This window comes from Nicotiana tomentosiformis, chromosome 9 (genome assembly GCF_000390325.3).
Source record: "Nicotiana tomentosiformis chromosome 9, ASM39032v3, whole genome shotgun sequence".
NCBI classification, from domain to species: Eukaryota; Viridiplantae; Streptophyta; class Magnoliopsida; order Solanales; family Solanaceae; genus Nicotiana; species Nicotiana tomentosiformis.
Window position 1 is genome coordinate 27,752,817 of NC_090820.1, and position 72,089 is coordinate 27,824,905.

At 40.2% G+C, this 72,089-nt stretch overlaps 3 protein-coding genes across 3 annotated transcripts; 1 reads left to right on the top strand and 2 right to left on the bottom strand.

The window, feature by feature from the left end:
* Window positions 1-2,927: 2,927 nt before the first annotated feature.
* On the bottom strand, window positions 2,928-3,368 carry LOC138898523 (uncharacterized). The gene is made up of 2 exons (XM_070184595.1): window positions 3,213-3,368; window positions 2,928-3,128 (listed from the first exon to the last, which is right to left on the bottom strand). Exons 1-2 carry the CDS (start codon window positions 3,366-3,368, stop codon window positions 2,928-2,930), a joined length of 357 nt encoding a protein of 118 aa, XP_070040696.1.
* A 17,340-nt stretch (window positions 3,369-20,708) lies between these two features.
* Window positions 20,709-21,323, top strand: LOC104092601 (F-box/kelch-repeat protein At3g23880-like). Its single transcript, XM_033655203.2, has one exon. It carries the CDS (start codon window positions 20,709-20,711, stop codon window positions 21,321-21,323), a length of 615 nt encoding a protein of 204 aa, XP_033511094.2.
* A 9,359-nt stretch (window positions 21,324-30,682) lies between these two features.
* On the bottom strand, window positions 30,683-31,405 carry LOC104092602 (putative F-box protein At1g49610). The gene has a single exon (XM_070184597.1). The coding sequence runs from the start codon at window positions 31,403-31,405 to the stop codon at window positions 30,683-30,685; it is 723 nt and encodes a 240-aa protein (XP_070040698.1).
* Between the last annotated feature and the right edge of the window lie 40,684 nt (window positions 31,406-72,089).

Sequence of the window (72,089 nt, forward strand, 5' to 3'; positions counted from 1 at the left end):
GGAACATTATACAGAAGGACGTTCGATGGACCATTGGCATTATGCTTAGGACCAGGAGACACCGATTATGTTTTTTGAGAGGTCCATGAAGGCACTTGTGGGAACTACTCCGGCGCCAAATCACCGATTCACAAAATCATTAGAGCAGGATACTACTGGGATAGCATGGAAAATGACACTAAGGAGTTTGTTCGAAAATGTGATAAATGTCAAAGGTTTGCACCAATGATCAATCAGCCCGAAGAACAACTTCATTCAGTCTTACCCCCATGGCCATTCATAAAATGGGGGATGGATATCGTCGGCCCTCTACCATCGGCCCCAGGTAAAGCTAAGTTCATTTTATTTATGACTCGCTATTTCTCTAAATGGGTTGAAGCACAGGCGTTCGAAAAAGTGAGAGAGAAAGAAGTTATAGACTTCATCTGGGATCACATAGTATGTCGATTTGGGTTACCCGCCGAAATAGTGTGTGACAATGGAAAATAATTTATTGGTACCAAAGTGACGAAATTCCTCGAAGGTCACAAAATAAAAAGGATATTATCAACGCCGTACCACCCTAGTGGGAACGGACAAGTCGAATCAACAAACAAAACTATCATTCAAAACCTAAAAAAAAAGGTTAAACGACGCCAAAGGGGAAACAGAGAGAAATTCTATCCGAAGTCCTTTGGGCATATCGAACAACATCAAAGTCCAGTACGGGGGTAACCCCGTTCTCCTTAGTGTATGGCTCCAAAGCCTTAATCCCAGTCAAAGCCGGGGAACCCAGTGCCAGGCTTTGATACACAAAAGAAGAGTCAAATCACGAGGCTATGAATACTAGCCTCGAATTATTGGATGAAAAATGAGAAGCCGCTCTCGTCTGATTGGTCGCCCAAAAATAACGGATCGAAAGATACTATAATCAAAGAACCAATCTTTTCCATTTTAAAATCGGGGACTTAGTGCCAAGAAAAGTCACCCTCAGCACCCGAAATCCAAATGAAGGAAAACTGGGTCCAAACTGAGAAGGACCGTATCAGGTACTCGAAAACGTCGGTAAAGGATCCTACAAGCTCGGTATTATAAATGGCAAACAACTACCAAGCAATTGGAACGCGTCGCATCTAAAACAATACTACTGCTAAGGTACGACCCTCCCATGTTCGTTTATATTTAGAAACGAACCCTTGCAGAAGTTCAATCAGGAATTAGGATGGATCATTCAACACGAAGCCTTAGGTCTGAAAGCATGCGTTGCACTCTTTTTCCCTTTGACCGGTTTTGTCCCAAATGCGTTTTCTGGCAAGGTTTTTAATGAGGAAATCATTGATCGTGTTAACTTAGAATAATTCAACAGTATCCGAGGCCTCTTTACAATCAACCTCGAATACTGGTGGGGCATTACCCTCAAATATATCAAGTTCGATGTTCGATTATCAAAGTTCGATGCAAGAAAGTTACTTCATAACGACAAGGTTCCGATAGGAAAAATTATAAGAGCCAAATGGTCAAAATGAACCATGCTCGTCTAGATTCCTCAATCCCTGGTAAAAAATATAGACACATGTATAACGACATGAAAAGAAACTTCTTTGCCCATATCTCATGTCTCACAACCCATCCTCTATTTCATGATATACTACGCAAACAGGCCCAAGGGCCGACCATCACCCCACAAATCGGGGACTGCCACTCGACCTCTAAGCCTACGGGCTACATTACTTCGAGTTCGAGCAAGTACTCACTCGACTACTAAGCCTACGGGCTACTCTTATTTTGAGTTCGAGAAATCACTCACTCAACCATTAAGCCTACGGGCTACATTACTTCGAGTTCGAGCAGGCACTCACTCGACTACTAAGCCTATGGGCTACTCTTATTTTGAGTTCCAGAAATCACTCACTCAACCATTAAGCCTACGGGCTATATTACTTCGAGTTCGAGCAAGCACTCACTCGACTACTAAGCCTACATGCTACATTACTTTGAGTTCGAATCACTCACTCGACTAATAAAGCCTACGGGCTACATCACTTCGAGTTAGAGTAGGCACTCACTCGACCATTAAGCCTACGGGCTACATCACTTCGAGTTAGAGTAGACACTCACTCGACCATTAAGCCTACGAGCTACATTACTTCGAGTTCGAGCAAGCATTCACTCGACTACTAAGCCTACGGGCTACTCTTATTTTAGGTTCGAGAAATCATTCACTCAACTATTAAGCCTACGGGCTACATTACTTCGAGTTCGAGCAAGCACTCACTCGACTACTAAGCCTACGAGCTACATTACTTCGAGTTCGAATCACTCACTCGACTAATAAAGCCTACGGGCTACATCACTTCGAGTTAGAGTAGGCACTCACTCGACCATTAATCTTACGGGCTACATCACTTCGAGTTAGAGCAGGCACTCACTCGACCATTAAGCCTACGGGCTACATTACTTTGCATTCTTCTAAGCACTCACTTGACTATCAATCCTACATGCTATATTTCTTCAAGTTCAAGCAAAACACTCACTCGACCTCCAAGCCTACATGCTATATTTCTTCAGGTTCGAGCAAAGCACTCACTCGACCTCTAAGCCTACGGGCTATATTACTTCGAGTTCGAGCAATCACTCACTCGACTACTAAGCCTACGTGCTACCTTATTTCGAGTTTGAGCAAGCACTCACTTAGTTATAAAGGCTACAAGGTCCAAATTCGATCAAATTGCCTTAACCCTTATGAAAACCTTCATAAGGCATGAATAAAACAAAATCTTCACAAGGCATAGAATAATACAGAGGCAAGTAGGGAAAAGAAAAGATTTTATTTATATATATATATATATATATATATATATATATATATATATATATATATATATACAAAATAATGTTTACAACGTCCGAACATGATCCTACACAAAAACCAAAATAGAAACTAAGGGTTAAGTTTCTTGGTTATCTCCGGGGGTGTTTTCTTCTCCATCGGGGCCCTCCCCACTCTCAGACCCACTTTTTCTCCCCTCATCATCATCGTCATCATCATTATCATCAGAAGCTAAGGCTTCAGTATCGGTTTCGAGCTCTTTAGCCCCTTTTATCTCTTCGGTGAGATCAAAACCTCGAGCATGGATCTTCTCAAGGGTCTCCCTCCGAGATCAACATTTAGCAAGTTCAGCAACCCAAAGTGCTCGAGTGTTAGCAGTCTCCGCTGCCTCTCTTACCTATACCTGAGCAGCTTCAGCATCAGCCCGATAGATGGCCACGAATGCATCCGCATTAGCCTTTGCTTTTTCGGTGTCAGATTTGGCCTTGGCAAGTTCGGAGGCCAATCGAGCCTCAAGCTCCTTTAGTTTTCCTGATTGAACCAAGATCTTCTCCTTCATGCCTTGAAGTTGATTTTCGGCCAATAATAATTGGGCTCAAGCAGTTTATTTTTCTGCGGCAAGACGGTCCATACCATCTTTCAATCCCAAGAACTCCGCCCTTATCATATCGACCTCTTCACGAAGCTTCCCAATCACCTCAAGCTTCTACTGCAGCTGTGAGATCGAAATATTAGCCACCGTTCCAGGATCGAGCCCATGGGCTTTTAAGATTATTATTACCTGCTCGGTCAGGTCGGTCAGGTCTTGATGAGCCTTGTCCAACTCAGCTCAGAGGTCTTTATTTTCTTCTTCCCTTTGCCCGAAGAGGAGTCTAAGGGAGTTCCTCTCCTCCGTGACCCGTCGGAGGTCGGCCTCGTACCGACACAACTCAGCTCGAGACCGAGAACATACTTCTCGATGAACCGCTGTGGCCTACGTAAGAAAGAAGAAAAGAAGTTAGGGAAGAATAGCAAACATAAAAGTAATATCAATGAAGGAAGCTAAAACTCACCCGATTAAGAGTTTGCTGCACTTCACAGAAAAGGTTCGACATATCACTAGGGCCATCAACATCCTCAACCCCAGTAAATAAATCACAGAAGGGGTCCTCCCCTTCATGAGACCGGTTTATCTCGAGGGCTCCCAAAGCTTGGGCTTCCAGAATCGCCCATTCGGAAAAGGTAGGGAGAGTGGGCGAGTCTTCGATTACTATTTCCCCAAGCGACTCGCTTGTGGCGTTCTCCTCAGTTCGGAGAGCTTCAAGACCGGCCTCTTATGATATACCCACCATTTGTTGACTTCAGTGGGAAGCATCTCCAATCTCTAAATTTAAATCTTTCTTCAAATATACCAAATCTTTGTTACCTCCTTCTATTTTTGATTTTTAAATCAAAAAATGACAAAAACATCAAAAACCATTCCTCAAAAAGAAAAAGCTTCCTCCTCACAGCTTGCCGTCGACAAAACACCGGCGGAGCCACGGCCTGAGGAGTGCGTTCCTGGGGCGTGTGCTCTTACCTCTTATTTTAAGGTTGACAAAGGCTCATCGGTTCTCGGCCGATGTGAGCCAGTATCGAGGTATATATGTTCGATAACTGAGGGACATCTCGAACTGATAAGGAAAGATTGCAATTGGGAGAACAAAGAAATAGTAATCCCATCTTCTGAGGAAGATATTGCCACTTACGTGAAAGGGTTTTTAAGTGTGTATACTTACCCTTTCACATTAGGTCCCCTCGACCCTGTTATTATCGATTTCTGCCATCAATACCAAATAACCTTAGGCCAGATCCATCCTTCTTCTTGGCAGATCGTTATTTTGATCCGTTACTTCGTGAACAAAATCGAGGAGATGCCTTTCACCCTCGACTATCTCATTCGATTGTACTGCCCTAGCCTCTTTTGAGGCGGGTTAATAAAACTCCAGTGCCGGGCTACCAAGGTTCTGTTCTCGAGCATAGACGAGGACAAGGATCGAGGCTGGATGGGCAGGTTCATTTGAGTGAAGACTTCGGACCTGATTCCGACTTAAAAGATGCCATTTCCCGACAAGTGGAATATGAAGCGTAAGTGTAATTTTGCTGTTATCTCCCACTATTTTGTCCCTTCATTTCTTTCTCACAGATATCCCATTTTTGTGATGCAGCGGTTCCTTGGATGCCCGGTGCGGTTCCCGACCTCAATAACTGGGTATGGAATCTAGCCTCGACCTCCACATATGTCGTACGCTCATGGCGTGAATTATCAAAGGGCTGATGGGAGGCCAAAAATCATGGTAAGCTTCTTTCTAGTATCTTTGGTAGTTCGAACGAGATATTTTCCATATATTTGAATCAATTTTCTTGTATGTAGGCATGGGAAAAGATGCGGTTCTGAGGCCGCCGCCCGTCGAGAAAGAGGCTTCGACCTATGTTCCAAAACCGATGAAGGATAATAAGAGAAAAAGGGCCTCCGCTTCCGAAGATCCAAAACCGAAGATGAGGATGGCTCGTAAGCCGAGGAAGAATATCATCCCTTTAACCATGGAATCAGTTCTGCGTCTAAGGGATGGAGACGAAGAAGAAGAAGAAGAAGAAAAAGAAGAAGAAGAAGAAGAAAATGACGGGTCCGTGCTGGTGGCCCGAGTGAAGAAGACCATCGATGCCCTAAAGGCAGCTAAATCACAGAAGGACAAGTGAACTCAGAAGAAGAACTTGGAAAATTTGGAGATTGAAGATGTAAAAGTGATAAATGGTAAAATGAGGGTCTATTTATAGATTGAGCAATGACGGTTCAATGCCAGCGGTGGCCGACCACCGTCTGACACGCATTAAATGCCTCGGTAAACTGAACTGACGGGATAACTATCACGTACGTCACGATCGGACTCGATGCAAACATCAATATATATCTAATCGTACCGTTGGAAAATCATGTCGTTTCTCGTTACATCCTTCCCGAGAAACGAGGGAACTATCTGTATACGACCAAAACCGATTAGTCCTATGTACGAACTAGTCGAGATGGTAATTTATTGATCGAAAAACGTCTTTGTAATATCAGGTTGAGGCCCCAAGTCAGGTCATCAAGCTTCGAGTTCTAGGACCGATCAACGTTAAGCTCGATATCATTATCGAGCCCGAATCCAAATCGAACTATGAGGCAAAGCGAAATTATCGAGCTTTTGAGTCAGAAACCGACCGACACCGACCCCGAGCTCGAGTCTATATCGAGCTCATAAACAAGAGCCATTGCAACCGCACTAGGGAAAATAATCCTGGCGGGAATTATGGAAAAGCTGATTCATCATGGGTCCCCACTATGTATTTTTTATTATATCTAAAGCAAGATCCCTCCACTATAAAAAGAATGATTATTGTTTCTGTAAGAGGTATCAAGACATTCACACATTGTAACAAAAATACTATTTCTCATAATGAAAGATTAACCTTTTGAGCTCCATTACTTCGTCTTATTTTGCTCATTTATCTTTCATTCTTTATAGTCAAGATTGTATATTTCTTTTTCTCTTTACGATTTGTATCAAGTTATACCCCATACCCTTAGAATTACGTACAAATTCAATTCTGTTCGATTTTTCGGGTAAACAATATAATTTTTTAAATTTTGATCCGGTTAAGAAAAATCCTTAAAAAATAGCCTATGGCAGAACTTGAAGCATGTTGTTCAGAATTTTGGGAAGGAGTCTATCAATCGCCCAAATTTTGGAAGCACGAGGAATTTAGCCACAATGCTGACAAATTCTAGTGACCATCTGGACTTTGCCACTAATCCTGATAATCACCATAACTTACTGAAATTCTAGCAAACATGCTTTAAAATTTGACTGCAGATTATTTTTCACAATCTATTATCGGGGTCGAAAAACAAATACCTAACATATCCTATTTGTATCATTCTCCCTGTGTATATCTGGAGTTGCGATATAAAATGGACCCAAAAACTAAATTACAGAAATGGACTGGACGTAATATTTTGCTAAAAAAAAGGAAAATATCAATTATGTCCATTCGTAAGTAGTTTATTACAAAACAATAGTCAATTCATAAAATATTACTAATGTTAGGCAAATATCTATTTGTAAGTAAAAAAGATCAAATTTTTACTTTGTTTTGAGTGGGTGTTATTAGAATAGATTGAGTACATTTTAAGGAACTTGAATCTCAGTTTTGGGATGATTTGGTGGAGTTTTGAGATGTTTTGAATTGAAAATTCGAAGTAAAAGCCGAACATAAAAAAGTGATAAGTGTATCACATTGTGTATCACTTGTGTATCACATATGTATCATATTTGTATCAAATGTGTATCACATGTATATCCATGTATACCTGCATGTGAGATACATGCATGATATATGTTTGATACACGTGTCGTAGAAGAATTTTTTGAACTTGATTTTAACTACGAATTTTGATACCAAATCAATCCAAATCACCTCCAATCTTCCTCAAATTTTGTATATTGACTCATCTATATGTTTTCAATGAATCTCAACTATACCCATTGAAGAAAGTCCCTTTTTGCTTAAATTTTTGGAATCTTGTATGTATATATATATATATATATATTTATTTATTTCATCACCTTATTTGTTATCTCATCCACGAAAATTTTCTTCAGTCTTGCATCTAATGTTGCTAATCACGCTTAAAAATATGGAAAGAGATCTTTGTGTATAATTCTTGGAGAAAAAGAACCTTATTTCTTTGAGTTTTTAATTTTTATATGTGCTTGACTAGTTTTAGTAAGTATATGATTAATGGCTAGAGGTCGATAAGTTAGGACTTTTTTTGGGACATTAAAAAATAAAATTAAAAAATAGACAGTTCACTCACACTATAAAATATTTGAATTTAAACACCCAAATAAAAGTGTTTAAGCTGAGCCAAAACGCTTTCATACGATTTCCAAGCCGCAAATGGAATTGTCGAAGCACAAAGCAACAACATCAAATCTTGGGTTGTTCAATGATTCAGAATCAGTGCCAGTTCTTCCCCAAGAGCTAATATCTGAAATACTCCTAAGGCTACCTGTGAAAACCTTACTGCAAATGAGGTGTGTTTCTAAATTTTGGTGTAGACAATAAATTTATGTCAGAAAAATAATCGAGACCGAAAAATATCGCAACAATCATAGTATTTGATTTCAAGTAATTTGAGTGTACAATCTCTATGAATCCTCTGATTCGTCTTTTCAATAGTAAATAAATTCAAGGGCCTTTGAATTTGATCTTGAATCTATATTTATTTCCACGAACGATGATCTTGAATTCAACTACCACGAACTTTGATTTGAACTCGTACTCCTTGAATCTTGACTTGTTCTTCGTTCTTGAGCTTGAACTTGATTTCTTGAAGCTTGAAACTTGTAGAGAAATTTGCGGCGTTTGATCCACGAGCTCTTTCTTGCTTCTTGTTATAATTTCTGGCGTCTTTTCTGGGTTATGAAGACCCCTATTTATAGTTGTGGAAGGAAAAAGTTGTGATAAGAACAAATTCCTTCTGACCAATCAAATTGAAGTATGACATGGCCTCATTTGATTGGCCAGAACATGTCACTTGCACACGTAGTGCGATTTCATTAGCCTTTTAACGTGACTTGGCATGCCTTGTCATTTTGACACGTGGCATGATCCTATTGGCTCTTTCATTTCACTTGGCGTGCTATGTCATTTCACGCGTGGCACCAAACTGGGCCTATAAGAAGATGATATCTTGAGCCTAATGAAATAGGTTCATCACTTTAGCCCAATTAAATGGGCTAGCCTAATGGATTAAGACTTACTCATTTAGTCAATATGTATTGGACTTATATAATTAATTAAAGGGAAAAAAAATATAAATAGCCAGTCCATTAGTCTTTACAACTCCTCCTAGCCCTAAAAGCTAGTTTATAGAAAATAACCCTAAAATGGGTAGCCATACCAAATAAGAGCGTCGAATAAAAATCGTTGCATAACAGAAAATAGGCGAAAAGTTTGTACCCTACAATTACGTGGATAATGAGCGGAAAGCAAATAAAAAAAGAAAACATTCCCTACATGTGATTAGCCGTGCGTGTGTATACCCATATGCAGCTATGTCTAATTTTTTTTATTATATGCTACGTGTATTTTCCTTTATTGTATAACTTGTGGATAATTCTGTTTACTTTGTGTATAAATGTGATAGATGAAAATTTTAGAGCTTGCTTACTGATTATTCATTCATCGTTGAATAATGAATGTATAGATGTATATAGCCATGTTTGTATGTGTACCATATATAATCCATGTGTAGCTGTGTGTAAAATATTTATTATGTGCTCTATGTTTTTTCCTTTGCACGTATAATTTATGAATAACTCTGTTTAATCTGTGTATAAATGCAATAGTTGTATATTTATTCGAGCTTGCAGATTCAATATTCATTATCATTGAATAATGAATGTGTATTTGTATAACTCTGGTTGCATGTATAATATGTGTAGTGTAATTTTTTTTATTTATAAAAGCAGATTCATTACTGCTTTGTTTTATATGTATAAATTGCATATATTGAGAATAAATTGATTGATAAGACATCAACATGAAAACAATCCCCAAAAAAGATAAATAAAATTATAAGTAAAACTCAAGTACTAGCAACGCTACTTCATCTTCAAATTTTTCCGAATGATTAACAATCATTTAAGCTTTGACTAAATTAACTTCTTGTTTTGCCCGCCCTTCATCGGTACAATAGTGCCATTTTCGGATCTTGTTAATATCATAACCAACTTTTAGAAATAGAAAACTTCACTTTAATAGGAACATAAACCTTCACTTCAATGAGAGATATTGAGCATAAACGAGGGAATGAAGGGAGAGAGAAACCAAATTCTTTACTTCTCTACACTGGGAGAGAGACCGAAAGAGAGACCAAAGTAGAAAATAAAAGAGACCCTTTTTTGTTGGGAATCATATTCGTATATTTTCATATGCCTTATCCCCTATAATCCCTAAAATTAAGTAATTTCAAATCACAATCCCTACAATTACGGCTAACTTGTCAACTAGCTTAACTGGCTAAAAAAAGTAAAAAGGATGTGTACGACGTTTAAAATGAGTTATAAAAATAAAATAGGTTTATTTAGAGTTTATAACTGATATGAGCTGCTAGTTCAGTTAATTGTTCTTAATTAAATTATGTATTAGCCCATAATATTTTTTTGGACCAATATATCTTGAATTTAAAATATAGTCTAAATTATTTTATTGAATCTAAATTCAATAAAATTTGTATGCCTACAAATGCTCTCTACTTCAAAACTCGTCGCATTTAAGGACTAGGCTTGAAGTAATGTGAAGCAACATCCTTCCTTCTCTTTCTTTTCACATAAAGCTTAACCCATCCTTCTAAAAAGTAATAATGATAACTCCAAAGCTTGAAACACTAAGGTTCCAAATGCAGTCACGATGAACACTATATTTGTTTGCTAATGTTCCATTTTGACTTTGGTCAAAATGGAGAATCATAATTGTCATATAGTATACTTGCCATTCAAGATTAATTAAATAATCTCAAATCCAACTCATAGCATTGCATGATATTTTGGCATTTTCTTGCACAAATGCCAGATGAGTTCTTTATGCAAGTTCCATGTAAAGTGGGCTTTGATTGATATGAACTATATAGATAAAAATTTCCAAGGTAAGTCCAAGATCACGTCATGTAAGTCTTGAGTTGCTTCTCAAATAGTTGTGTAATTTAGTGCATGTGGCTCTGTGAATCAAGCTTCTTTCCACTACTTAATTAGACTTCTACTTGGATTGTGGAACAGACTATTATTATCCGATCAAATTACCGCATCCCAATTCATGTGGGAAACTAATTGTCGGAGCCGCCTAAACATTGATCCCACATTGGCACTTCACGTTTCAGAAGCCCCCTTTGAGATCTATATAAACCCCTGCTCATCTGTTTATTAAGCATCAATTGCAATTTGTAAACTTGCCTCGAATTCGTAACTCGCAGGTAAAGTTTTTTTTTTTCTTTCGTTTTTGTCTCTTTTTTTGTAGGTCAAACGAGAAGGATACGTTCTTGTTTAACGAGATAATTCATGGATGAAGAAGATAATCTTAGAGTGTGAAGGGATGGGCACTCATCCCCGCTCGAATAGAGTGTGAAGGGATGGACACTCATCCCTGCTCGAATATCGGAGATATTACTCTCAAGGTGACCCGACTATCGGAGAGATTACTCTCAATGTGGCTCGACTACTGGAGAGATTACTCTCAATGTGGAGCGACTATTAGAGAGATTATTCTCAATGTGGCTTGACTACCGGAGAGATTACTCTCAATATGGCCCGACTACCGGAGAGATTACTCTCAATATGGCCCGACTACTGGAGAGATTACTCTCAAAATGACCCGACTATCGGAGATATAACTCTCGATGTGGCTCGACTACCAGAGAGATTACTCTCGAAATGACCCGACTATCGGAGAGATTACTCTCAATGTGGCTCGACTATCGGAGAGATTACTCTCAAGAGACTTACATGTCCACCTTAAAATTGGAAAGTTATAGTTTCCTTTTAAGGACAAACCTACGAAGAGGCCTACTTAAGGTGCAAAGGGATTTATATGTCCACCTTAATATTGAAAAGTTATAGTTTCCTTTTAAGGACAAACCCACGAAGAGGTCAACTTAAGGTGCAAAGGGACTTACATGTCCACCTTAAGATTGGAAAGTTATAGTTTCCTTTTAAGGACAAACCCACGAAGAGGCCAACTTAAGGTGCAAAGGGACTTATATGTCCACCTTAAGATTTAAAAGTAATAATTTTTTTTAAGGACAAACCCACGAAGAGGCCAACTTAAGGTGTAAAGGGACTTATATGTCCACCTTAAGATTGGAAAATTATAAAGCTTCAACTCAAAGATTTGGCGGACTTTGCAGACTTCAACTTGAAGAATGGCGAACGCGAAGACTTCAACATGAAGACCGACAGACTTGAAGATTTCAACTTGGAGACTGCAACTTGAAGATCGACGGACTTGAAGACTTCAACTTGGAGACTTGGAAGGTTTAAACATTTCAACTTGAAGAGCAGAAAACTTGAAGACCAGAGGACTTAAAGATTTGGTGAATATGAAGACATAGTAAATCCCTCAACTTTAGTGCAAATACTTGGTAGCCTCCTAAAAGACTATAATCGCCCTATTGAAGACACTAGTTTATCATGAAGGCTTGCACCCTCTAAGTCATATGAGATCTAAAGTTCAAAAGAAGAATGAAATTTCAGCCCGATTTTCAAGTGTTGTTTGAATGAATTACTTCCATCATACTTCATTTGGACAACGACTAGGGCAATATGTATCTTTTGAGCTTATGCGGCTGAACTCAGAATGAAACTCTAAGCTGCCTACGTACCTCGATAAAGATGATCAAGTCATACCGTAGTTCAGAATGGGTGGATATTTTTTTTATTTTCTTATTATATTTTTTTTTTATGTCCTAACTTTTGCTTAAGCCGCCCCTTTCAAGGTTTTCAACCTTTATTTTTATTTTTATGTCCTAACGTTTGCCTAGGCAGCCCCTTTCGAGGTTTTCAACCTAACGAAATTTTTTTTTTCGTGGGCCATACACAGTTTAGACTCATGCGGGCCAGGAGTGTAGGAACATGCAGTTTAGGCTCATGCGTCAAGGAGCGTTGAAACTTCAAGGAAAATACTTCTTCAAAAACTTTCCATTGATAGGGCCGATTCTCATGCCATCTGCATCAACTAGATTGTAAGCCCCACTTGAATAAGCTTCTTGTACGACATATGACCTATCCTATTTTGAAGTGAACTTCCCTACAGATTTATGAGAAGTAATTATGGGTCTTCGTATGACAAGGACTTGATCTCCTACTTGAAAGGATTTCGGGTGAACTCTTTTATTAAAGGTGCGAGACAATCGAGCTTGATAACATTCAAGACTCTGTTAAGCTTCCAACCTCTTCTCATCAAGATCCTCCAACTCTGCTAATCAAAGTGGAGCATTTTCTTCATCAGTGATCCCTTTTTGAATATCCAGTCGTAATGAAGGTATTTGACGCTCGAGTGGCAAGACAACTTCGACTCCATAAATGAGTGAATAAGGAGTCGCTTGTATTGGCGTGCAGTGAGTCGTACTATATACCCATAGATCTTCTTCCATACGGTCATTCCAATCTCGTTTGGATTTGGAGACGACTTTCTTTAACAAGTTGCATAGAGTTTTGTTGAATGCCTCAGCTAGACTATTGGCGGCAACATTGTACATCGAAGAGTTACGTTTCTTGAAGCCAAAGAGATCACAAATCTTGTTCATCAACCTATTATCGAATGTCTTTCCATTATCCGTTATTATGTAAAGAGGAATGCCAAAGCAATAGATTATGTTTACTCGGATGAAACTTGCAACATTTTCCTTCTTTACCTCCTTAAGAGCAACAACTTCAGCCCATTTTGATAAGTAGTCAGTTGCAGCCAAGATGTATAGGTTCCCACTAGAGGACTTTGGCAGTAGTCCAACAACATCCAATCCCCAAGCGTCAAATGACCAGGATGCCACAGTCGGGTGCAACACTTCAGGAGGTTGATGAATAAACTTCGCATGGAATTAACAAGCCTTGCATCTTCGAGCATAGTCCAAGCAATCTTTTACCATTATTGGCGAATAATATCCCATCCTTTTTATATGGAAGTGGAGCTTTGGTCCAGACTGGTGTGACCCACATATCCTAGAATGTGCCTCTTGCCGAGCTTGGAGTGATTCTTCTTCCCCTAAGCATCGCAAGAGTACTCCCTCGAATGACCTTCTGTATAGAGTATCTTTGTAGTAAAGGAAGCGAGGTACACGACGACGGATTTCAGTCCTTCTTCTCGGATTTTCTAGAAGTATCCCATAGCATAAATAGTCGATAACGGATTGTCGCCATTCTTCTTTCTCAACTTCAGAAACATCGACAAGATGCTTGAGTTCATTTTCTTTACCTTCAGCCTCATTTGGCGGCTATACTACCCAATTTTGGCAGACAGTAACTTGCGCTTGATCAGGCAGGGTTAACGATGAAGCTAGGGCAGCTAAAGCATCAACCTTCTTATTTTCTTTCCTTGGCACATGCTGAATAGTTACATCACCGAGCCACCCCATTAATATTTTTGCATAATCATGATATGGGCGTAGTTCAGGCTTCTTAACCTCGTAACTACCTAAAAGCTGGTTGATCACCAACTGAGAGTCACCAAAGACTTGCAATTGCAACCGCTTCATTTCGACAACCATTTCAAGCCCAAGTATTAGTGCTTGATACTCTGCAATGTTGTTAGAGCAGAGTTGCGTCAACGTAAAAGAGTAGGGCAGAACTTCACCTTGAGAAGTGACAAATACTACACCAACACCAGCTCCTCTGCGATATGCAGCACCATCAAAGTACATCTTCCATGGAGGTTGAACTACAATGAACATTGCATCCTCATCAAGCAGTTCATCAGTTAGCTCCCAATAATCAGGTATAGGGTGATCTGCCAAGAAGTCTGCCAATGCTTATCCTTTTATAGCCTTTTGAGGGATGTACAAAATTTCGAATTGTTGAAATTGGAGATACCATCTCACTAGTCGATCACTAAGAACAGGTTTTGACATCACGAACTTGATGGGATTTGCTTTAGAAACAAGACGAACAGCATGAGCTTGAAAGTAGTGCTTCAACTTTTGAATTGAGAAGACTAGTGCCAAACACAACTTTTCAATTAGCGAATAATTCAGCTCGTTTGGTGTCATCATCCTGCTCAAGTAGTAAAGAGAGTTTTCTTTCCCCTCACTATTTTTTGGGCCAATAACGCTCCAACAGATCTTTCTTGTGCTGAAATATATAGTATCAACGACTTTCCAAGTATGGGGATACTAAAACCGGAGGCTTCATCAAGTATGATTTAATGCTCTCAAAGGCATTGCTACACGCTTGGTCCCATTTGAAAGGGACACCTTTCTTCATAAGGCGACTGAATGGTTGGCACCTCCCAACTAGGTTTGAGATGAATCTCCTAAGCTACGCTAACTTACCTTGCATACTTTTCAATTCGTGAATATCCCGAGGCTCAAGCATTTTCGAGATTGCATCTACTTTGGCTTGATCAATTTCAATCCCTCGATGTCGGACAATGAAACCAAGGAACTTTCTGGAAGTAACTCCAAAGGTGAATTTCAATGGATTCATCTTAAGTTTGTACCTCCGGAGCAACTCAAACACCATTCTCAAGTCTTTCAAGTGGTCGCCTCTCTTTCTTAATTTTACCACCAAGTCGTCCACATAGCATTTGACATTTTTGTGTAGAAGGTCGTCAAAAATAGTCTGCATAGCCCTTTGATAAGTAGCACCAGCGTTCTTCAAGCCAAAAGGCATTACCCTGTAGCAATAAATACCCTTGGGGGTGCAGAATGCAGTAAGCTCTTCATCTTTTAGTGCCATGCGAATTTGGTTATAGCTTGACGAACTATCCATAAGCGACATTGCCTCATACCCAGTAGTAGCATCGATCATCAACTTTGGAATAGGAAGCGGGAATTCATCTTTGGGACAAGCATTGTTGAGATCCCTGAAGTCGATGCACACTCGAATCTGGCCATTCTTCTTCCTTACAGGGACAATACTTGAAACCCATGTTGGGTATTTAACTTAACGAATAAAGCCATCTTCGATGAGTTTGTTAACTTCGGTTTCAATCAAGGGAACCAAGTTCGGCCTAAAATGCCTTTGGGCTTGTTTAACATGGCGAGCACCATTCTTGACGGCAAGGTGATGGACTGCTACTTTCGGGTCCAAGCCAGGCATCTCTTTGTAGCTCCAAGCAAAGACATTCCTGAACTCCATGAATAACTCAATATAAGAGATTTCTTCATCCACTTCTAGTAAAGCACTTAGGTAGATGTGTCTTGGTTCTTCATCGGTGCCAAGGTTAACTTCTTTTAAAGCATCAACTGTAGTCTTCACTCCTTCTTCAAGTTCAGGTGGAGCATCTTTCACATCTTCATCTTCTTGAGGGTCCCCATCGTTGAAGGATATGTGATAACACAGTGAAATATCGTCCAATTTCTCGTCATCCTCCATTAGAGATAAAACACCATGCTCGCCATGTGCAGTAACATGATACGAAAAACCCACACTTTCTTCGTCTTCATCACGTTCTTTAGTGCAGACCACAGTGTATGACTTCACCTTCAGTACCTCATCACACAAAACCATGACTTTCGTTTATCGCTTCATTCTAGAAGGAACCAAACTTTGGAAATTTTTAGAGATCTTTTGAATTTTGGGCAAAGTGGCTATTTTTGTATTTCGATAATTTCTCTGGAACTTATTCCCCTTCTTTAATGGACCTAATCTCTCAAATACAGAAGTTCTCACAGTTGATTTTCCAAGTCGATCAAAGACATAAGGCCTGTTAGAAGCGGCAGATTCGTCTTCTACAGTGATATAATTGTTGCTCTCCCTTCTTTTGGAGATGCGCACTGGTAACAGTTGCTTGTATCCCAAACTTTCACGTGGTTGCCTCGTCGCATCTTCTGATTGGAGCTTCCCTAACTTTGACGACTCATTGAGATTATATCCAGCTTTTGCAAATAGCCTGTAAGCATTAGGATCAAAATCTTCATCTGTTCGCTTTATAGGGAGTGCCACATTCTGCAAATGATTTTGGGCTACAAACCCTGCAAGTGGCTTTGAGGACAACTTTACTGCCTCAATTTGTTTTACCGGAAGAGCTAACTCCTTTAGCATGTTAGTTTGGAGATTAGATAATTCACCATCATCTTTCTTTCTTTTAGGGACATATTGGAGTACATGAATTACTTTCTTGCCATAAGACGCAATATTCCCTTTATGAGATTTATTCGCGTTGGGTTGTACCTCCTTAGTAATAGCTTTGGATCTACCAGCAATCACCTCAGCTCTTTTAGTTGTGGGCTCATCATTCTTGCTTTTCATGCCATCATCAGCTTTTAGCTCCTTCACAATGCAGTTCTTCAAGTAGAACTTTGCATCGGCGAAGTGTGACTCAGCCTCGATGAATGGCTCATCATCAGCAACTATCTTCTTCTCGCCTTCACCCTCGTAGTATTTCAAACATTGATGGTAGGTAGATGGAACCACTTTATTCTCATGTATCCAAGGCCTTCCGAGCAAGACGTTGTATGAAGTCTTTGAAATGATCACATGCAGCCATGCACTTGATTGCATATCTTCAATAGTGATTCCCAACCTGATCGCACCTATGGCTCTTTGCTCCCCTGGTTGAATCCTTGGATCATTACATGACTTTCTGAGAGTTCGTTCATAGGAATATCAAGTTCTTTCACAGTGCGAATTGGCAAAATGTTCACTGAGGATTCTCCATCAACCAAAATTCAATTTACCCTTTCATCACACATATAGCCAACCAGGTACAATGGACGGTTATGAAGAGTGTCACCTAGCAGAAGATCGTCATTTGTGAATGTGACTTTTTCCTCACAAGCATTAACTTCTTGAGGAGTGGACTCGATGAGCTTTTCCGAAGATAGTACCAACGGTAGGTCATCACTCTTTTCTTCCCCTTCGTCAGCATGGAAACATGAGGCATCAATACCCCCATGGGAAATTTTTGTGCGGAACCAACTTGGTAAAAACTCCTCCAAGGTCACTGGATGTTGTGGCTTTTGAGGGTGGTGCACCTCCACTTTTGCTTTCTTTAAGTGCTTAACTGGATTCCATCTCCTTGGTTTTTTTACCGTCATTTTTCTTGTTGGTTGTTCTACTGATTCTTTTCGTGGGCTCCTTCTGTGGTGCCTACGATGAGTCACCAACGTCCAACCTTCATCATCATCAGGTTGATTGACTTCATCTTTGTCGTTCTCCAACAATTCTTCATCTTTACTTTCTTTAAAACCACATAATGCATTCGGACTGAATGAGCCAAAGGTGATAGAGACTTGATTTACGCTTGCTTTCTCATCTTCAAGTACGATCTTCTTTTCGCGAGCCAAGTCCATAACTTTGTCCTTGAAGACAAAGTACTTCTCTAGAGGGTGGCTCACAAGTCGATGGTATTTGCAGTAATTTGGGTCATTTGTTTTCCCAGCTTCACTTGGTCGCTTCATCTCCGGAAGCTCAATGAGATTTAACTCGAGGAGTTCTTCAAAAATAGCTGGCACATCAGAATCCAGAAATGGGTACTCTTTCTCTTGCATTTCTTTTAGAGTCAACTTTCCACTTGGCTTATCTTGAAAAGAAGTGGATTTCATACTCTGCTTCTTGCTCACCTTCGTCGTGAACTTTACAGGTGATGTATTGACATTCATAGCTTCTTTGCTTTCAGGCTTGGGTACGAACTTGCCCCACTTCCTGACTTCTTGCTTGTCATTCCCCTTGAGAGATTCATAGATGGGCAGCCTTTCATTTCCAGTGGAGGCCATGCTCAATTCCATGTCATGGGCACGAGTTGCAAGTTCTTCAAATGTGCTAGGCTTGATATCTTGCAAAATATAGCGCAATCCCCAATGCATTCCTTGGATGCACATCTCTATGTGAAAAGCTTCACTAAGCCTGTCTTTGCAGTTTAGGCTTGCATTCCTCCAACGATTGATAAAGTCAATAAGTGGTTCACCCTTTCGTTGACGAGTATTTATAAGTTCTATCATACTCACAGTATGTCTCGTGCTATAAAAGCGATTGAGGAATTCTTGCTCTAGTTGATCCCAGCTATCAACAGATCCAGCCTCGAGGTCCGTGTACCAATCAAAAGCATTTCCTTTTAATGAGTGGACAAACTGCTTGACGAGGTAATCTCCATAAGTCCTAGCATGTTGCATGTCTCAACAAAGTGTGCCACATGTTGCTTTGGATTGCCTTTGCCATCGAACTGTTGAAATTTTGGAGGTTGATAGCTAGCAGGCATCTTCAACATATCGATCCTTGCAGTGTACGACTTTGCGTATGTAAGGGAGGACTTGGCAGCAACTTCCTATTTAATCTTAATAGTTACTTCAATGAACTCCTTCAGTTGATCGATGAGAATCATCTCTTCAGATGAGATAGAGATAGCCTTAGCGGATGCTACTAGTATCGGGGGAGAATCAATCTCTGGAACTTCCGGGAGCTTGCCAGGTGCATGGGTGGATTCTTCTTCCATCAAGATTCCCACTCTGTTTGTTAGTTTGTCAATTCTAGCATCTTGATTTTGCATGCACTTGGTCAAGCCTGCGATTGCTTCCGTCAAGTTCGCCAACTGGTCTTCCACAGATGAAGTGTTTGTCACCGTAACTTGCATGATTGTTGTAGATGATGGGGAGTAGCATGAATTGTCACACAGATTGATTCTCGAATGGCTCACGCTACGCGGTGTAGGTGGGGAGGATCCATCACTTGAAGCATCATCATCTTCCTTCACAGCCGAGTTCTTGGATCCGGAGAGGTCAAGCAGAGCAAGAGTTTTCTTGATCTTTTCAGCAATATCGCTTCCTCCTTCGGGTACGTTTGTAGAAGATCTTGCTCCTTTTGAGGATAAAGATCCGAAAATAGGGGTTGATGCAGACGATACTTGGGGTGCTTGTTATCCTAACGAGCTTTCTTTTCTTCTCGTAACTGGTCCAAAGCTTCCAAAGGTAACATCGAGGATGGTTTCTACATCAGCATAGAACCTGGAATTAGCAGCCTTGGTGGAAGTTGAACTGGAGTTGATTTTCTTTGAAGCCATTTCAATTATATTGAATTTTGGTGATTTGAAAAGTTGAGATGAGATGTAGAGATTGTCCCACTGGGCATGCCAGAATTTGTAGACAATAAATTTGCGTCAGAAAAATAATCGAGACCGAAAAATATCGCAACAATTGTAGTATTTGATTTCAAGTAATTTGAGTGTACAATCTCTATGAATCCTCTGATTCTTTTTTCCAATAGTAAATAAATTCAAGGGCCTTTGAGCTTGATCTTGAATCTATATTTATTTTCACGAACGATGATCTTGAATTCAACTAGCAAGAACTTTGATTTGAACTCGTACTCCTTGAATCTTGACTTGTTCTTCGTTCTTGAGATTGAACTTGATTTCTTGAGCTTGAAGTTCTTCGTTCTTGAGCTTGAACTTGATTCCTTGAAGCTTGAAACTTGTAGAGAAATTTGCGGCGTTTGATCCACGAGCTCTTTCTTGCTTTTTGTTATAACTTCTGGCGTCTTTTCTGGGTTATGAAGACCCCTATTTATAGTTGTGGAAGGGAGAAGTTGTGATAAGAACAAACTCCTTCTGACCAATCAAATTGAAGTGTGATATGGCCGCATTTGATTGGCCAGAACATGTCACTTGTACACGTGGTGCGATTTCATTAGCCTTTTAACGTGACTTGGCATGCCTTGTCATTTTGACACGTGGCATGATCCTATTGGCTCTTCCATTTGACTTGGCGTACCACGTCATTTCACGTGTGACACCAAATTGGGCCTCTAGGAAGATGATATCTTGGGCCTAATGAAATAGGCTCATCACTCTAGCCTAATTAAATGGGCTAGCCCAATGGATTAAGACTTACTCATTTAGTCCGTATGTATTGAACTTATATAATTAATTCAATTATATATTAGCCCATAATATATATTTGGACCAATATATCTTGAATTTAAAATATAGTCCAAATTATTTTATTGAATCTAAATTCAATAAAATTTGTATACCTATTCTTGGCTTTCTCTAATATCAAGTCCTCAGTTCGTCAAAACCCATCTAACACTTTCAGCCAATAATCAACATTTTATTTACCATAGGCTTATTTTTAGAAACTTCGAGATTGACAATAGCTTGACTTTATACACTAACACTCTTTACCCAACTATGTATGAAGTACCTCATCCCTACTGAGCTTGATTTTGCTTGTGAAGATACATTTGGTGACAGATATAGAATTTTGGGTTCGTGTGATGGGTTGTTCTGTATTTGCCGTGATTTTGAGGATCTGTTTCTATGGAATCCATCTACAAGAAAGTTAAAAGAATTGCCATCTTCAGGAATTAATGTGTTGCGCGATAGTGAGGGTATTGATATTTCTTATGGATTTGGTTATACTGAGTGTCAAAGTGATTACAGAGTTGTAGAAATTGTGCGAAATGAAAACAGTAATCGTTACAATGTTAGTGTTTATAGTTTAAGAACTAATTCTTGGAAAAGGATTCAAGAGTACCTGAGTATTATCTTCTGGGATCATTCTGGTAAATTTGTAAATGGAAAACTTCACTGGAGCGCCGAAGATCGTGTTAGTGATGGGAATTCCACATGGTTTATTTCTTTATTCAACACTGCAGATGAGACATTTGGAAATGTAGCGTTGCCCAACCCAAATGGTAGTTTTTTTGACTGCGAAATAGGGTCTTCAGGTAATCTATGTTTATTTTGTTACGAAGAATTGAAGACGGATGTGTGGGTAATGAAGGAGTACGATGTTGCAGAGTCATAGACCAAGGTGGTTTCGATCCCCACAAAAAATTATGACGCTTGGTCAATTTTCATCTCCCAAAATAATGAAATTTTAGTGCATGAATCTAGAAGCATAGTGTGGTATAATTCAAGAGATAACACTTTCATGCGTCCTGAGGTTCGGATACGTTGTGATTCTGCAAACAACCTTGGTTTGTACAGTGAAAGTCTTGTTTCTCCAAATTTTCTAGAGGAACCTACGGATCAATGAGTGAAAGGGTGGAAATTCGTGCTATAGTTTTCTAGGTCTAGTGCATAATGAAGTACTAACAAAAATTTCTCTGTGAATGATTCTTGAGATTTAGCAAAGAGTGGAACAAAATTGTGGCATGACGTAGTTAGTGTAAAATTTGGTTGGAGGCAGATAGCCAGACTTCACTTTATATACTGGCTGTATAGTAGCATCTTTTTCTTGATTTTTCAATCTCAGTTTGTCAATGGTACTTTCTTTGGTCGAAGATCTTTTAAAGGTAGCTTATTTTTCTTTATTTTTTCCTTTTTGTGGCTTCTGCATTATAAAATTTGGGAATGCTGCTTATGTTTGATTTTTATGGTGGAAAAAAGCGAAAGGCTTGGCGCGTTAAGAATTTACTATGAATAGATATCTCTTTTTTGTACAAGTGCACTTATAGTCCTGGGTTTAAGGATGAGTTAAGTATTGCTTACTGTTGTAAATCTTGCATTTGCCTTCTTTTACTGCTTTATGCGAGGATGGGGCATCCTTGGTCGAGTTGGTCCCAAATTATCTCTCCCCCCTCTTAAAAAAGCGATCTTTTGTTTGGTACTAGAACCCCTTTTCTGCACTTTTTACCTAAGAATTTGCAATAGGAAAGATTACTTTGCATTGAATAGTTTTACTGCATTAAAACAATCTTTTAAAACAACATTACAACAATTTAAAAATTACAAATCTGCGTTGTTGGTAAAGCTTGTGGTCTTCTTTGTTTCAACAACCTCTTTTGGTCTTCTCATTTAGTTTATACAGGAATTATATTGCTCTATAGGGGTATTCAATTTAATTCCTAGTTAATAGCATGGATAGTTATCATTTGAAAAGGAATACTGTGCTTAAAGCGAATAGTTTATTCAGACAGTTTAAAGTTGAAAAGAAGAGTAAGACATCAATGGCCATTTTCTAATAGTATTTGATGTTAATTTGAGAACATGACTTGAAGATTTGTATGATAGATGGGATAAGCACTATATATCTTGTTTTTGGGCGATTTTAATAATTGACTTTAAGACTGAAGTTTCAAAGCCAACTTGGTATAGTGTCTGGATTTTGGAAAGATTTTGTTGGTTTCAAAACCAAGCTAGAATTGTATTGAAATGGTGTGAAACAGTTCTGCTTTAGTTTTTTGAATTCTAAACAAGTTGAAATACCTGTTCAACTATCGTAAATGGGATGAACGAAAGATGAGTTTCAGAACTCATGGCAATGAGCCAATTTTTAAAAGGAAATCTGGAAAAGCTGTTTCCCAGATAAAGAGTTACGACCCCAATTTCACTCCGTAGGATGTCGTGATGGCACCTACTCTTACTAGGTAAGCCTAACACTTACTGAACTAATGGCAAGATTCAACCAACAACTTTTAAATATGAAACAGAAATTTCTATACGAAGCCAACAATCCCAAAATCGGTAGTATAAGTCATAAGTTCTATTGAGTTCACTAGAAAATCTCTAAGTACAATTATTCCGGAATGAAAATTAAACTGTACAAAAATAACTTCTGAATGTGCCTCTGAGGCTTGCGAACGCGACGACAAGTATACCTTGAAGTCTCCACAGCAATATCTGATCCGCTGTCTAACAATCAACAGACTCCGAAGTACTTGGATCTGCACAAAAATGTGCAGAAGTGTAGTATGAGTACACCACAGTCGATACCCAGTAAGTATCAAGGCTAACTCCAGTGGAGTAGTGACGAGGTACAAGTCAAGATACTCACTAGACAAAATAACATGTGTAATATAGAAGTATAAAACTAATAATGGAAAGCGAAAATCAGTAAATGGCAACGAGAACCAACAAGTGATATAAACAGTAAAGCAATAAGAACACCGTGAAGTATCATTAAAACCAAATAGGGAACACGAATGGCAATCGATTAGTCAAGTCGAACTAACACAAGTTTCACAACAAAATCATTCCGTGATGCTTCATCTCATAGTCACAAGTCACGAGTCTCAACCCACCATTATATACTCACGGCACCTCGTGCTCACATCTCGTATCACAACCGCACGGACAACTCACGTGCCAAAATTTCAATCCGCCAGGCATGATCACAAGCTCACATTCACAATCCGCCCGGCCTGGTCACAGGCTCACAATCACAATCCGCTCAGCATGATCACAGGCTCACAATCACAATCCGCCCGGCATCTCAGGCTCACATTCACAATCCGCCCCGGCATTGTCACAGGTTCACAATCACAATCCGCCCGGCACGGTCACAGGCTCAATATCAACATGGAAATAGATAATACAAGAACACATGAGCATAATCAATAAATGTCAAGTTTCATACTCATGAGCTAGTATAAGTGGTATGCTACGGTGTATGCTTGTGCGAGTGTACTACTAGAGCCCAAGTCAACAAGTAATATCAAAGACATCGAATAACCCATCGAAACAACTAGGCAAGTCACGTAAGGTGTATGACAAACACAAGAAAAAGCACACCATCACACGAAAATCACGAACACAACGTCTCCAAACCATCACACATCATCCCTTACATTGCCACTCTTATCTCTCCGATAGTTACCGGTAGCTCTCCGCCCTGACATTATCATTAGTTATGTTGCACGGACTTTCTAAAACAGCTTCCGCATCCGTATCGGATCCTTCAAAAATGCACTACTTTTGGAGGATCCGGCACGCACCCATCGACATTTTCGGAGAGTCCGAGCAACATAGATCATTAGCCACCCTTATCTCACTTATAGCCACCCGTATCACTCCGTATAATAGCCACCCTTATCGCTCCGCCCGGATAATAACACAATAGCCAACCATATCACTCCGTACATTCAACAACAGTGAGATGCCACCTTATGCTCCGCATAACAACAATGGTGAAATGCCACCCTTATACTCCGCATAACAACAACGGTGAAATGCCACCCTTATACTCCGCATAACAACAACCAAATCACATAACAATTCACATGTGCTATCATCACAACAACACAACATAACAACTTGTATCACAAGTGCCCGTAGGCCACAACCTTTCCAAAGATTCAACAATATCAATATTTTCACAACAAATAGCCCATGGCTCAATACAACATATATAGAATCTCAGTAACAACAAAATGAACGGAAAAGTAACTCAACAAGGAACAATAACCCATTTAAATACAACTTCAATTAGAATAGATTAATTACTCCAAATAAAGCATATAAGAGCAAACTCGATAAGTAAAGAATGTGACATATAACGACAACTTCAAATAAAGCATTTGATAGTAGACATGACAAATAAAAAATATAACATGTGCTAATAATTCTAAATAGGTCCATAAAAGATGCCTAAGAGTCTAGACCAGTCAATTTCCATATATAAGCCCGAGTACGTACTCGTCACCTCGCGTACACGGCTTTCACATGACACAAATAACACAAACGACTCAAATCCTAAGGGGTAGTTCCCCCTCCACCCCCCACAAATTTAGGCACGATACCTACCTCGAAGAAGCTAGACCGATACTCTAAAATGACCTTCTCGTGTGAAACAACCTCCAAACGGCTCAAATCTAACCAAAATAACTTCATATCATGAATAAAAATCATAGGAAACAAATTCGGATAATAGAGATTCGATCTCTAATTAATACTAAAAAGTCAATCCAAAGGTCAACCCCAGGATCGCACCTCGGAAGTCGACAAAATTTACAAAATCCGATTACCCATTCCGATACGAGTCCAACTATGCCAAAATTATCCAATTCCAACATCAAATCGGCTTTCAAATCTTCATTTTCCATTTTTGAATTTTTTTACAAAACTTCCCATTTTGTCTCATTCAATTCACTAATTGAATGATAAAAATAATTATAGAGTCATGAAATATAATTAATTTCGGGTAAAGAACACTTACCCCAATCCAAATCGTGAAGAACCCCTCCAAAATTGCCCAAAATCGAGGTCTACAACTCAAGATATGATAAAAATAACAAAGCCCTCGAAATAAAGTACTTTTTATATTCTGCCCAAATATTACATATCGCGATCGCGGAACATTCCTCGCGATCGCGAAGAACAAAATGAAGGCTGTCAAAAATAACCTTACGCAAACCGCTAACACAGTCGCGAACACGACTCACAGTGACCTCTGCTTACGCGATCGCGAACAAAATGATGCGAACGCGAAGAACAATAAACCTAGCCTCTCCAGCATGGCCGCCCACTACGCGATCGCGTGACACCTACCGCGAATGCGATGAAGCAACATTCACAAGCACGCCATCGCTGACCATTCACTAAAAACACGAAGAAGGAAGAATGGTCAGTCACAAAACAGCCTACGCGGTCGTGAATCGCACTTTGCGATCGCGAATAAGGATATGAGACACCGGAAATCAACAATCCAAAACATGGAGAAATGGCCCGTAGCCCATCCGAAACACACCCGGGCCCCCTAGGACCCCGTCGAAACATACCAACAAGTTCCATAACATAATGCGGATCCGCTCGAGGCCTCAAATCACATCAAACAATATCAAAACTATAAATCGCGCCTCAAATCGAACTTAATTAACTTATGAACTTTCAACTTCTACGACTCGCGCCGAATCATATCAAATCAACCCGGAATGACGTCAAATTTTGCATGAAACTTTCAGATGACACGATGGAGCTATACCAACTCCCGGAATTAAAATTCAAACCCGATATCAATAAATTCAACTCCCGGTCAAATCTCTTAACCTTCCACGCCTTTAATTTTTTAATTTTCGCCAAAATACATCAAATCAACCTACGGGCCTCCAAATCCAAATCCGGACATACGCCTAAGTCCAGAATCACCATATGGAACTATTAGAATCATCAAACCATCATTCCGGAGTCGTCTACACAAAAGTCAAAATTCGGTCAACTCTTTTCACTTAAGCTTCTAAACCCAGAATCATCCTTCCAAATCAATCCCGAATCATCCGAAATCCGAACTCGACCACACACGTAAGTCATAATACAAAATACGAAGTTGCTCGAGACCTTAAGTCACCGAATAGAACGCTAATTTTCAAAGTCTTTACAAAAGATGTCCTAAGCAGGAAAGATTTGTAAAATGCTATTGAACTTTTCCTCACTTCAGTTATTTTACTATATATGTTGTTGCTGCTTGTTGCTACTGGTCCTTTTCATTTTGTCCTTGAGCCGAGGGTCTTCAGAAACAGTCTCTCTATCTTCACAAGGTAGATATAACGTCTGCGTACACACTATCCTCCCCATACCCCACTTGTCAGATTATACTGGGTATGTTATTATTAGTGAACTTTTCCTCACTGTAGGCTTCTTTTTACAAGCTTTCTTAAGGATAGACTTCACTTTTAACGCTTGCTCTCTTTATGCAATTAATTATGTATCAAGAATCTCCCCATATACCTAGTGAGCTTGATTTTCCTTGCAAAAAGCCATTTGCTGACTATAGAATTGTGGGGTCGTGTGATGGGTTGTTCTTATCTCTTGATTTTAAAGATATATCTTTATGGAATCCATCTATAAGAAAGTTGAAAATTCCCCTTTTCAGGAATCGATGCGCATTATAGTTCGTATTTGCTTATGGTTTTGGTTATTACAAAGTTGTAGAAGTGGTGGAAAACAAGTAACTGAGCAAACGTAGCTTTTTAGAATGATAATTAGGGAATCATTTCCAGCTATCATTGCCGTTGTGACCTATAGGTCACGGATGCAAGCCGTAAAATCAGCCACTGATACTTGCATCAGGTTAAGCTGTCCACATCACACCCCTTTGAGGTGCGGCCCTTCCCCGACCCTACGTGAATGCGAGATGATTCGTGCACCAAACTGTCCTTTAGCTATCATTGACGCGATGATTCGAACACAATGCGGTGCCCAACAATCTTATCATCAAGGGCAGCACAGTATTGGGATTTGGAATTCTTGTGTTGTCATTTTGCCAGTTCTTTCAAGCTAATGAAATCAGATGGGAGGAGTTTATATAGTAATGCTGCAAGGAATCAGCAATTTTCTATCAGTTCATAGTACTACATCATAGTCAATTTGGGACAAATTGAGTTTCATTACAAGATGCATCACAAGTACCCCTTCTCAGTTGACAGTGTGTGAGTACATTGGCTCTTGTTCCTCTTAGTGGCCTCAGTGATAATATCTGCTTTTGTTAAAGGTCATTTGACCAAATAGCTTCTCTTTTTTGGTCTTTTTTTTTTTGTTCTCTTTGGGGGTGGGGGGAGTGGTGTTCAGTTCTTTTTTCTTTCTGCTTGGCAATTCTTGGACAATTCCAATATAAGCAAAGTACATTGACTTTGTAATCACACGTTGATTTTTCCGATCGAATGTGTAGGCTTTTACTTCTTTTAATTGACTATTGCTTTCATGAGAAGTAGAATGACTCTGAATTCTTCATATACATTAGACGATCAATGAAACATGCAATCCTTTCGAAAGTAGAAAGTAGTAGTTTGAGTTTTCTTAGATGACAACTCGATAACAAAGCATCTACAAATGTTGGGCACTTCCTAGACGACCTTATAAAAGCTACATTCCAAACGTTCACTTGAGGAGTGACAATGGTGCAGTTGCAATTTGATCTCATTGCATTTGGAAAAACAAAGGGAAACTTTAGAACAAGAGGTCCAATTTGATTGAAATACTTGATGCTTATTACTATCTATTTACAATCGACTAACCCATACAGATTTTAAACTATTCTCCAAAACACTTAAGCAGAGACATTTTTTTCTTAAGTTTAGCCATAAGAATTAGAAGCTAAGGAAATGTTACCGATGGCTTTGGTTGTCAATCTTAAAAAATTTGTTAAAATAAGATATTTAAAAATAAATCAAAAAGTTTGATATTAGAAAAAACTAAATTAGTGAAATTGTAATATTTTACATTAATGATAAATAAGTTGACATAATTGTTATAAAATCATAATATGAAAAGTAAGCGCAATATCATAAATCATAAGAAATGTTAGTGTTACGAAGCAATATCAGCGAAGTTTTCCGAATTTATCCCTTTTACTTATATTGGGCACTTATAGGGATATCTTTGTATATTGAAGACAATTTTTCGTTAGTTCTTGAAAAATATTGTTTATTTGTGTTTATATGCGTTTTTTTTGATTTGAAGACAATTTGATTCCTTTTTGAAAAATTTCCTCTTTTATTTATGTTAGGAATTTTGAACCGAAAACACTTTGATTTTTTTTAAAAAAGTAAGTATTTCCCTTTTAATTTATGTTAGATTTAGAAACTGAAGACAAATTAATATCGAAAACAATTTGATTCTTTTCTGAAAAAGTATTCTCCCTTTTACATTTGTGTTAGATATAGAAATTGAAGACAAATAGATTCCTTCTCAAAAATCAAAATTTAAAGTAAGTCGCTGGTTCTATTGGCGACCTACTGTATAGTATGCAATAAAATACAAAACCTTAAAGACAAGCCAAAAGCAAAATCCTTAAAATTTGGATGAGCATTTATCAGTTCATATATACAGAATTTGAAAATTAAGTAAAGATCTAAAGTCATTTTTAACAAGTAGCAAATCCAACTAAAGCCATCTAAACACAGAAAAAAGAGATCCAAAAGCTATAGCGATTCTGCAAACTCTGGAAACCAATGTAAAGCATATACTTGGCCTGCCATGAAAAATTATTACAAGCTTATATATACACTTCTACTTTGGTGTTCTCTTGGATCTTCCAAACAGTCATTTGTAATGGTATCATCTTATAATTGACTTAAGTTTTCATTGCACCTAAAATTTTAAATTTGTTGGTTGATGATGGCAGCTCAGTCCACCCAAATAAATACGGTAGATGTATAATATATGTATAATTAGTGTATAATTCATGTATATTGTCTACCGGGTATAAATAGTTTTAGCCGAGTGTCCAAATGTGTAACTTCGCCAAAATACTTTTGTACAAGAGTCGTTAAAATTTCCAGGTTGTTTTGTGGATTAAAGATCATCTCAAAGGGTCAGCCCATTTGAGGTTTATGTATCAAAATATCCAATAAAATTATACATGTATGTCACAGAAAAGTAACACAAAAATAGAGGTCAAGTCTATCTGTCAAAACTTGATGACAAACACAGATATGAGACCACAAAAGTAGCAACTCTTTTTACTTCTAATCCCAAATACAGGAAGAAATTAACATAAAAACATGCAACAAATTCACATTAACTGAAGGGAAAATATATCACCAAACAGTGTGTATCTGTGCCTAGATGTTTCCAACTTAGTCATAAATTTGAAGTTCTTAAGTATGTGGAATCTCTCCTTAAAAATACATATTACTAATAAACTTCAAAAGTGCATTAAATTTGTAATGGAGATAAACTGACTGCATCACCAATCTAATAAAAAACAAACTGTCACACTCTCCGTAAGGGTCCTTATTGCCCGATCCCCACTTCTGAGTTCCACACGCCGATTTTCCCCATCAAATGTGTAGGCTTTTACTTCTTTTAATTGACTATGCCAAGACTTGCTTTCATGAGAAGTAGAATGACTCGAATTCTTCATATACGTTAAACGATCAATAAAATATGAAATCATTTTGGCTGTTGACCGAAGTTTGAGTTTCTTAGGATGACAACTCCATAACAAAGCATCCAAAAATGTTGCGCACTCCCTAGAGGGCCTTAAAGAAGCTATATCCAACACGTCCACTTGAGGGGTAGAAACTCTATGGTGCAGTTTCAATTCTTTGGTGTTGATCTCATTGAATTCGGAAAAGTAAAGGAAAACTTTAGAACAAGAGGTCCAATTTGATAGAAAATTCCTCAACTTACAAAACCATGCAGCATCTAAATTGTTCCAACAATAAAAAACGATCTTTGTGTGCATCAATTGGCTTGACTTTTTTGCAGTTTCAAGTTTAGGAATTTGACCTTCCGTATACTCAAATGATAACAAATTTGGAGCATCAATCTCTTCTATGCCCTCGCAGTTCTTAATCTTAAAGTCCTTTAAAGATTGACTCCCAATGTTAAACCTTTCCGGCCCTTTAGAAGCATAATCTAATTTCAAACTCTCAAGGAACTGAGATCTAGAAATAAGGTGCTCGAGAACTTGAGATATCCTCGCATGTGATAGCTCTAGAGATTTCAGATTCGGACAATCAACAACATCCAACATAGTAGACTCTTTCGAAACACCAAAGACAAGTGTTCAAGAGTTGGTGCTCGGATTTTAACACGTTGGTTTCTTTTTATCCAAATGGAAACTGACTTGATCTTTTGAAGAGTCAGCAACTCAATCTTTTTCAACTCAGTACAATGCTCAATGATGAAATTAACAATCAAGGGACAACTAGTGAGTAGAGTTTGAAGCAGAGAAAGCTCTCTCAAAGAATTACAATTTACCACCCCACCAGGCAATGAAAGATGCATCAAATCACAACGCGTTAGAACCAATTTTGTTAAAGACTTTGCTGCCAAGATAGTGAAAATGGGCAAGGGGTATAATGGATCCGTGGAGCTAGTATCTCTATAAACTAGATCTTTTGCACCATTCTGAAGAGCGATGTCAATCCACTTATCAATAAGAGGGAAAACTTCACCGCAACGAGACTTTGATGAAAACATCCACAATTCAAACTTGTCTATAGGGATTTTTGTTTCCCCGTATCTCTCCATGACTTTGTCCACAATTTTCATATTGCCTTTGTGAAAATCAAAGGTGAATTCCAACTTGGGATGAGTTAACCAGGCTTGTAACCATGTTTTGGAGAGAATTCTCATATGCGTTGCTTCTTCATAGCTAAGGTAAGAGAGGATTTTGTGAATAACGCATTCAGGCAATATGTCTGCTGTCGCTTTCCTTCTCATGGCCGCGGCCTCAAAATTTCAATGATCCAAAACCCTAAATGTACATTTGATCTTTGTAACAAGTCACACTCCTGTCCTATCAGGTGAAAAGTGTTGCAACCAAACACACTCACGCAAGTATACGTGGTCGTCAAGTAATAGAGTAGTGAGTAGAGTATCGTTCCCACGAACACTTATGATTAACTTTTGACTAATTCAAACTCAAATAACTTATTGATTCAAGCGATTTCGCACAAAATAGATAATTTTCTAATTTACTACCTAAAAACTATCAAGTAATGAAATACTAGAAATCAACCACAACACTTAAATAATTTCGAATAACAATCAATAGGAGATAATATTCTAGGGTCACGGGTTATCTAACAATCATGTTACATTCTTAGCTTAAAATAACTAATTGATTTATCTGGATTGTTGATTGACAGGGTTGATATTACTCATAAGAATCTGTCGAGTCCTTACTCGCCTATTTAAGCTAACTTAATACCTATATGTATATGGAATTAAGATTAACAAGAACGCATTTATAATTCCTGTATTGCAACCGAGCAAGGCAATTAGGTATGTGTCTATCCTAATTGCAAATCCGTTTTCCGATGCCCGGGTTTAAGAACTTGCTCTATTTAATACTATATACAATCTAGAATTTTCACTTTCGAGTTCAACTCTAGATTCGTAGATAGTATTTCACCGTTAGCTACTCAACAAAATAATTAAAAACAGAATTAAATAAACAATCCAATATGATAAAATCAACTTCGTCAAATTAAACTTCAAACGTCAACATTCATGTATACCCTTGACCCTAGAACAATAGGGTTCTTATCCACTCATGTTCATACAATCATAAAAAATAATGTTTTCAAACATAAAATCAATGAGTACTAGGAAAGGGATGGAAGAATTGATCAAATCCGTGCTCCCGAATGTTTGGCGCCTCCCCTCTTCTCTCAAAGTCACGTCCTCTCCCAGTATGTTCTCTCCTCTTCCGATGGAATTTTTAGGTCTATTTATATGTGTAGGAAAAGACCTAAACGTGTAGGACAAGTCCTAGTCAAACCCGGAAATGAATTAAATCTTCAAAACTCGAATTGGACCTTGCCTCAAGCCTGGCGTCGCCAGCCTAACGCCAGCGCCACCAACTTCCTGGCAAAATACCTATGGTTAAAAACCACCGAAGTTGATTCAAATAAAGATTTCTCTGGTACCCTATATCAATAAAAGTATCAGGCTGCCTGTCTTTTTGTAGTTGGATCTCCAAGTTTTTGGAATGCTCCAAATTCGACTTGAGCATCTAAATCTGGGTCAATACCAGCAAAAACATCTCTGAACAAGGTTCTAGCACCATGCCAAATGTGTCCGAAGAAGAAGAGCAAAGCAAACGAAGCATGCCCAAAAGTAAACCAACCCCTTGGACTGCTACGAAAAACACCATCGGATTTCAAAGTAGCACGATCTAATTCAAAAATTTCACCCAATTGAGCACGTCTAGCATATTTTTTCACAGTAGCAGGATCACTATAACTGACGCCGTTGAGTTCACCGCCGTAGAACTCAACAGTTACACCTACTTGTTCAACACTATACTTCGATTCTGCCCTTCTAAAAGGAACATCGGCTCTAACAATTCCATCGCCATCTACCAAAACGACCGGAAATGTTTCAAAAAAAGTAGGCATACGACGTACAAAAAGTTCACGCCCTTCTTTATCTCTAAAGATAGGGTGTCCTAACCATCCAACCGCTATTCCATCCCCGTTATCCATTGAGCCCGCTCTGAATAATCCACTAAGCACAAGAGTGTAAGATCTTCACCTCAAAATTTGACTCACAAGTACAACGCATTATTCATAACTCACTCACTTACTCTAACATAGAGGTCAATGACATTACCTTTCCTTCATGAATCAAGTGCCCCCACACAACAAAAGAGAGTAGTTCCATACACAATAAAAATTTAAGAACAATTAGGAACTCAAGATAGAAAGAATTCACTCACTCTCAGAAATAACATTCATATGCCACAAAAGATGCGCCATAGGCTTGCCGGTAGTGTACTACTCTACTAATTGAGCTCATTCAATCTAGGATCAAGTAGGACTTTAATTGGTTGTAATGTAGGCTACGGGTCGGGTAGGATACATTTGGATATAAAAGTGACTACACCTCCCTAAGTACTTTAATACATATACTTTAACATTTAACCCCACACTTATGTCAAACCATAACTCCAACTTTACATCAATGTATATTAACTCCATACTTCTTTAAGCACAATTATATCAAGAGTCACCACTATCAAGGAATATTTTTCACAACAATACAACTATTTTTTCCTTTCTTTTCTTTCTTTTTCAATTCAAGTGGCTTTTCTTATATATATTTTTTTCAAAACAGTGCACCTTTCTCCTTATTTCATTAGTTCCACTCAAAAGCCAAACCAACCACCCCACACATTAACTTTTACAAAGTTTATAACAATTTAAGCGCTCATGAGAGGTGAAAAGGTTCAAATAGATGGATAATTCAAACAAATAGGTAAGGCTTGTAATGTGGTTGCCAAAGAAATAAGATTACAGGCTCAAAGGGGTTAACTACGATACATAACAATAAGGAGGGTAAATTATATAATTGTTGCAAATAACCACGGTCAGAGGTGCAGTGTGCTTTGAATGATAAGAGCTCAATTTTGTTTCGTCTACTATAGGATGGTTTGTTCGAGGACGAACAAAGGTTTAAGTGTGGGGTAGTGATGTTTGGCATATTTCGATATGTGTTGATGTTACTTTGCCCATGTTTTAACCACTTTTTGATGTTATTTAATCTTTAAAACACCCAACATGGTGTAATTATTGGTTTGATGACTAATTAAGTTATGTGTGACGATTTAAGGTGTTCGGAGTGCAAAATATGAAGAAAAGGTGGTTTAGCCAGAGGAAGAAGGGTTGGATGCGTCGCATCCAACCTAGGAAAACATCATCCTGCATGCAACCTTAGCAGTGAAGTTGGGCCATAGCGTCCGCCATCGCGTGCGAAACTGGGAAGTAGAAGAGAAGGCTGGATGCGTCGCGTCCACCATCGTGTGCAAAGCTGAGAAATAGAGGACAAGGTGGATGCGTCGCATCCACCTTCGCAGAAAAAAAATTGAAATGGAGAACAAGGTGGATGCGTCGCATCCACCTTAGCATCAATCCCTGAAGCCGAATTGGACTAGGAATAGGAGAGCTTTGGCCCACGACTTTTGTACGCAATATATAAGCTAAAAACGCCTCTTTTAAGGGATCAAACATATTGGGAAGGGGGAAAAAAAGCCACGAAAAAGCTGTGGAGGCCGGAATTCATCGAGTTTCATCTTTCTCCCACCAAACTTAGTAATTTTTATGTTTCTTTATATGATTTGTTGTTTGGCTACCATGTCTATGTGGAGCTAAACTTCACGTTCTAGGGTTGTGGTTCTTTCATGAATATTGTTATTCGGATATTGATTTTGACTTCTTGATTTATCATATTAGTTTATTTATTCAATCTTGCACTTAATTATTTAATTGCTTGATCACCAATTGAATATTATCTACGAATCTAGAATTGAACGCGAAAGTGGGAATCCTATATTGCATACAGGATTGAGTAGGGCAAGTTCTTGAACTCGGGCATCGGGGAACGGATTCGTAGTTAGGATAGACATATACCTAATTGCCTTGCTTGGTTGATTTACAGGAATTATAAATGCGTTCTTGTTGATTCTAACTCCATAGACATATAGGCGTTAGGTTAGCTTGAATAGGCGAGTAAGAACTCGACAGATTCTTATGAGCATTAACCCTGTCAACCAATAAGCTAGATAAATTAGTCGGTCAATTCAATTGAAGAATACAATAGGATTGTTAGATAGCCCATAACCCTAGATCGTTTTCATTACATTGATATCATTAAAATCTGCTCTTTCTCTGTTCAAAGTTTATTATTTATATTTTTCTTATTTAATTAGTTTAGAATAAAATATTTTTGGATTTAATTCTTGTTTAGATAATTGGGATAGTCTAATTTAGTTAATAGTTAATCATAAGTCCTCGTGGGTTCGACATCCGACTTTTAGTCACTTTATTACTTGACGACCGCGTATACTTGCGTGAGTGTGTTTGGTCGCAACAAGTTTTTGGCGCCGTTGCCGGGGACTTAGAAATTAGCTACGTGACTAAGTTAAGCTTTTATTAGATATTTGTTTTCAAGTTTTAATTTTCAGTTTGCCTGGTTTGTGTCAACGCAGGGTTTTCTCTCGAATGCAGAGGAGTAGAAGTGCAAACAACCTCATTCCTCTTGATCCAGAAATCGAACGAACACTACATAGAGTGAGAAGGGAACACGAAGCTAGAACGAGAATAGAAAGAGATTTGGACATCGCAGTCCAACCACAGCCAATAGATATGGCAGGCAATGAAGAGCGTCCGGTAATTGAAGCCGCAAGGCCCAATCTTGCGAATATGACTCAGGCTATTGTGAAGCCTGATATCACTGGGCATTTTGAACTCAAACAGTACATGGTACAGCTGATTCAGTCCACAGGACAATATGTGGGTCTATCTCATGAGGACCCGCAGAGGCATATTCAGAACTTCTTGGAAATCACGGACACTTACAATTATCCGAACGTCTCCAAGGACTATGTCAGGCTGACACTATTCCCTTTTTCACTGTTGGGGGAAGCTAAAGAATGGTTGCAAAAGGAGCCCGCGAACTCTATCCACACTTGGGATGATCTAGCAAGGAAATTCCTGATCAAGTTTTTCCCAACTAAGAAGACAAAGTCGTTGAGGAGCCAAATTCTTGGGTTCCAACAACGGGATGGCGAGACACTTCGTCAAGCTTGGGAAAGATACAAGAAGCTACTCAGAGACTGCCCGCATCATTGTCAAACTGATGAGGTATTGGGTCACACTTTTGTTGATGGGTTAGATGAAGCATCAAAGATGAATCTTGACTCAGCTTGTGGGGGTAGTTGCATGGCAAGACCGTATAGTGAAATACAACTCTTGCTAAATAATTTCACTGCTAATGACCATAATTGGCAAGGAGAGGGGGATTCACGAAGGGGAATTAAACAGAAGGCCGCCGGTTTGATTGAGCTTGATGACTTTTCCGCCATGAGAGCCGATATAGCAAAATTGGCAAATCAGATGAATAGAATGACAACACAACAAATGCAACATGTACAGCAGATGTCTATTTGTTGCGAACTATGCGGAGACAGTCATATGATTGACATGTGCCCCACGAATCCTGAATCTATATACTATGTGGGGCAACAAAACAGAGGTCCTATGAATCAACATGCGCAATATGGGAACACTTACAACCCAAACTGGAGGAATCATCCTAACTTCTCATGGGGCGGAAGTCAACAGAATCAGTATAGGCCTCAAGGGAATTTTACTCAACCTCAGAAGCCACCCCAACAAATGGAAGAAAGTACGAATGACTTGCTGAAAAAGTTGTTACTAGACAATCAACAGCTCAGGACCGATTTCAGAAATCTTGAGAGGCAAATGGGGCAGTTAGCAGCAAACCAAAATACTAGACCTACAGGCTCACTTCCCAGTGATACAGAGAAGAACCCTCAAATTAATGCAGTTACACTTAGAAACGGGAGGGAACTAGAGGAAGTGCCAAGGAAGATAAAAGAAAAACCTATACCTGGGGGGAGTTGACACCTAAGGCAACACAAGAGTCAAAGGAAGATGATGCAAGTTCAGAGCGAATGGAGGTTACAAGGCCACCACCACCTTTCCCCCAAAGATTGCAGAAAAGGAATGACGATCGCATGTTCAACAAATTTCTCTCCATGTTGAGTCAGGTTCAATTAAATATTCCATTAGTGGATGTACTTCGTGAAATTCCAAAGTACGCTAAGTACATAAAAGACATAGTGGCTCATAAGAGGAAATTGACTGAGTTCGAGACGGTTGCACTTACTGAGGAGTGCACATCAAGGGTCCAAAACAAGCTTCCCAAAAGCTTAAGGACCCTGGCAGCTTCACCATTCCAGTACAAATCGGTAATATTAACGTGGGACGTGCTCTGTGTGATTTGGGTGCAAGCATAAATCTGATGCCGTTATCCTTGTTTAAGCAATTAGGTCTGGGAGCTCCGAGACCAACCACCGTGATGTTGCAATTAGCTGATAGGTCCATAGCCTACCCCGAAGGAGTGATTGAAGATGTGCTGCTGCAAATTGGAAAATTCATCTTCCCAGCTGACTTCATTATTCTAGACTTCGAGGCTGATGAACAAGTTCCAATCATATTGGGACGACCTCTCTTGGCTACTGGCGATGCAATAATTAAAGTGAGAGAAGGGAAAATGATTATGAGAGTGGACAACGAGGAGGCAGTCTTCAATGTCTACAAAGCAATCCAACTTCCCCGCCACTATGAGGAGCTCTCTATGATATCTGTGGTGGAGGTGGATGAGAAACTTCTTGACACGAGTGTATATCTAGGCGACTGTTTAGAAAAAGCAATCATGATGTTTGATAGCTTGGAGATGGATGATGAGGTTGAGGAGATGAAGGGAATCCTAGATACATCATGTGGTTACATGCAAGGAATAATCCCGTTTGAGCCCCTGAATAGGCCAAGTGGCCCCCCACCAAAGCCGTCAATTGAAAAAGCTCCAAATTTGGAACTTAAACCCCTACCCCCTCACCTTCAATATGCTTATTTGGGAAGTTCTGACACTTTACCTGTTATTATTTCTGCTCACTTGTCTAAATTACAGGAAGAAAAGCTATTAAGGGTGCTACGTGAGCACAAGCGAGCAATTGGGTGGACAATGTCTGACATTAAAGGCATTAGTCCAGCTTTCTGCATGCACAAAATCCTCATGGAGGACGGACACAAGCCAAGTGTAGAACACCAACGCCGACTAAATCCAATCATGAAAGAAGTGGTAAGGAAAGAAGTGATTAAGTGGCTTGATGCAGGTATTGTATTTCCAATCTCTGATAGTAAATGGGTAAGCCCCGTTCAATGTGTGCCGAAGAAAGGGGGGATAACCGTAGTAGTTAATGAAAATAATGACTTAATTCCTACAAGAACTGTAACTGGATGGAGAATTTGCATAGATTACAGAAAACTGAACAATGCCACCCGGAAAGACCACTTTCCCCTTCCTTTTATTGACCAAATGCTTGATAGATTAGCTGGCCAGGAATACTACTGTTTCCTGGACGGTTATTCGGGGTATAATCAGATTGCTATAGCCCAGAAGACCAAGAGAAAACTACATTTACATGTCCTTATGGCACGTATGCGTTCAAGAGAATGCCCTTCGGTCTTTGTAATGCACCTGCGACTTTTCAAAGGTGTATGATGGCTATTTTCACTGACATGGTTGAAAGATATGTAGAAGTATTCATGGACGATTTTTCTGTGTTTGGATGTTCTTTTGATAGTTGTTTGATGAACCTTGATAAAGTGCTAGCTAGGTGTGAAGAGACGAACTTGGTGCTAAACTGGGAAAAGTGCCATTTCATGGTACGTGAAGGTATAGTTTTGGGGCACAAGGTTTCAAAAGATGGTCTACAGGTGGATAAAGCAAAGGTGGAGACGATCGAAAAATTGCCCCCGCCGACATCCATCAAAGGCATTCGCAGTTTCTTGGGTCATGCAGGTTTTTATCGTCGTTTCATTAAAGATTTTTCGAAAATTTCTTCCCCTTTGTGCAGGCTTCTAGAGAAAGACGTTACCTTCAAGTTTGATAATGCATGTCTGAAAGCATTTGAGGAGCTGAAGGGAAGATTGGTGACTGCACCAATTATCATTGGCCCCGATTGGGCACAACCATTTGAGTTGATGTGCGATGCAAGTGACATAGCAATTGGAGCGGTGTTGGGGCAAAGGAGGGATAAAATCTTTCACTCCATTTATTATGCAAGCAAAACTATGAATCCAGCTCAGATGAATTATACAGTGACTGAAAAGGAGTTGCTTGCAGTGGTGTGGGCGTTTGACAAGTTCAGATCCTATCTAGTGGGAACCAAAGTCATCGTCTACACAGATCATTCAGCTATCAGATACCTATTTAAAAAGAAAGACGCCAAGCCGAGGCTGATTCGTTGGGTCCTCCTCTTGCAAGAATTTGACTTAGAGATCCGAGATCGAAAAGGGACAGAAAATCAAGTGGCCGATCATTTGTCCAGATTAGAGAGCCGGAACCATGTAGCTGAAGGAGGGTCAATTAAAGAAACATTTCCGGATGAGCAAATATTAGCAATCACCTCAGGTGAAGCCCCATGGTATGCAGATTATGTGAATTTTATCGCAAGTGGGGTAACGCCACTAGAATGGACAGCTGACAATAGAAGAAGATTCCTACATGATGTAAGGTTCTACGTGTGGGATGAGCCATTCCTATATAGGCAGTGTGCAGATCAGTTGGTGAGAAGGTGTGTTCCTGAGGAAGAGATGAAGGCTATACTACATGACTGCCATGCGTCACCATATGGAGGTCATCACGGCGGGGATAGAACCGCCCAAAAAGTGCTACAATCAGGTTTTTATTGGCCAAAATTGTTTAAGGATGCACATGCCTTCGTTAAAAATTGTGATAGATGCCAAAGAACTGGAACTATCACGAGGAAGCACGAGATGCCCTTGCAAAATATACTGGCGGTAGAACTTTTTGATGTTTGGGGGATTGATTTTATGGGACCATTCCCATATTCTAACGGACACAGATACATCTTGGTGGCGGTCGACTATGTTTCTAAGTGGGTAGAGGCCATAGCTCTTCCTACTAACGACGCAAAGGTTGTGGTAGGCTTTGTAAAGAAGCACATCTTCACACGTTTTGGGACCCCAAGAGTGTTGATAAGCGATGGGGGAACTCACTTTTGTAACAAACTGCTGAATAATATTCTTGCAAAATACGGAGTCAAGCACAAAGTTTCCACTGCCTATCATCCCCAAACGAGTGGTCAAGTAGAAGTTTCCAACAGAGAGGTCAAGCAGATTTTGGAAAAGACAGTAAGTATGAATAGAAAGGACTGGGCCGGGAAGCTGGATGACGCATTATGGGCATATCGCACTGCGTACAAGACCCCAATAGGCACTTCTCCGTACAGGTTGGTTTATGGGAAGGCCTGCCATCTGCCCGTCGAGCTTGAACACAAAGCATATTGGGCGATTAAAAAGCTAAATATGGAGATGGACTTGGCCGGTGAGAAGAGATTGCTACAACTCAACGAGCTTGATGAGTTTCGATTGCATGCGTATGAAAATGCCAAATTGTATAAAGAGAAGACCAAAAGATGGCATGATAAGCATATCCAACATCGTGAGTTTGAACCAGGTCAAGAAATTCTACTGTTTAATTCAAGGCTAAAGCTTTTTCCAGGAAAGCTTAAATCTCGATGGTCGGGTGTTTGAAGTGGTTAGTGTGAAACCTGATGGTGCGATAGAATTGTGTGATAAGGGGTCCAATACGACATTCTTGGTAAATGGCCAAAGAGTAAAATACTATTGGGGTGGTGACATTGCACGTCACAAGACCACAATGGATTTAGTGGAGGCATGAAGAACATGTTGCGTCGTGCCGCGACGTTAAATCAGGCGCTTCTTGGGAGGCCACCCAAGTTAGTTAGTTTATTTTTATTTTATTTTTAAATTTTTTTTTCTTTCTTTTCGTAGGACATAGATCTTATTCAAAAAAAAAAAAATAAAAAATAAAACTAAAAAGTTCCCCAGATATGAGAAAACGAGGCGGATGCGTCGCGTCCCCCTCAGCAAAAAAAAAAAAAAATTTTTTTTTTTTTTGACGGGCCAATTGCTCAAGGCAGTGAAGTCTGCCTATCGCGCCCGTATCGCGTCCGAAAATTTTTGAAGGAAGACAAGGGGATGCGTCGCGTCAAAGCTCGCACGCACAGGTAAGTAATATATATTTTAACACATCTTAAGATAACCTATTCGAAAAAAAAAACGTTTCTTGCGACGCATCCACTCGTCTCTTTTTGGCGACGCCTACGAACGCAGAACAGAATTCTCTCATCGAAATTGTAACGCATACAAACGCAATAATCTCAAACGCGACAGGTACGCATCATCCTCTTCGTTCTTCCGTTGGCTTCTCTCCTAATTCGTCTCTCCTCCCTCCTTCAATGGTAGCAACAAGTAGGTTTTGCAATTTCAAGATTTTTAGGGCTGTCGTTCTTGGTAGTTGTAATGGTTGCGAGATGATAAACTATAATTCCCTTCATCTCGTCCAACTTTGGGAGGGTAGTTGCATTGCTCAACTGATAGAATGAACTAGGCACACTTGTTGCATACCACATGTTCGACGAATTGTCCCTGAGGAAAATTTAGGCGTCGGTGAAGTCTGAGTAACCGAGCAACATTGGTGTATGCTTGAGAATAAGTGTGGGGTCGAGTGAGGGGCTATGTGAAATTGAATTTTTGAAGAGAGTTAACACATACTTGCTGAAAGTCATGAGCTACAATTCCATGAAGAGTGAATGGCATGACTTTACGAATAAATTGAAGTCTGCAAGCTGTTGCAATTGCTTTCAAGCTGAACTTCGCTGTTTCATCTGCTAATTGTTGAATTCTTTGCATTGCAGGTACTTAGATTCGTAAAATGACAGCAGCGAGTAAACCATCCAAGCAACAAGACAAAGATGGTAACAAGCAACCGCCCAAAAAGCCTACCGGAAGGGCAGCGGGCGGTCCAAATCCACAGAAAAAAAGGAAGCGGACGGAGAAGGAAATGGAACTGCTGCCTAGGCAGTTAAGTGATGATTCAGAGCAAGAGGAGGAGGAAACATTGGTCAGGAGGACAGTGAAGAAGGGTATTACACCAAGCAAAGGAATAGAGATACGAGAGCCTGTGACATACCAAAGAAAAGCTTCGAGAATGAGTGCTCCAACTGATAAAGGGAAGGAGAAGATTACTACAGAATCTGAATCCGATTCCGATTCGGACAATGACCACCTACAGGTCAACATGAGTGATGAAGACGAGGGTGAACCCATAGACCGAGTTGATTGGGAGAAATACTTTGTTAATGAGAAGGCATTCCGAGCCTATAAGAAGATACTGGTTTCAAAGAAGTATATTCCGGAAAAGCCGATAAACATCGGACCACTTAAGACAAAGTACTCAGAGTTTCTAAAGTCAATTCGAGAGGTGCAAAAATGGGGACCCATCTTGAAAGGTCACGGCAAAGCCAACCTCACCATTGTTAGAGAGCTCTACGCCAATTGGCGTCACGCCAGGGGAAACATTGTGCGAGTAAGAGGGGTAGATATTAATGTGTCAGCTGAAGCTCTGAATAACTTCTTAAGGGTGCCACACACACTCACAGACAGGTTTGACGCCATATGCAAAATACCAGATTATGCACACATTAAGTCTGTCCTATGCCCTACCAGGAAGGATGCAGAATGGAAGCATGGGAGTATGGAGTACCACTCTATAGCAAAGGAATTCATGAGTGCATTAGCACGTGTGGCTCTAAATTTCATTTGTAACCGCCTGCTGCCATGCCAACATAAAACTGATGTCCCTCGTTACCGCGCACTCGTATTATATACTTTATTAGAAGGGATACCACTCAACTTCGGAGCCATCATGCATGATCAAATGCAGCGAACCAGGATGAATTACAAGTGGAGGCTGTTCTTTGCTAATACCCTAACGGCTTTTTTAACAGAGAGGGGAGTACTATGGGACAAGGAGAATGACGACATTGAGGCTAAAGCTCCAGGACCATATGATGTCACTCATGTTCTAGAGCCGAACAAGGGAAGGTCTTCTAAGCTCACCATCCAACAATTATTTGAGCATATGCAAGCAGATATGCAAGAGAACAGGGCTGAGCTGATAGCGACTCGTGTCGAGTTGAGTGCCACCAGGGATGAGTTGAGACAGACTCGTGCGGATCTAAGCCGAGTTCAGACCGAGCAGGCCACGATGATGAAGGAGATATCATTACTCCTCAGAGCTCTGGTTCAATGTGCAGGTACAGACATCTCCCAGCTGATTGCATCATCCACTGCCGGACCATCCACTCCTGTTCCTCCCATAGTCACCGAGGCTCCACTCAACAGGCCTATTGAGGTCGCTGTAACACCTGATACAGAATCCGCACCAGTTGTTGATGATAGGAATGCTATGGATGCAGATGCTCCTCCACAGACTGCAGATGAGCCCTCCACCTTGACTTGAGGGAGTTCTTCTCACCCTACTTTACCTTGTTTGTGTGCGTTGGGGACAACGCACAGTCCTAAGTGTGGGGTGGGGGTGATTTATGTTTGATGTATGGATGAATGTACTAATATATTCACTGGATTAATGGCATAAAATAGCAGTAAATTCATCTATATGGAGTAACTATCAGTTTATCATTATGAAAAAAAATAAAATAAAAATAAAAAAATATATATATATATATATATATATATATATATATATATATATATATATATATATATATATATATAGTATCTTTGTAGATAGTAATAATCCCCTGTGGTTTTTCTTTGTGCATCGGTTCTTTTCCATGGGATGTAGTTTGAACCGGGTAATTTTGTTTTCTTTTTAGAGTAGAGTAGGAATGTAGGGAATAAAAGGAGGAAGAATGATGAACCTAGGTGACCTTGACTTGGTTGATACTGACATATTTAAGCTTTTACATATGTAATATCTTCCCTTCTCACTCTGAAATTATTGATGATGCCTTGTTAAAACGGATAGCATGTTTTGTGGCACCTATTTCTCATTTTCTTGACTTGTGTTCACTTTGCGCTTAATGCTTAATATCTCGTTGCTCCGTGAATACTTGCATTGTTTGAGAGTCGGAATGTAACCGTCCTTAATGAGTCATGTGCCATGTGTGGTGAGGTTTTTTGTGTTGTCCATGTATTGTACTTGTGTCTAGAACTTGCCCGGTATGTGAGTTGAAGCGAAATTTTAGGTGATGCTCGGTTTGAAAAATGATTTTAGGCTTTCTTTGATCTTTTTGAGCTTATTGCTTATCACAAATAAAATCTATCCCTAGTTAAACCTTTTGAGCCTGTAGACCTTTTATTTGGTACCCACATTACAAGCCTACACCCTTTTTATTCTTAATTGACATTGTTTTGATCCTTTTACCTCTTAAAGCACTTTAAGTGTTAGATGAGCGCTAAAAGAAGTAAGAAGGGACTAAGTGTGGGGTGACTTTTGAGTGGAACCAATGAAAGAAAGAAGGGTGCACTTAGTTTGTAAAATAATACGCCACTAGCGAAGAAAAAACAAAAAAAAAAAGAAGAAAGAAAAATATAGAGGAATAAATTATTGTCTTATTCTTGCTAGTGGGTATGAATTAAAGTAGTGCTTAAAGAAAGAGGAAATATTGTTGGGGTGATATTATTTGTGGAATTGAAGTGGTGTTGAAGAATTTGCGCTTAAGTTATTTGATGATGTGTTAAAGTGCTTAGGAGGTTGAGTCACTATTCCTAAAATATATCCTACCCGTCCCTTAGCCCACATTACAACCATGAAAAAGTCCTAATTGATTTTAGATCGAGCGAGCTTACATTAGTAGAGATTTACATTAAGGGCAAGCCTATGGTACCAACTACATGCATGTGACTTCTTTTGTGAGAGTGAGCGATTTTCTTTGTGAGCATGAGATTCGAATGTGTGGATTGATTCTACTCTCTCTGCTTTTGTTGTGAGGGCACATGGTTTCACGAGGGATAGGTAACGTTATTAGACTTCTCTATGATGTTGGTTGTTCAAGCCATGAGTGCATAGTGACATTGAGTCGGTTTTTGAGGTTAGGATTGTTGTGAGCATGTTGTCTTTGTTCGAATATTTTTAAAGAATGGCTTAAGTAAAGGGAAGGGTATGTGATGCATAGCCTAGAGCCTAATTGTTGCAAATAACCACGGTCAGAGGTGCAGTGTACTTTGAATGATAAGAGCTTAATTTTGTTTCGTCTACTATAGGATGGTTTGTTCGAGGACAAACAAAGGTTTAAGTGTGGGGTAGTGATGTTTGGCATATTTCGATATGTGTTGATGTTACTTTGCCCATGTTTTAACCACTTTTTGATGTTATTTAATCTTTAAAACACCCAACATGGTGTAATTATTGGTTTGATGACTAATTAAGTTATGTGTGACGATTTAAGGTGTTCGGAGTGCAAAATATGAAGAAAAGGTGGTTTAGCCAGAGGAAGAAGGGTTGGATGCGTCGCATCCAACCTAGGAAAACATCATCCTGCATGCAACCTTAGCAGTGAAGTTGGGCCATAGCGTCCGCCATCGCGTGCGAAACTGGGAAGTAGAAGAGAAGGCTGGATGCGTCGCGTCCACCATCGCGTGCAAAGCTGAGAAATAGAGGACAAGGTGGATGCGTCGCATCCACCTTCGCAGGAAAAAATTGAAATGGAGGACAAGGTGGATGCGTCGCATCCACCTTAGCATCAATCCCTGAAGCCGAATTGGACTAGGAATAGGAGAGCTTTGGCCCACGACTTTTGTACGCAATATATAAGCTAAAAACGCCTCTTTTAGGTGATCAAACATATTGGGAAGGGGGAAAAAAGCCACGAAAAAGCTGTGGAGGCCGGAATTCATCGAGTTTCATCTTTCTCCCACCAAACTTAGTAATTTTTATGTTTCTTTATATGATTTGTTGTTTGGCTACCATGTCTATGTGGAGCTAAACTTCACGTTCTAGGGTTGTGGTTCTTTCATGAATATTGTTATTCGGATATTGATTTTGACTTCTTGATTTATCATATTAGTTTATTTATTCAATCTTGCACTTAATTATTTAATTGCTTGATCACCAATTGAATATTATCTACGAATCTAGAATTGAACGCGAAAGTGGGAATCCTATATTGCATACAGGATTGAGTAGGGCAAGTTCTTGAACTCGGGCATCGGGGAACGGATTCGTAGTTAGGATAGACATATACCTAATTGCCTTGCTTGGTTGATTTACAGGAATTATAAATGCGTTCTTGTTGATTCTAACTCCATAGACATATAGGCGTTAGGTTAGCTTGAATAGGCGAGTAAGAACTCGACAGATTCTTATGAGCATTAACCCTGTCAACCAATAAGCTAGATAAATTAGTCGGTCAATTCAATTGAAGAATACAATAGGATTGTTAGATAGCCCATAACCCTAGATCGTTTTCATTACATTGATATCATTAAAATCTGCTCTTTCTCTGTTCAAAGTTTATTATTTATATTTTTCTTATTTAATTAGTTTAGAATAAAATATTTTTGGATTTAATTCTTGTTTAGATAATTGGGATAGTCTAATTTAGTTAATAGTTAATCATAAGTCCTCGTGGGTTCGACATCCGACTTTTAGTCACTTTATTACTTGACGACCGCGTATACTTGCGTGAGTGTGTTTGGTCGCAACAATTATACACAAACCTCACACACACATGGCACATAACTCACTTAGGATTGGACTCATCAAGACATTCTAGTCAAAGCAGTTAAGCAAAGTTAAGATCATACGATTTAAGTTACTTATACAAGAGTCAAAAACTGAGCCTAAGCGTCACAACCAAAGTACTCATTATTCTCAAGGCATAACAAAGTTAAGAGATATTACTCCAATTCAATTCATCTCATAGTGGCTCCTACTCCTAAAAAATATAAAACTACCTACACCCGATTCAAATAAAACCCTTAGAAAAGAACCGCGATACAAAAAAAAATCAAGGGAGAATTATTACACTACCTAACAAAAGAAAATCTTTTTTTTCCAACTTAAATCCCTCAAGAAACCTTTCGAATGAGATCCATCGTCGGGAAAAGTCCAAAATTTTATGAAAGTTTTTTTTTGATACACTAAGAACGAGTACTACAACTAAGCTAAGATAGCACAGAAAAACACCCAGACAATCTCCTCACCCCACACTTAAAATTGTGCAATGTCTTCAATGCACACTATAAATAACAAGAAGGGAAAAAGAGACTCCCTGGTAGGCCAAAAGCCGAAGAATTAGCAACTCACGGGATACTCAGACTTCTCCCAAGTATAGTCCTTTGTGTGGGCACCCCACACTTAGTTCTCACCATCTAACTCACTTTTTCACTCTTCCAATGACTTTGTTTTCTATGCTTATCATCCTAAAAAATCAAAACAAACACTACGAAATAATATAATAAAAACAAAAATAAAAGAAAGTAGTAAAACTGGGTTACCTCCCAACAAGCGCCTGATTTAATGTCGCGGCACGACTCAACGTGTTTAAACATCTGCCAAGTCCACTGAAATCTTGTGACGTGCAATGTCACCACCCCAATAATGTTTTATTCTCTGGACATTTACCAAAAAGGTACCAGTTGAGCTCGTATCACGCAGTTTCACCACTCCGTGAGGCCTCACACTTACCACAACAAAAGGACCTGCCCAACGAGACTTAAGCTTTCCAAGGAATAGCTTCAACCTCGAATTGAACAAGAGAACTTCTTGACCCGGCTCAAACTCTCGATGTTGGATGTGCTTGTCATCCCACCTCTTCGTCTTTTCTTTATATAATTTGGCATTTTCATATGCGTGCAATCGAAACTCATCAAGCTCATTGAGTTGCAGCAACCTATTCTCACCAGCTGAGTCCATATCCATATTTAGCTTTTTGATCGCCCAATATGCTTTATGTTCAAGCTCGACGGTCAAGTGGCATGCCTTCCCATAAACCAACCTGTACGGAGAAGTACCAATGGGAGTCTTGTATGAAGTTCGATATGCCCATAATGCATCATCCAGCTTACCGACCCAGTTTTCTCTATTTTCACTTACTGTTTTCTCCAGAATCTGCTTTACCTCTCTGTTTGAAACTTCTACTCGACAACTCGTTTAAGGATGATAGGGAGTGGAAACTTTGTGCTTAACTCCATACTTTGCAAGAACATTATTCAGCAATTTGTTATAAAAGTGAGTTCCTCCGTCGCTTATTAACACTCTTGGAGTCCCAAAGCGCGTGAAGATGTGCTTCTTTACAAAGCTTACCACTACCTTTGTGTCATTAGTAGGAAGAGCAATGGCCTCCACCCACTTAGAAACATAGTCGACCGCTACCATGATGTACCTGTGACCATTAGAATATGGGAACGGTCCCATGAAATCAATCCCCCAAACATTAAAAAGCTCTACTGCCAGAATATTTTGCAAAGGCATTTCGTGCTTTCTCGTGATAGTTCCGGTTCTTTGGCATCTGTCACACTTTTTAATAAAGGTATGTGCATCCTTAAACAATTTTGGCCAATAGAAACCTGATTGTAGCACTTTTTGGGCTGTTCTATCCCCACCGCGATGACCTCCATATAGCGAAGCATGACAACCATGCAATATTGCATTCATCTCTTCCTCAGGAACACACCTTCACACCAACTGATATGCGCACTGCCTATACAGGAATGTCTCATCCCACATGTAGAGCCTCACATCATGTAGGAATCTTCTTCTATTGTCAGGTATCAATTCTGGTGGTGTCACCCCACTTGCAATAAAATTCACATAATCCGCATACCACAGGGCTTCACTTGAGGTGACTGCTAATAACTGCTCATCAGGAAATGTTTATTTGATCAACCTCCCTTCGGCTACATGGTTCAGATTTTCTAATTTGGACAAGTGATCAGCCACTTGATTCTCTGTTCCTTTTCGATCTCGGATTTCTAAGTCAAATTTTTGCAATAGGAGGACCCAACGAATCAGCCTCGGCTTGGCGTCTTTCTTTTCAAACAAGTATCTGATAGCTGAATGATCTGTATAGATGATAACTTTGGTTCCCACTAGATAAGATCTGAACTTGTCAAACGCCCACACCACTGCAAGCAACTCTTTTTCAGTAACTGTGTAATTCATCTGAGCTGGATTCATAGTTTTGCTTGCATAATAAATGGAGTAAAAGATTTTATCCCTCCTTTGCCCCAAAACAACTCCGATTGCTATGTCACTTGCATCGCGCATCAACTCATATGGCTGTCCCCAATCTGGGGCAATGATAATTGGTGCAGTCACCAACCTTCCCTTCAGCTCCTTAAATGCTTTCAGACATGCATCATCAAACTTGAAGGTGATACCTTTCTCTAGAAGCGTGCACAAAGGAGAAGAAATTTTCGAAAAATCTTTAATGAATCGACGATAAAAACCTACATGGCCCAAGAAACTGCGAATGCCTTTGACGGATATCGGTAGGGGCAATTTTTCAATCGTCTCCACCTTTGCTTTATCCACTTACAGACCATTTTTTGACACCTTGTGCCCCAAGACTATACCTTCACGTACCATGAAATGGCACTTTTCCCAGTTTAGTACCAAGTTTGTCTCTTCACACCTAGCAAGCACTTTATCAAGGTTCATTAACCAATTATCAAAAGAACACCCAAACATAGAAAAATCATCCATGAACACTTCCACAAATCTTTCAACCATGTCAGTAAAAATAGGCATCATACACCTTTGAAAAGTTGCAGGTGCATTACAGAGACCAAATGGCATTCTCTTGAACGCATACATGCCATAGGGACATGTAAATGTGGTTTTCTCTTGGTCCTTTGGGGCTATAGCAATCTGATTATACCCCGAATAACCATCTAGGAAACAGTAGTATTCCTGTCCAGCTAACCTATCAAGCATTTGGTCAATGAAAGGGAGGGAAAAGTGGTCCTTTCGGGTGGCATTGTTCAATTTTCTATAATCTATGCAAATTCTCTACCCAGTGACAGTTCTTGTAGGAATTACGTCATTATTTTCATTAACCACTACAGTCATCCCCCCTTTCTTAGGCACACATTGAACGGGGCTTACTAATTTGCTATCAGAGATTGGGAATACAATACCTACATCAAGCCACTTAATCACTTTTTTTCTTACCACCTCTTTCATGGTTGGATTTAGGCGGCGTTGTTGCTATACACTTTGCTTGTGTATGTCTTCCATGAGGATTTTATGCATGCAGAAAGCTAGACTAATGCCTTTAATGTCAGACATCGTCCAACCAATTGCTCGCTTGTGCTCACGTAGCACTCTCAATAACATTTTTTCCTGCAATTTAGACAAGTCAGAAGAAACAATAACAGGCAAAGTGTCAGAACTACCCAAATAAGCATATTGAAGGCGATGGGGTAGGGGTTTAAGCTCCAATTTTGGAGCTTTTTTAATTGACGGCTTTGGAGGAGACCCACTTGGCCTATTCAAGGGCTCAAAGGGGTGTATTCCCTGCATGTAAACACATGATGCATCTAGGATATGCATCATCTCCTTAATCTCATCATCAATCTCCAAGCTATCGAACAACATGAGTGCTTTTTCTAGAGAATCGTCTAGATATACACTCATGTCAAGAAGTTGCTCATCCACCTCCACAACAGATATCATAGAGAGCTCCTCATAGTGGCGGGAAGTTGGATCGCTTTGTAGACATCAAAAACTGCTTCCTCGTTGTCCACCCTCATAATCATTTTTCCCTCTCTCATTTTAATTATTGCATCACCAGTAGCCAAGAGAGGTCGTCCAAATATGATTGGAACTTGTTCATCAGCCTCAAAATCTAGAATAATGAAGTCAGATGGGAAGATAAATTTTCCAATTTGCAGCAACACATCTTCAATCACTCCTTCAGGGTAGGCTATGGACCTATCAGCTAATTGCAACATCACAGTGGTTGGTTTTGGAGCTCCCAGACCCAATTGCTTAAACAAGGACAAGGGCATTAGATTTATGCTCGCCCCCAAATCACAAAGAGCACAACCCACGTCAATATTATCAATTCGCACAGGGATGGTGAAGCTGCCAGGATCCTTAGGCTTTTGAGGATGCTTGTTTTGGACCCTTGAAGTGCACTCCTCAGTAAGTGCAACTGTCTCGAACTCAGTCAATTTCCTCTTGTGAGCCACTATATCTTTTATGTACTTAGCATATTTTGGAATTTCACGAAGTACATCCACCAATGGAATATTCAATTGAACCTGGCTCAACATAGAGAGAAATTTGTTGAACATGCGATCATCAGTGCAACACAGGAAAGCGCCCTCTTTTTGTCATCCCTGCAGCTTTCCAGATTTTGTATTGAACGCATTTTTTTCTGCAATATCTGGGGGAAAGGTGGTGGTAGCTTTGCAGTCTCCACTGGCTCTGAACCTGCATCATTTTTCTTTGTCTCGTGTATTGCCTTAGGGATCAACTCCCTCTCAGGTATAGACTTGTCCTTTATCTTCTTTGGCACTTCTTCTAGTTCCATCCCATTTCTGAGTGTAACTGCATTAACTTGAGGGTTTTTCTCTGTATCACTGGGAAGAGCGCTTGCAGGTCTAGTGTTTTGATTTGCTGCTAACTGTCCCATTTGCCTCTCAAGATTTCTGAAATCGGTCCTGAGTTGTTGATTGTCAAGCAACAACTTCTTCAGCAAGTCATTCATACTCTCTTCTATTTGTAGGGGTGGTTTCTGAGGTTGATTGAAATTTCCTTGGGGCCTATACTGATTCTGATTATGTTGATTCCGCCCCATGAAAAGTTAGGATGATTCCTCCAATTTGGATTGTAAGTATTCCCATATTGTGCATGCTGATTCATTGGACCTCTGCTCTGTTGCCCCACATAGTATATAGATTTAGGATTTGTGGGGCACATGTCACTCATATGACTGTCACCACATAGTTCGCAGCAAATAGACATCTGCTGTATATGTTGCATCTGTTGTGTTTGTTGCATTGTCATTCTATTCATCTGATTTGCCAATTTTGCTATATCGGCTCTCATGCCTGAGAAGTCATCAAGCTCAATCAATCCGGCTTCCTTCTGTTTAATTGCTCTTCGTGAGTCCCCATCTCCTTGCCAATTATGGTCATTAGCAGTGAAGTTATTTAGCAAGAGTTGTATTTCACTATACGGCCTCGCCATGCAACTACCCCAACAAGCTGAATCAAGATTCATCTTTGATGCCTCATCTAGCCCATCAACAAAAGTGTGACCCAATACCTCATCAGTCTGACAATGATGCGGGAAATCTCTGAGTAGCTTCTTGTATCTTTCCCAAGCTTGACGAAGTGTCTCTCCATCCCGTTGTTGGAACCCAAGAATTTGGCTCCTCAACGATTTTGTCTTCTTAGTGGGGAAAATTTGATTAAAAATTTCCTTGCTAAATCATCCCAAGTGTGGATTGAGTTCATAGGCTCCTTTTGCAACCATTCCTTAGCTTCCCCCAGTAGTGAAAACGGAGATAGTGTCAGCCTCACATAGTCCTTGGAAATGTTCGGATAATTATAGGTGTCCGTAATTTCCAGAAAATTTTGAATGCGTCTCTGCGGGTCTTCATGAGATAGACCCACATATTGCCCTATGGACTGAATCAGCTGTACCATGTATTGTTTGAGTTCAAAATGCCCTGTGATATCGGGCTTCACAATAGCCTGAGTCATATTAGCAAGATTGGGCCTTGCGACTTCTATCACCACACGCTCTTCATTACCTGCCATGTCTGTTGGTTGTGGTTGAACTACGATGTCCAACTCTCCTTCTATTCTAGTTCTTGCTTCGACTTCCCTCCTCACTCTGTGAAGTGTTCGTTCGATTTCAGGATCAAGAGGAAGGAGATTGTTTGCGCTTTTACTCCTCCGCATTCAAGAGAAGAGCTTGCGTTAACACAAACAAGGTAAACTGAAAATTAGAGCTTGAACAAATAACTAATAAAAAACTTAACTCAGTCAAGTAGCTAATTTCTAAGTCCCCGGCAACGGCGCCAAAAACTTGTTGCGACCAAACACACTCACGCAAGTATACATGGTCGTCAAGTAATAGAGTAGTGAGTAGAGTATCGTTCCCACGAAGACTTATGATTAACTTTTGACTAATTCAAACTCAAATAACTTATCAATTCAAGCGATTTCTCACAAAATAGATAATTTTCTAATTTACTACCTAAAAACTATCAAGTAATGAAATACTAGAAATCAACCACAACACTTAAATAATTTCGAATAACAATCAATAGGAGATAATATTCCAGGGTCACGGGTTATCTAACAATCATGTTACATTCTTAGCTTAAAATAACTAATTGATTTATCTGGATTATTGATTGACAAGGTTGATATTACTCATAAGAATCTGTCGAGTCCTTACTCGCCTATTTAAGCTAACTTAATACATATATGTCTATGGAATTAAGATTAACAAGAACGCATTTACAATTTCTGTATTGCAACCAAGCAAGGCAATTAGGTATATGTCTATCCTAATTGCAAATCCGTTTTCCGATGCCCGGGTTTAAGAACTTGCTCTATTTAATACTATATGCAATCTAGAATTCCCACTTTCGTGTTCAACTCTAGATTCGTAGATAGTATTTCACCGTTAGCTACTCAGCAAAATAATTAAAAACAGAATTAAATAAACAACCCAATATGATAAAATCAACTTCGTCAAATTAAACTTCAAACGTCAACATTCATGTATACCCTTGACCCTAGAACAATAGGGTTCTTATCCACTCATGTTCATACAATCATAAAAAATAATATTTTCAAACATAAAATCAATGAGTACTAGGAAATGGATGGAAGAATTGATCAAATCCGTGCTCCCGAGTGTTTGGTGCCTCCCCTCTTCTCTCAAAGTCACGTCCTCTCCTCTTCCGATGGCGTTTTTAGCTCTATTTATATGTGTAGGAAAAGACCTAAACGTGTAAGACAAGTCCTAGTCAAACCCGGAAACGAATTAAGTCTTCAAAACTCGGATTGGACCTGGCCCCAGGCCTGGCATCGCCAGTCTAACGCCAGCGTCAGCCTGGCTTTTGCCTTGCAACGCCAGCCTAACGCCAGCTTCAGCCTGGCTTTTGCCTTGCAAAGCCAGCCTAACGCCAGCTTCAAGCCTGGCGTCGCCAGGTTCTCTCATTCACTGCTCCTGCGCACGCTTTCGACTTGTAGGTCTCCTTTTTCTTCTACCTTCATCTCCAATTCACCTACACATAAAATAGACTCAATTAAGCACAAATATAATATAGTTTAACATTAAAGCCCCAAAATGTAAGGTAAGTAATGCACTAAAAATATGTACTTATAACCCAACATCAAAAAGTAAATAATACTAAAACCCTATTCTACGAATCCTATTTCTGACGGGTTTACATAATTTTTCCCTCATCTTTGAAAATTGTTAAATAAATTTAAGCCCTTCCGGCTCTTGGAGGCAGGCTTGTCCGCGAGAAAAAGCTAAAAGGCCATCATACTGGCCTGGCATATGTAAAAAGAACATTTTGAAATACTACTAAATAATCTTTAAAATAATCATTCATTATGTTCCAATGTATTTGATTTACGTGCAAAGTGTTACTAGTTAGTACAACCATATGACGCTTGAAAGAATAGTCATCTTTGCTGCTTCTTTAAAACTAAGGTAAGAAAATATTTTTTGAACGAGGCATTGAGGCAATATGAGCCTGTTCGGATAAGTTGATTATAGATAGCTGATAAGTTTGAAGTGATGAAACTGATTTTTTAAATAAGCATTTATGTGTTTGGATAGATGTGCTGCAACTAATAATAAGTAATTGATGTATTTGATAGAAAAGTGCTGATAAGTTGTTATTTTTTAAAATGACAAAAATATCCTTAAAAACTTTACAAAAAATTATAAATTAAAAAGTTTCTTTGTAAAGAAAATGATGAACAACGAATATGGAATGAAGATAAAGTTAGAAAATTTATTTTGGAAAAAATATTTTGTTAATTAAAAAATATTATTAAGGATAAACTAGTAAAAACTTTGGTCAAACTAAAACTGCTTATAAGCTAAAAAGTCATAAGTTGGGGGTGACCAACTTATGACTTATGACTGATTTTAGCTTATAAGCACTTGGCTTACAAACACTTTGAATATTTACCAAACGCGTAGATAAGCCAAAATGTGCTTATAAGCTAGTTTGACCAACTTATATGCTTAGCCAAACACTCTCTATGTCTGTTGCGGCTGTCACTCCGCCCATGACCGTGGCTCGGAAGCAGCTGATTCTTGGCGAAACCCTAATGCGAGGAAATTAATAGATTTTATTATTGGAAGTACGGCACAGTCAAAGTAAATAAATCCCTAATCTAGGAATCCTATTGCGAATGGTTTACATAATTTGTCCTTATTTCTTAATTAATTACTTACATTACGTGATGTCCTCTAACTTTCCTGATTAGTAAAGAATTCTAAATAGATATCTCAGCTTTTGGGGCAAAGCTTGTCCAAGAGAAAAGCTAAAAGACAATCATATTGGTGTTCTATATATATATATAAACATTTCGAAATATACTAAACAATCTAAGAAAATTATTCATTTTGCTGTTATTATATGATTTTATGCACAAAGTGTTGTTAATTAAAACCACATTATCAAAGTATGAAAAGCACCACAAAACAAAATTCTGCTGAATGTGATCTTGCATGAATTGCAGCTGGAATAGGGAGCTGAAGTTTCAAGTACTATAGATTCGTAGGTTAGGTCAGTGATTAAATGGAACTTTTACTTGAGTTACTTAGGCCCCTCTAAAAAATTATATCGATTTAATCCTTATCAGTTATGTTAGTTAAACGAGCCAAAGTTTTGCAGCTAGGTTAGGGGAATCAAAGTTGTTAGAATGTTTTTGTAGTTAATCAATATACTTGGCTGTAGTCGAATTTGGGGACAATGAAACATGATTAGAATATCCAAATTTAGCAATGAATTTCACTCTCTTTTTTTGTAGTAACATCTTCGTTATAGACATCCTTAATTACAGAATAAACCCCCTACACAAATAATATTCACAGTAATAAAAGCAAAATAATAACATAGCACCGAGATACGGTAATTAACAAGAATAAAAGAGTGACAACGACACCAAGATTTTTACGTGGAAAACCCGTTTGAATAAGGGAAAAATCACGGCCTTGAGACGAGCAACTGATATCACTATAGCAAGGAATTTTAAACTTTGTAGGTCCGAGTAAAATACTCCAAAGACCACTACAACACTCAAAAGAAATAACCCTCTTTTGATATTCCCACCTCACTACAATATCGCTCACTCTCTATTTTTCTCACATACTATTTTCTTATACATTGTCTGTGAAACCACACTATTTCTTTCTCTCTTTGTTGGTGTGTAGAAATGAGAGCCGAAGCTCTCTTCTCACAGGTGCTCATGCCCTGGTCTGTACCAACTGGTCTGCTCCTCTCATAAGTCTCCCACCATCTAAAAGCTGCCCCAGTCAGCTGAAAAGTAGTAAATTTGACCCCACTGGTATCCAGAATACCCGTTGTACGCAGAATCCGCTGGCATCTATCTAAGGAATCCTGAGCATCCTCTGACTCAGTTCCACTGAATGATGGAGGATGGAGTCTCTCAAACCTCTCTAGTCTCTTCTGCTCCTCGTCATTCTTAATAGGGCCCACCTGGGCCTGAGCACCTGCAACCGGCTGCACTGGTAGTGCCCTCAGTAACTGATGTCCCTGCACTACCTGCTCTGGAGTACGGGCGACAGGGGTATGAGTACCTTCCTGTCACGACCCAAAATTCTTACCTTTGGGACCGTGATGGCGCCTAGCATTTCACTTGCTAGGCAAGCGAACGTTAGAGTAATTCTATTACCAATTTTAAACACTTTAAACAATTTAACCAATCAGACAGAAATGAAGCTAAAATAAAGTACGAAATAGCATAATAATCCTAAATCTAATACAACCCGGATCTGGAGTCACAAGTACACGAGCGTCTAGGTGTTCTAAATATAGAGTTTGAAATAAATACAACTGTTTCGAATGAGATGAACAGTAAATAAGGAAAGATGAAGGGGACTTCAAGGTCTGCGAATGCCAACAGATCTACCTCGAGTCTCCAAATGCTAATCCGAGCTGATGCAACTCAAGTACAGATGGGACCAGTACCAAAATCTGCACAAGAAGTGCAGAGTGTAGTATGAGTACAACCGACCCAATGTACTCCTTAAGTGTTGAGCCTAACCTCGACGAGGTAGTGATGAAGCTATGACAGGATACCCACGTAATTAAACCTGTACAAATAAAAATATACGTACAACATAACAACAAATAAGGATTTAACATATACTATTGGGAGGGGACATGCGAAAAGGGTACAAATTACGGTAATTGCAACAGGGAATGAAAACATGAATTAGTCAATAAACCTTCAGCCAATGAAACGGATAAACATAATGAATATAAACTGCACGATATCACCCTTCGTGCTTTTACTCTCAACCTCACCATAAAACAACAATAATGGAACGACATCACCCTTCGTGCCTTTACTCTCAATCTCCCCATAAAACGATAAATACAGCACGACATCACTCTTCATGCTTTTACTCTCAATTTCATCATGAAATGATAAATACGGCACGACATCACCCTTCGTGCATTAACACTCTCTCCCTTACCATGAAGCAATGAATATATAATATTTGGGAGAATATATTTCCACAATACCGAGCCTCAATTTCCAATAATATTCAATTATCATAAATAATTCATAAATGCGGAAAGAATGATCAATTAAGTAATAAACTAGTTTAGACATGGATATCATAATCAAAGAAGGAAATAAATCACGAGAGACAAGTTTCAACCGCATGCTTTAACCCACCAACAACACATAAGTACTCGTCACCTCACATATACGTTGTACCCAACATTTAAACACGTAGCAAATAGGCAAACAAGTCCTAATCCCTCATGTCAAGGTTAACCACGACACTTACCTCGCTCCAAAAATCAACACAAAGCTCAACCACGGATTTTCCTTTCGAATTACTCTCCAAACCAATCAAACCTAGCAATTTATTTACCAACAATTCAATTTGAGCTTTAAAAATTATTTACAATTCGACAAAAACTTAATTTAAGTCATTTTCGGAAAAGTCAACCAAAAGTTATTGTGGGATCCATTTTTTGGAACCGAATGAAAAAATTACGGAATCCAAACACCCATTCTGATACGAGTTCAACCATACAAAAATTATCCAATTCCGACATCGGATTGCCTTTCAAATCTTCGTTTTACATTTTTGGAAGATCTTACAAAAATCCGATTTTCTTCATTTAAATTCACGGATTCATGATGTAAATAAGTATGGAATCATGAAATATAAATAATTTAGGATAAAGAACACTTACCCAGTTCAAACTTGTGAAAACTCCTCTAAAGATCGCCCAAACCGAGCTCCCCAACTCTATTTTTGTCAAAATTGGCGAAACTCCCCGTTTAGAGGGATTAATGTTTGAGCGCCACAGGTGGCGTGGGGCGCTGCATGTGGCCCTATTTCCAGAACCTCAAAAATCCCAGCGCTAGGGCTAAGCCCCATGCTACCATGGGCGTTGGTGACATGATTGTTTTTCTATTTCGCCCGGGTCAAGGTTATTTCGGTAACCACCACTATCACACAAGATTTATTCAAGAATTTCCCCGAGGTACCAAACCTAAAAATCACGAGTCACGCACCGATTCAAGCCTAAGAAACTTATGAACTTCCGAATTCTAAATTCTACATTCGATGCCGAAACCTATCAAATCAAGTCCGATTGACCTCAAATTTTGCACACAAGTCATAAATGACATAGCGGACCTAACAAAATTTTTATAACTGGATTCCGGCCCCGATATCAATAAAGTCAACTCCCGGTCAAACTTCCAAACCTTTCATTTCCAACTTTTGTCATTTCAAGCCAAAATCAACTACGGACTTTCAAATAAATGTCCGGATACACTCCTAAGTCCAAAATCACCATACGAAGCTATTGGAACCATCAAAACTCCATTCGGAGTCGTTTGTATAAAAGTCAAGCTCCGGCCAACTCTTTTTATTTTAGCTTCTAAAATAATAATTGTTCTCTCTCGATTAAATTCCGAATCATCCGAAAACCAAATCTGACCATACACGCAAGTCATAATACACATTACGAAGCTGATCAATACCTTAAGCCACCAAACAGGACGCTAATTCTCAAAACGACAAGTCGGATCGTTACATTCTCTACCTCTAAAACAAACGTTCATCCTCGAACAGAATTAGAAAAGTAGCCGGGCTGGTGAAAAGGTGTGTATATCTTCCCCGCATGTCCGACTCGAACTCCCAGGTAGATGCTTCAACTGGTTGACCTATCAATTATAATCGAACTGATTGATAACTTTTAGACCTTAACTATCGGACCTGCCGGGCTAGAATAGATACATGTTCTTCTTCATAAGTCAAATCTTTGTCCAATTGGACTGAGCTAAAATCTAACACATAGGACGGATCACCATGATATTTTCGGAGCATAGACACATGGAACATCGGATGAACTGCTAATAAACTAGGTGGTAGTGCAAACCTGTAGGCTACTTCACCCACACTTTCAAGAATTTCAAAGGGTCCGATATACCTAGGTCTTAACTTGCCCTTCTTTTCGAATCTCATTACATCTTTCATAGGTGAAACCCGGAGCAATACTCTTTCTCTAGTCATGAATGCAACGTCACGAACTTTACGGTCGGCATAACTCTTTTGCCTAGACTGAGCTGTGCGATGTCGATCCTGAATAATCTTGACCTTATCCAAGGCATCCTGTACCAAAGCTGTACCCAACAACCAAGCCTCCCCCGGCTCGAACCATCCAACAGGAGATCGACACCGCCTCCCGTATAATGCCTCATAGTGAGCTATCTGAGTGCTCGATTGCTAGCTGTTGTTGTAGGCAAACTCCGCCAGTGGCAAGAAATGATCCCAAGATCCAATATCATTAACACTCGAAATCTATAACACAAGTGCGGAGCATATCCTCCAATATCTGAAGAGCACTTGGACTATCCGTCCGTCTGAGGATGAAATGCTATGCTCAACTTGACCTACATGCTTAACTCATGTTGTACTACCCTCTAGAAGTGCGAGGTGAACTACCTCGATCAGAAATGATAGACATGGGTACACCGTGAAGACGGACGATCTCGCGGATATAAATCTCAGCTGACCGCTCTGAAGAATAGGTAACTGCCACAAGAATGAAATGCGTTGACTTGGTCAGCCTGTCCACAATAACTCATACCGCATCGAACTTCCTCTGAGTCCATGGGAGTCCTACAACAAAATCCATCGTGATACGCTCCCACTTCCACTCAGGAATCTCTAACCTCTGAAGTAAAACACCAGGTCTCTAATGCTCATACTTCACTTGCTGATTTTTTAGACACCGAGCTACATATGCAACTATATCCTTCTTCATTCTTTTTCACCAATAATGCTGCTGCATGTCCTGATACATCTTGGCGGCACCCGGATGAATAGAATACCGGGAACTGTGGGCCTCCTCAAGAATCAACTCACGAAGTCCATCTACATTGGGCACACAAATATGACCCTGTATCCTTAAAACTCCATCATCTCCAACAGTAACCTTCTTGGCACCACCCTGCCGCACCATGTCCCTAAGGACAAGCAAATGAGGGTCATCATACTGGCGCTCTCTGATGCACTCATACAAGGAAGACCGAGCGACGGTGCAAGCTAGAACACGACCGGGCTCTGAAACATCTAACCTCACAAACTGATTGGCCAAGGCCTGAACATCTGACGCAAGCAGTCTCTCACCGATTGGAATGTATGCAAGGCTGCCCATATTTACTGCCTTTCTACTCAAGGCATGGGCTACCACATTGGCCTTCCCGGGATGATACAAGATTATGATATCATAGTCTTTCAATAGCTCCAACCACCTGCTCTACCTCAAATTGAGATCCTTTTGTTTGAACAAATACTGTAGACTCCGGTGATCCGTGAATACCTCGCATGACACGCCATAAAGATAGTGCCTCCAAATCTTTAGCGCATGAATACTGGCTGCCAACTCTAAGTCATGAACATGGTAATTCTTCTCATGAACTTTTGAAGTGTCGTGACACATAAGCAATCACTCTGCCATCTTGCATTAATACTGCACCAAGACCAATGCGCGATGCATCACAATACACCGTATAAGATCCCAAACCTGTGGGCAATATCAACATTGGCGTCGTAGTCTCAATTTCATTATGAAATGATAAATACGATACGACATCACCCTTCGTGCATTAACACTCTCTCCCTTACCATGAAGAAATGAATATATAACATTAGGGATAATATATTTCCACAATACCGAGCCTCAATTTCCAATAATATTCAATTATCACAAATAATTCATAAATGCGGAAAGAATGATCAATTAAGTAATAAACTAGTTTAGACATGGATATCATAATTAAAGAAGGAAAAACATCACTAGAGATAAGTTTCAACCGCATGCTTTAACCCAACAACAATGCATAAGTACTCATCATCTCACATATACGTTGTACCCAACATTTAAACATGTAGCAAATAGGCAAACAAGTTCTAATCCCTCAAGTCAAGGTTAACCATGACGCTTACCTCGCTCCAAAAATCAACTCAAAGCTCAACCACGACTTTGCCTTTCGAATTAGTCCCCAAACCAATCAAACCTAGCAATTTACTTACCAACAATTCAATTTGAGCTTTAAAAATTATTCACAATTCGATAGAGACTTAATTTAAGTCATTTTTCGAAAAGTCAACTGTAACGACCCGGCCTGTCGTTTTGAGAGTTATAGTCCCGATCCTCTATTTACTATTTTCCCCGTATCTGTTTTAGCTTATGTGACTTGCCGGGATATTTTGTTTTGGTTTTTACGGTGTTTTGGGATACTTAGTCCATAAACGAAAGCTTAAGTCTTAGGATTTTGACCGTAGTTGAAATTATGTGAAGATGACTCTGGAATGGAGTTTTGTTAGTTCCTTTAGCTCTGTTGGGTGATTTTGGACTTAGGAGCGTGTCCGGAATGTGAATCGGAGGTCTGTAGCTAAATTAGGCTTGAAATGGCGAAAGTCCAATTTTTGAAGATTTTGATCGGAAGTGGACTTTTTGATATCAGGGTCGGATTCCGATTTCGGAAATTGGAGTAGGTCCGTAATGTTGAATATGACTTGTGTGCAAAATTTGGGGTCAATCGGACGTGGTTTGATAGGTTTCGGCATTGGGTGTAGAAATTTAAAGTTTCAAGTTCATTAAGTTTGAATCGGAGGGTGATTCATGTTTTTAGCGTTGTTTGATGTGATTTGAGTGCTCAACTAAGTTTGTATATATTTTAGGACTTGTTGGTATGTTTGGTTGAGGTCCCGGGGTCCTCGGTTGAGTTTCAGATGCTTAACGGATCGAAATTTGGACTTGTGTAATTGCTAAAGCTTTCAAGCTTCTGGTGTGATCGCACATACGGTGGGGTGGCCGCAGGTGCGGACACGCACGTCCGAGAGGCCAAGCGCAAAAGCGGGATTGAGGAGATGGCTAGGGGTTGCAGGTGCGAGGGAATTTCCACGTCTGCGAGCCCATAGATGCGGAGAGTGAGCTGGAAGGGGTGACCGCTGAAGCGGACCACTGTCCATAGGTACGCACACGCAGGTGCGACCACTTGATCGCAGAAGCAGTCCCAGTCACCTTGAGCAACTTTTGCACCTGCGATATAAATTTCGCAGGTGCGGCATCGCAGATGCGACTGGTGGTCCGCAGGTGCGAGATCGCTGAGCAAAAAAGAGGAAATTTTGAGGGTTTGGTCTCATTTCCAATTTTGGGACTTTGAGAGTTTGGATTGGGCGATTATTTGAGGGATTTTCAGAGAAAGCTTTAGGGTAACGATTCTTAACTCCTTTATGGTTATATTCCACTAATCTATGGTTGATTTCATCATTTAATTTCGGATTTGGGTTGAAATTTTGGGGAAAAGGGGAAGAAGTTCTTCAACTAAAATTTTGGGTTTTGATTGAGATTTTGACATCGTTTTTAGATAATTTTGGTACGAGTGAACTCATGTCTGAATGGGTGTTCATATTTTGTGACTTTTACCCGATACCGAGACGTGGGTCCGGGGAGACTTTTTGGGGCGATTTTCTAATGTCTCGCTTTAGCTTTGATTTCCTTAACTAGATTAGTTTATTATAGTTATATTTATGAAATGTAATTGATTTTGGCTAGATTTGGGCCATTCAGAGTCAGATATTCGTGGGAAAAGAATTGTTACGGATTGATTTGAGTTTGGTTCGAGGTAAGTGGCTTGCCTAACCTTGTGTGGGGGAAATCCCCTTAGGATTTGGTGTTGTTATGATATGTGAGCACCGTGTACGCGAGATGATGAGTGCGTACACGGGTTATTTGTGGAAAAACCTGATTTTTATTGAGTAATAGCCTGTTTTCATCTTATCTGAATATACTAGCATGTGTAGTTATCCTGTTAGCTTAGAATAACATGTTTACGTGTCCTAGTTGCCTATTTGAACTCTTTGCAGCATGTTTAGTAAGTCCTGTTTCTTTCTTGACTTGTACTTAGCCTAAATTGTAGGGTTTTTTCTTGTTGTAACTGTTATATTCATTTGTTTGAGTTGCGTATTTATGTTGGGACTACGGGACGATATCCCGGGAGATCCCCTGTACTGTGTATTTACTTTGGGACTATGAGGCATTTACTTGGGAGATCCCCCTATGCTACATATTTACGTTGAGACTACGAGGCGTTCCTCGGGAGTTCTCTCTGCACATTTACTTTTGAGACTACGAGGCGGTTCCTCGGGAGTTCTCCTTGCACATTTACTTTTGAGACTACGAGACGGTTCTTCGGGAGTTCTCCCTACACATTTACATTTGAGACTACGAGGAGTTTCCTCAGGAGTTCTCCCTGCACATTTACTTTTGAGACTACGAGGTGGTACCTCGAGAGTTCTCCCTGTATATTTACTTTTGGGACTACGAGACGGTATCCCGGGAGCGCCCCTGTTGTTATATCATTGTGCAGTGTTGTTATTGCTTTGTGAATACTTGTTGTTGTCTTCTCCATTTTTACTTCATGTTTATTATAGCATCTGCATTATTATTTTATACCAGTAGGGCCCGGACCTAACCTCATCACTACTATACCGAGGTTAGGTTTGGCATTTACTAGGTACCGTTGTGGTGTACTCATGCTACTCTTTTGCACATGTTTTGTGTGCAGATCCTGGTACTTCTTATCAGCCCCGCTACTAGCTGAGAGTGCTTGCTGCTGTACGGAGACTTCAAGGTATATCTGCCACGTCCGCAGACCTCGGAGTCCCCCTCTATTCTCTTCTATGTCATCTACTTTCCGTATTTCTTTATTTAGACTCTGGTGTATAGAGATTCTAGTTTCCTTCTGTAGCTTGTGACTTATGATATTCCGGGTTTTGGGAATACCGTGTATTACTAGAGTGTTGGTTATTGTAGATGCCGAGCGGCATTGTTATCAGTTATCTATTGCTGTTAGTTGTTAAGTTTTCCTTCCATTTGTTTATTTCCGCATTTTTATTAGGCTTACCTAGTCGTAGAGACTAGGTGCCATCACGACATCTTACGGACGGAGAATTGGGTCGTGACAAGTTGGTATTAGAGCTCTAGGTTCATATGTGTCATGAGTCACAAGTCAGTTTATTAGAGTCTCGCGGATCGGCACGGAGACGTATGTACTTATATTTGGGAGGCTATGAAACTGTTAGGAAAAATTATACTTCTTTGATTCCTTGTCGTGCGAAATTGTTGACTTCGAAATTCTAAACTTCTGTATTCTATTCTCTCACAGATGGTGAGGACACGTACATGCAGATCTGATAACCAGACACCCGCGCCCCCTGCTAGAGCCGTGATAGGCCGGGGTAGGGGTAGAGGCAGAGAAAGTCCATGCGGTGCAGCCAGAGTACCCGCACGAGCTGCTATAGAGGAGCCCCCAGTAGCTCCATCTGGAGGACAGACACCTGAGGCACCTGTTGCTGCACCAGCTCTCCAAGAGACCCTAGTCCAGTTTTTGAGCATGTTCAACACCTTAGCTTAGGCTGGATTGATTCCACTTGCTCCTGCCACATCTCACGCCGGGGGAGGAGCACAGACTCCCGTCGCCGATACTCCAGAGCAGCAGGTTCAGGCCGACCAGGTTCCAGAGATTATATCGATGCAGCCGGTAGCTTCGGTTCAACATGACACTAGGACAACTGCTTATGAGGTGGAGCAACTCAGACTTGAGAGGTACAAGAAGTACAACCCACCTACCTTCAACGGATTGGCTACAGATGATGCACATGGTTGGAGGAGTGTCACTGTATTCTCCGTACTATGGGTGTAGCGGAGTCAAGTAGGGTTTCTTTTATTATATTCCAGTTTAGAGGAGCAGCCTATCAGTGGTGGCATGCTTATGAGTTGGATAGTCCGGCTGAGGCAGCTTCACTTACATGGACTTAGTTCTCGGACATGTTTTTGAGAGAGTATATCCCTCAGAGCCTCAGGGACTCATGGCGTATGGAGTTTGAGCAATTACGCTAGGGTGTTATGACTGTGTCAGAGTATGCAGTTCGTTTTAGTGATTTGGCCCGACATGCACCGGCCTTGGTTGCCACAGTTCGAGAGAGGGTTCGTCGGTTTATTGAGGGACTCCACCCCAGTATCCAGATCAGTATGGCCAGGGAGTTGGAGACGGATATTTCTTATCAGCAGGTTGTGAGTATTGCCAGGAGATTGGAGGGCATGCTTGCCCGGGATAGAGAGGAGAGAGGCCAAGAGGTCTCGAGAGACTGGTTCTTATTCTGGTGCTCGTTCCCCAGCAACTCGCCATGGTAGGGGATATGTAAGTCGCCCTATTTATTCCGCACTTCCAGCTGCCAGTGGTATTCCAGTCCCTTCTAGGCACCAGGAGCCTTATTATGTACCGCCAGTATCTAGTGTACCTCCTGCACGGGGTGTTCTCAGCGGCCAGTCCAGCAGACCTGGCCCAAGCCAGTCACAGCAGTCGTACCCTCTGAGAGCTTGTTTTGAGTGCGGCGATACCCGCCATATGGTGAGGGATTGCCCCAGATTTAGGAGGGGTGCACTTCCACAGACTTCTCAGGCACAACGTGCTCCGCCGGGTCCTCAGGCTATGATTCCAGCACCAGCTACCGCCCCACCTACTCAGCCAGCTCGAGGTGGATGTCGGGGAGGTCGAGGTCACCCTAGAGGGGGAGGCTTGACCAGATATTATGCTCTTCCAGCTCATACAGAGGCAGTTGTTTCCGACTCTGTCATTACAGGTATTGTTCCGATCTGTCATAAAGACGCATCGGTCTTATTTGATCCAGGCTCTACATATTCCTATGTGTCCTCTTATTTTACCCCGTATTTGGGCGTATCTCGGGATTCTTTGAGTTTCCCTGTTTATGTGTCTACTCTTGTGGGAAATTCTCTTGTTGTGGACCGCGTGTATCGGTCATGTTTGATTACTCTTAGTGGTTTTGAGACCAGAGCCGATTTATTATTACTCAGCATGGTAGACTTTGATGTTATCTTGGGCATGGACTGGTTATCGCCCCATTATGCTATTCTTCATTGTCACGCTAAGACCGTGATGCTGACTATGCCAAGATTACTGTGATTAGAGTGGAGAGGTACCTTAAAGTATACTCCCAGCAGAGTTATTTCATTTCTTAAAGCTTAACGAATGGTTGAGAAGGGGTGTGACGCCTATCTAGCTTATGTGAGAAATGTCAGTATTGATGCCCCTACTGTTGAGTCAGTTCCAGTAGTAAGGGACTTTCCAGATGTGTTTCTAGCTGATTTTCCAGACATGCCGCCCGCCAAAGATATTGATTTTGGCATTGATTTGTTGTCGGACACTCAGCCCATCTCTATTCCTCCGTATCGTATGGCTCCTCCTGAGTTGAAGGGACAATTACAAGAATTGCTTGATAAGGGCTTCATTCGGCCCAGTGTGTCACCTTGGGGTGCTCCTGTCTTATTTATGAAGATGAAGGATGGCTCTATGCGGATGTGTATTGATTACCGCCAGTTGAACAAAGTCACGGTGAAGAACATGTATCCTTTTGCCGCGTATTGATGATTTATTTGATCAGTTACAGGGTACTAGAGTATTTTCCAAGATTGACTTACGTTCAGGCTATCATCAGTTGAAGATTCGGGAGCCAGATATCCCGAAGACTGCTTTTAGGACTCAGTATGGTCACTACGCGTTCCTTGTGATGTCATTTGTGCTGACCAATGCCCCAACAGCTTTTATGCACTTAATGCACAGTGTGTTCCGGCCCTATCTTGACTCACTCGTCATTGTGTTTATTAACGACATTCTGGTGTACTCCCGGACTCGGGAGGATCATGAGCAGCACCTGATGACTGTGCTTCAGACCCTGAGAGAAAAGAGGTTATATGCAAAATTCTCAAAGTGTGAGTTTTGGCTACACTCAGTGGCATTCTTGGGTCATATAGTATCGAGTGGTGGGATCCAGGTGGATCCGAAGAAGATTGAAGCAGTGTAGAGCTGGCTCAGACCGTCCTTAGCTACGGAGATCCGGAGTTTTCTTGGTTTGGCGGGGTATTACTGTCGATTTGTAGAGGGTTTCTCATCTATTGCAACATCTATGACCAGGCTGACCCAGAAGGGTGCTCCGTTCAGGTGGACAGAAGAGTGAGAGGATAGCTTTTAGAAGCTCAAGGCAACTTTGACTACAAACCCAGTATTGGTATTACCTACAGGTTCGGGGTCTTATACTGTATATTATGATACATCGCGGATTGGTCTCGGTGCGGTGTTGATGCAGGACGGTAGGGTGATTTCCTACACGTCCAGACAATTGAAGGTACATAAAAAGAACTATCCTGTCCACGACCTTGAGTTAGCAGCTATTGTTCATGACTTGAAGATTTGGCGACACTATTTGTACGATGTTCCTTGTGATATCTACACCGATCACCAGAGTTTGCAGCATCTGTTCAAGCAGAAGGATCTTAATTTGCATCAGAGGAGGTGGTTAGAGCTGCTTAAGGATTATGATATCACAATTTTGTACCACCATGGGAAGGCCAATGTAGTGGCCGATGCTTTTAGTCGCCGGGTAGAGAGTTTGGGGAGCTTAGCATATCTACCAGCAGCAGAGAGGCCAATGGCGTTGGATGTTTAGGCCTTAGCCAACCAGTTTGTGAGATTGGATATTTCTGAGCCGAGTCGAGTATTGTCTTATGTGGTCTCTTGGTCTTCTCCTTATGATCGTATCAGGGAGCATCGGTATGATGACCCTCTTCTGCTCGTCCTTAAGGACACGGTCCAACACGGTGATGCTAAGGAGGTCACTATTGGGGATGATGGTGCATTGAGGATGCAGGGCAGACTATGTGTGCCTAATGTGGATGGCTTGCATGAGTTGATTCTCCAGGAGGCTCATAGTTTATGGTACTCCATTCATCCGGGTGCTGCGAAGATGTATCAGGACTTGAGGCATCATTACTGGTGGAGGAGGATGAAGAAGGACATAGTGGAGTTTGTGGCTTAGTGTCTAAATTGCCAGCAGGTTAAATATGAGCATCAACGGTCAGGTGGATTGCTTCAGAATATAGAGATTCCGGAGTGGAAATGGGAGCGGATCACTATGGATTTCGTTGTTGGGCTCCCACAGACTCAGCGAAAATTTGACGCAGTTTGGGTGATTGTGGATAGGCTGACCCAGTCGGCTCATTTCATTCATGTGATGACTACCTATTCTTCCGAGCATTTGGCTCGAATTGATATCCGCGAGATTGTCAGGCTTCATGGCATACCGGTATCCATCATCTCTGACCGGGGTATGCAGTTTACTTCACGGTTCTGGAGGGCTGTACAACAGGAGTTGGGTACTCGAGTTGAGCTGAGCACAACATTTCACCCTTAGACGCCGGACAGTCCGAGCGCACTATTCAGATACTGGAGGATATGCTCCACGCTTGTGTGATGGGTTTTGGGGGTGCTTGGGATCAGTTCTTTCCATTTTCGGAGTTTGCCTACAATAACAGTTATCAGTCGAGCATTCAGATGGCACCGTACAAGGCTATGCATGGTAGGCAGTGTCGGTCTCCAGTGGGTTGGTTTGAGCCGGGCGAGGCTAGATTATTGAGTACGGACTTGGTTCAGGATGCCCTAGATAAGGTGAAGGTTATTCAGGATCGACTTCGCACAGCCCAATCCAGACAGAAGAGTTATGCGGACCAGAAGGTTCGCGATGTTGCATTCATGGTTGGAGAGTGGGTCTTGCTCCGGGTTTCGCCTATGAAGGGCATTATGAGGTTCGGGATGAAGGGCAAGCTGAGCCCAAGGTTTATCGGCCCATTTGAGGTGTTGTGACATGTTGGGAAGGTTGCTTATGAGCTTGCCTTGCCTCCCAGTCTTGCAGGGGTCCATCCAGTATTCCATGTTTCTATGCTCCGGAAGAATCACGGTGATCCAACTCATGTGTTGGATTTCAGCTCAGTCCAGTTGGACAAAGATCTATCTTATGTTGAGGAGCCAATGGCTATTTTGGATAGGTAGGTTCGAAAGCTGAGGTCAAAGAACATTGCTTCTGTGAAGGTTCAGTGGAGGGGTCAACAGGTCGCGGAGGCGACTTGGGAGACCGAGCAGGATGTGCGCAGCCATTATCCTCATCTTTTCACCACTTCGGTATGTCTCTATACTCGTTCGAGGACTAACGATTGTTTTAAGAGGGGGAGGATGTAATGACCCGGCCAATCGTTTTGAGAGTTATAGCACCGATCCACTATTTACTGCTTTCCCCGTATTTGTTTAAGCTTATGTGACTTGCCGGGAGGTTTTGTTTTGGTTTTTGGGGTGGTCTGGGACACTTAGTCCCTAAACAAAAGTTTAAGTCTTAGAATTTTGACCGTTGTTGAAACTGTGTGAAGATGACCCCGAAATGGAGTTTCATCATTCCCGCTAGCTCTGTTGGGTGATTTTGGACTTAGGAGCGTGTCCGAAATGTGAATCGGAGGTCTGTAGCTAAATTAGGCTTGAAATAGCAAAAGTCCATTTTTTGGAGATTTTGACCGGAAGTGGACTTTTTGATATCGGGGTCGGATTCCGATTCCGGAAGTTGGAGTAGGTCTGTAATGTTGAATATGACTTGTGTGCAAAATTTGGGGTTACTCGGACGTGGTTTGATAGGTTTCAGCATTGGTTGTAGAAATTTAAAGTTTCAAGTTCATTAAGTTTGAATCGGAGGGTGATTCATGTTTTTAGCGTTGTTTAATGTGATTTGAGGGCTCAACTAAGTTCGTATGGTATTTTAGGACTTTTTGGTATGTTTGGTTGAGGTTCTGGGGGCCTCGGGTGAGTTTCGAATGCTTAACGGATCGAAATTTTGACTTGTGTAATTGATGAAGCTTTCAAGCTTCTGGTGTAATCGCACCTGTCGTGGGGTGGCCGCAGGTGCGGACACGCATGTGCGAGAGGCCAAACGCAGAAGTGGGATTGAGAAGATGGCCAGGGGTCGCAGGTGCGAGGGAATTTCCGTAGATGCGCTTGAAGTTCCGCAGATGCGGAGAGTAAGATAGAAGGGGTGACCGCAGAAGCGAACCACTGTCCGCAGGTGCGCAAATGCAGGTGCGACCACCTGATCATAGAAGCGGTCCCGGTCACCTTAAGCCATTTCCGCACCTGCAATAGAAATTCCGCAGGTGCGGCGTCGCATATGCGACTGGTGGTCCGCAGGTGCGAGATCGCTTGGCAGAAATGAGAAAATTTCGAGGGTTTGGTCTCATTTCTAATTTTGGGACTTTGAGAGCTCAGGTTGGGCGATTATTTGATGGATTTTCAGAGAAAGCTTTAGGGTAACGATTCTTAACTCCTTTATGGTTATATTCCACTAATCTATGGTTGATTTCATCATTTAATTTCGAATTTGGGTTGAAATTTTGGGGAAAAAGGGAAGAAGTTCTTCAATTAAAATTTTGGGTTTTGATTGAGATTTTGACATCGGATTTGGATAATTTTGGTACGAACATGAGGGAATGGGTGTTTATATTTTATGACTTTTACCCGATTCCGTGACGTGGTCCCGGGGAGACGTTTTGGGGCGATTTTCTAATTTCTCGCTTTAGCTTTGATTTCATTAACTAGATTAGTTTCATTATATTTAATCAGTAATAGCCTGTTTTCATCTTATCTGAGTATACTAGCATGTGTAGTTATCCTGTTAGCCTAGAATAACATGTCTATGTGTCCTAATTGCCTATTTGAACTCTTTGCAGCATGTTTAGTAAGTCCTGTTTCTTTCTTGACTTGTACTTAGCCTAAATTGTAGGTTGTTTTCTTATTGTAACTGTTATATTCATTTGTTTGAGTTGCGTATTTATGTTGGGACTACGGGCGATATCCCGGGAGATCCCCTGTACTGTATATTTACTTTGGGACTACAAGGCGTTTACTTGGGAGATCCCCCTATACTGTATATTTACTTTGAGACTACGAGGCAGTTCCTCGGGGAGTTCTCTCTGTACATTTACTTTTGAGACTACGAGGTAGTTCCTCGGGAGTTCTCCCTGTACATTTACTTTTGAGACTACGAGGCGGTTCCTCGGGAGTTCTTCCTGCACATTTACGTTTGAGACTACGAGGCATTTCCTCGGGAGTTCTCCCTACATATTTACTTTTGAGAATATGAGGCGGTACCTCGGGAGTTCTCCATGTATATTTACTTTTGGGACTACGAGACGGTATCCCGGGAGCACCCCTATTGTTATATCATTGTGCGATGTTGTTATTGTTTTGTGATACTTGCTGTTGTCTTCTCCGTTTTTACTTCA

What these genes read in the sequence shown, in the direction of transcription:
- LOC104092602 (XM_070184597.1), bottom strand. Translation starts at nt 31,405, where the DNA reads ATGAGAAGGAAAGCGACAGCAGACATATTGCCTGAATGCGTTATTCAC.
- LOC138898523 (XM_070184595.1), bottom strand. Translation starts at nt 3,368, where the DNA reads ATGAAGGAGAAGATCTTGGTTCAATCAGGAAAACTAAAGGAGCTTGAG. An exon ending in CTGATGCTGAAGCTGCTCAG is followed by an intron (nt 3,129 to 3,212) that starts GTATAGGTAAGA and finishes TCTCGGAGGGAG; the next exon opens with ACCCTTGAGAAGATCCATGC.
- LOC104092601 (XM_033655203.2), top strand. Translation starts at nt 20,709, where the DNA reads ATGAAGTACCTCATCCCTACTGAGCTTGATTTTGCTTGTGAAGATACA.